The sequence below is a fragment of the Pelobates fuscus genome, chromosome 3 (assembly GCF_036172605.1).
Source record: "Pelobates fuscus isolate aPelFus1 chromosome 3, aPelFus1.pri, whole genome shotgun sequence".
Lineage (NCBI taxonomy): Eukaryota > Metazoa > Chordata > Amphibia > Anura > Pelobatidae > Pelobates > Pelobates fuscus.
The window spans coordinates 148,034,643-148,106,731 of NC_086319.1; the positions used below are offsets into that span (position 1 = coordinate 148,034,643).

The 72,089-nt window shown below is 42.0% G+C and overlaps 1 protein-coding gene across 1 annotated transcript; it reads left to right on the forward strand.

Annotated features, from left to right (window-relative positions):
- The first annotated feature begins 13,751 nt into the window (after positions 1-13,751).
- HSPA9 (heat shock protein family A (Hsp70) member 9) lies at positions 13,752-43,795 on the forward strand. Its single transcript, XM_063447514.1, has 17 exons — positions 13,752-13,954; positions 19,434-19,492; positions 21,680-21,767; positions 22,977-23,158; positions 25,897-26,021; positions 27,681-27,754; positions 32,399-32,505; positions 33,313-33,475; positions 35,689-35,781; positions 36,128-36,337; positions 36,544-36,771; positions 37,507-37,611; positions 38,406-38,523; positions 39,872-39,966; positions 41,166-41,258; positions 41,476-41,616; positions 43,343-43,795. The coding sequence occupies exons 1-17, from the start codon at positions 13,868-13,870 to the stop codon at positions 43,409-43,411; spliced, it is 2,037 nt and encodes a 678-aa protein (XP_063303584.1). The 5' UTR covers positions 13,752-13,867; the 3' UTR covers positions 43,412-43,795.
- The last annotated feature ends 28,294 nt before the right edge of the window (positions 43,796-72,089 follow it).

The window sequence follows — 72,089 nt, forward strand, 5'->3', positions numbered from 1 at the left end:
ATATATATATATACATATATTTTTTTTTAATTCTTTATTTTTGGTATGTGGTAAAGTACAACAGTGCCTGTATCGCCACAACAGCTGTAGCAGGCTCAATGATCATAGGTATAACAGGTTTGTGGCTAGTTAGGTTTGCATATATTTTGTAAGGTAAAAGAAGAAAACAGTTAGGTATACGTCACGCTGGTTCATCATGGCTAGCTATGCAATAACCGGAAGACAAAGCAAGAGCATGCAATGTGTTGGGGCAATAAAATGAGCAGTATTGCTGATCAACTTTAAAAGCTAGACATGTTGGGTGCTGGTGAAGCTTAAACAAGGCATAGTATAGATGAGACATAATAGCTTGTTACCACTGGGGTCTATTTCACGCTGCAGCTCTCAAAATGGCAGTGGAGAGACAATTTATATGCTCATATATGAAGAACTTTAAGATTTCTACAAGCTAGACATGTTGGTCCCAGTAGTTAAAGTACACATAGAAAGCTTAATTAGGTTGATAAACAGGACATGAGGATTATGCTAAGTTAAACACGAGTAAAAGGTTTAATGATAAGATTAGAAACATGCTTAGTGATACTTTCCTAGAGCTAAACGGTAGTATAACAGCTGTCCAACAGTTAACTTTACAGTATGCTTGAAAGCCACCGTGGTCCGGGGCTGTGTGTATTTTTGCCCTCTGCTCTCCATGGATGTCAGTCCTGGTCATGCAGTGTGTCAGATTAAGCTGATGGATGGTGGGCCCGGCGCTGACCTTCTGGAGGCTTTGTGTCGTGAGTCTCTATCATTCAATGCCGTCTCTTTGGAAGCAGCTAGCGTTTGGTGGTGAGGTATTGGAGGCCGCTGGAGCAGTGGACAGTATGGCGGCATCCCTCCAGCCCCAGGCTGTTGCATGGGCCTGCATCTCTGTGCCACGAACTCTGCAGCTTCTGGAGCCCGAGTTTTCTCCCCTTTCTGGGGTAGTGGAGGGCCTGATGGACTTTGGCCGCTTGCGGGGCTGGAGCCTCCGTGGGTGTGGGCGATGCATCTGGGTCTTCACCCTTTTGGCCTCCAGCCAAGGTAGGCTCTGTGGTTTGGGGTTGCGTGGGTTGTCAGTCGCTGTGCCCAAGGGTATGCCCCCCTGTCCCCGCTGCCGACTGTCTTGTTTACCTGCTGTTCGTGCAGGTCCCTGCGCGGTCTGCGTTGTTTTCAGGCGGTCTTTTAATTTTGCCCAGAAGCGTCTGAATATTTCGGTCCAGAGGGGGGGAGGATAGGAGGTGAGTAGTTTGGAGGTTCCCACTGCCATGTCATCCGCGAGGAGAGTGGCCGCCTCTCCCCGGCAGGGTCTCGAGTAGGCCTCTTGGTGCAGGTGCCGGTTCCCGGTTAATGTCGGGTTAACGATTGGTACCTGTCGATGCGCCCGGGTGTCCCCGGCAGTGCTATCACCTTCCAGGTGCTGTACGTGCAAGTTATTCGGGATTTTTTTCCCCAAATTGTGTGGATTTAGTCTGGAGCTCAGTCTCAGCACATCCATGCAGCCTGGAAGCCAGGCTCCGCCCCCCATTATATATATATATATTTATATTTATATATAATATAAAATAAATATGTAAATACGTTAAAAAATCAAAAATACATAATTAAAAAATATATATATAGTTTTTCAGCACGTTTTTTATGCTGAAAAAGCCCCACTCGGTTTATACTCGAATCCAGGTCTGTATTATGGCAACTTACATTGCCATAATACAGACCAGGACTGCCGGGCTCATTACAAGCCCGGCGATCCTGTTGGGGGCTGGCCGCGAGCTCTTACTTACCTTTGTAGCAGCTCCGGTCAGCTCCATGCAGCTCCCCAGTTCAGCTGACAGTGTAAGTCTTGCGAGACCCGTGGCCGTCAGAGCGTTGCCACGCGTTACCGTGGTAACGCTCCGCGAGGCATGCAGACCGCGAGACTTACACTGTGAGCTAAACTGGGGAGCTGCACGGAGCTGACAGAGAGCTGACCGGAGCTGCTACAAAGGTAAGTAACAGCTTGCTCCGGGCCCCCCTTGCACAGCCCATCCACTGGACCACCAGGGAATGTTACAGACCCCCTCCCTTGCCAGGCAACAAGCAGGGAGGGGGGGCAATTTTTTTTTATAAATATTAAAATAATTATATTAAAATATATTTAAAAAAAATTGAAATAATAAAAATGCCCTCCCCCCACCCAGTTTACACACACACTCTGCATTATATACACACAGAGCGTGTGTGTATAATGCAGAGTGTGTGTGTGTGTATATAATGCACACACTCTGCATTATATACACACACTGCATTCATTATATACACAGTACATTCATTATATACACACACACTGCATTCACACAAACACTGCATTCATTATATACACACTACACAAACTTGCATTCATTATATACACACATTACACAAACACACACTGCATTCATTATATACACACACTACACAAACACACACACACTGCATGCATTATATACACACACTACACAAACACAGACTGCATTCATTATATACACACACTACACAAACACACACACTGCATTCATTATATACACACACTACACAAACACACTCCATTCATTATATACACACACTGTAAATAAATATTCGATTAATGTAATTTTATTGGGATCTAATTTTATTTAGAAATTTACCAGTAGCTGCTGCATGTCCCACCCTAGGCTTATACTTGAGTCAATAAGCTTTCCCAGTTTTTTGTGCTAAAATTAGGGGTCTCGGCTTATATTCGGGTCGATTTATACTCGAATATATACGGTGTATATATATGTAATTTCGTTCTAACTGTATTTTGATATTAATATATATATATGTATATTTATATATATGTATATATTAATGTCACAATACATGTAGAACGAAATAATATATATATATCTATATACATAAGTATATACGTATATATCACTACATATATATACCTATATATAAATAAACTTAACATACTACACTATTTTTGTGTCTATCCTGTTTATTTTACATACCTTCTGGATCAACTAATACACCACATATCCTCAAGCGGGGATTATATTTCCTAGAAGCCAACTGATTGCTCTATACACTGTAAGTGTATCTATTATTTAATTTATATTTTACATACTACACTGTGGTGGAATCTCGGTAGAAATAAATTTAGTAGGCCGAGATTACCACGTGGCATGTGTACGTGCATATGCTGACGTATCGGTCGGTTGGTTTCACATGGCAAGATACGATCAGTAGTGTACGGAGCATGTGCGAGAATACAGGATGTAGTATTCCCCTCCTCCATTGTGCTGGACAAGCCATGCGGTCAAGCAGGAAGTTAATTCTTATTTGTTTTGATTGGTCAAGAGAATGTGCGGGTGGAGCTTAATATGGGAGGAGTTATGTGCCTATATAAGGAGCCTGCACTATTGTCCGGGGCTCAGAACTTGTTGTATTTTGGTGACATTAGTCCCTCTGAGTCCCGATCGGTGAACCGAATAAAGAATCTCTTCCTTCCTGAAGAAACCTGTGTCCATCTCTCTGTGCTTGGCTTCCGTCAGTTTCTCCGGTATCATTTGGTGCATTGGCCGGGAAGCTCATCGTTCAACGGTAGCTGAGAAGCAGAGGCGTGAGACGGTCTATCTTTGCCCACGTTCTCTATGGCTGCACCCCTGAACTTCTGCGTGGACCTCCCTTCGTCTCGGCGCCACTGGTCTGTTGTCCAGGAGATCATCGGCCTCTACGTAGTAAGTGCTGGGGTGTCCCCGTCGATGAGTGTGAACTCAGGTTCAGGAACGAGGAGGTAAGACGACCGCTGTTTTAGACGGCGGACCCACTAGGGGTATACCGATTGTGCGGTAGGCCCATAAGGGGTTAATCTGAGTATGGAATCTGCCCCCTCTGTCGGAGGGAAGGAGCAAAGGCGCGCCGCTCAATCGAACGCTCTTTAGTAAGACCGTTTGATTTGGTTTGGAGTCAGGCGGGGTTCTGTGTAAATAGCCCTAGCCGGACACCGGTGTCTTGTCTAGACTAGCGTTCTAGGGTGTACAATTTGTTCGCTAGGTCGGAGGGACCGGGAGACTAAGCGGCGTATGTGTAAATTCGGTCCGCTAGCTCTCAACCTATCTTGGCTAAGTGGGAAGGCGTGTAAATTTGGAACCCACTAGACTATTGATAGAGTAGAAAGACTAAAAGGGTTCTGTTGTAAATTCCGCCCTCTAGTTCGCTATATGTGGTGCTTGGGCAGTGTGGCTAACCAAAACGGATGTAGATAGTTTTAGGTAGTCCATCAAGGTACTGGCCAATAGATTAGTTGGGATTGTATATGTGATAAAGATTGTTTAGTAATGTGTATATCTTGTTAGATAGCGTGAGCTCTGCCGTCTAGCGAGAGTGTTAATAGTGTGTTGCTGTATTATAGTGCACGGTACCATAACCCTGTATATTTACTGATACTGTATATAAGTACTAATAATTGTCGTCTATTGCATGTCTAACACCATAACCACTAATAATTGTATTGTGACCTTAAATTGTACTTTGACCTGTGCTCACCGTACTGTAACTGCTGTTTGTAAAAGACGATGTTACTGGGGTGTGTTGTAGACGGGTAATTTATATATAGAGAATTATAGCGTGGGTGACGGTATAGTTTCGCCAAAGGGCATAATATTGATTACTTAGTGACTGGTGTAACAGCTGTGTGTGTACGGGAATTCCCTGAGTGTTTTTATTGTGTTACTGTGTACGTTTCACTTGGTAACTGTACCACGTGGTGCTGTTGCCGAAGGAACGGGTGTGACTGTTGAATAGAGTGTGTGTATAGCATTCGTTGTCAACGACGCTCCATTGATAAGTATGGGCGCGTCGGAGTCGACGATTTTGGATTCCTTAGGATGTATGGTAAAGAATTTTAAAAAGGGATTCACAGTATGTGATTTTGGGGTTAAAATGTCTCCTGCACGTTTCATCACTTTGTGCACTAGGGAATGGCCTACTTTGGTTGCGGCATGGCCGCCACGTGGCAGTTTAGATCCAAATCTGGTACAGCGTGTACACGTGGCTGTATCAGGTAGGCCTGAACTTTACGGACAGTTTCCATACATTGATTGTTGGAGGCAGGCCGTAAACGACTTGCCAACATGGGTCCGAATATGCCACGAGGAGCAATGTCGCCTCATGGTGGCCAGGACTTGTTTGTCCAATAGGACCACGGTTAAGCCCATTTTGGACACGCCCCCTGAGTCCGAGATCCCTATGCTGCCCCCTTATTTCTCTGCAAGGGGAGGTGATACAAGTACAGGAAGTTCCACACCCCCTCCCCCGTTTTCCCCATCCACTTCCACTTCCTCCTCTAGCTCAGAATCCACCCCACGCCATAATAAACCTCCCCTTCCGACACCAGCCCCCGTTAAGTCCATCTATTCTGATTTGGCGCCATTTCAAGCTTCCGGTCAGGCTTCCTCTAGCCCGGCTCGGAATATTTTATTCACCGGCCTTCCCCATGATAAAGCTTCTCTATCCGCACGTCTTATTACCCCCCGACCGGAACCCCTAACCGACGCCCCTCCACGAAGCCCTATACTAACCCGACAACTGACTGGAACCCAAAAACCTAAACATTACCAGATGCCTCTTCGTTTGAATCCTGGGTCAGCCTACCTTAATGATTTGGGTCAAATGGTGTATGCTGACCCAGTCTTCGTATATGTCCCGTTCACGACTACCGATCTCTTGAATTGGAAGACCCACAATTCCTCGTATACTGAAAAGCCACAAGCCATGACCGACCTGTTCACCTCGATAGTCCAGACGCATAATCCAACTTGGGCTGATTGCCAGCAATTATTAATGACATTGTTTAACAACGAGGAGAGGACTAGGATAAATCAAGCGGCTATTAAAGCACTGGAGGAAGAAGCCCGTACTTTAAACCAAGCAAATCCAGGAGCATGGGCCGCAACTCATTATCCTAATGCTGATCCTGAATGGGATGTTAATGGCGCAGATATGGTTCAACTAAAAGCCTATAGAGACGCTATAATTGCTGGCATGAAAGCCGGAGGGAAGAAAGCCATAAATATGTCGAAGACGGTTGAGGTGATTCAGAAAAGTGATGAAGCGCCTAGTGTCTTTTATGACCGATTATTGGAGGCATACCGTTTGTATACCCCCTTTAATCCGGAAGACACTGAGAATTCCCGAATGGTAAACTCTGCCTTTGTCAGCCAAGCTTATGGAGATATTAAGCGCAAGCTACAGAAGTTAGAAGGGTTCGCAGGAATGTCCATCACCCAACTAATGGAGGTAGCAAATAAGGTGTATATGAATAGGGAATCAGAAAGTAAGAAAGAGGAAGAGCGCAAGATGCGTAAAAAGGCGGATATGCTAGCGGTAGCGATCGCAGGCGTAGATAGATGGGGCCCAGATAGAGGCGATAGTAGGTGGAATAGGGAACCCCTGAGTAGGAATCAGTGAGCGTATTGTAGAGAAGAAGGGCATTGGAGAAGCGAGTGTCCAAAAAGAGAGCAATACGAGAGAGACCCACCCAGGGCAGGTTATGGAAACTTTAGAGGCAGAGCGAGAGGAAGAGGAGGTCCCGGAGGGAGTAATAGTAATAACAGAGGAAGTGTAAGAGAAGATAGATACTATCCCGCAGCGCAAAGGTCCCGCGATAGAGAAGATAGGGACTTTGTAGGATTGGCTGACACGGTCATGGAGAGCTATTGATACCGACCGGGCTCCATCCCCCTTGGTCGAGCGGAGCCTATGGTTGATGTATCAATAGGGGGAAAAAGGAGTGCATTCATGATCGACACTGGTGCTGAACATTCGGTGGTGACTGACCTAGTTGCTCCTCCATCCGGAAGAACTATTACCGTAATAGGAGCAACTGGAAGGAGTGCTGCAAAACCGGTTCTTAAAAGTCGACTCTGTACATTGGGAGGCCACGTAGTAAAACATCAATTCCTTTACATGCCTGAATGTCCAGTCCAATTGTTGGGACGTGATTTGCTATCCAAATTACAAGCGCGGATTACGTTCCTACCAAACGGAACAACATCCTTAAAGTTTAATGGACCTTCAGGTATTAGGACATTATCCGTACCAAAGGAAGAAGAGTGGCGACTTTATACATCGTTGACTAGCCAAATCCCTAAGAGTGATGAATCCTTATTCAACATACCAGGAGTTTGGGCAGAGAACAACCCACCAGGACTGGCCCGCAATATTCCACCCATTCGAATCGAACTAAAGCTTGGGGTTTATCCAGTGAGCCTACGGCAATATCACATCCCGCAGAAGGCTAAGAAAAATATTCAATCTTACCTGGATAAGTTCATACGGTATGGTATCCTAAAATTCTGTACTTCCCCCTGGAACACCCCATTGCTGCCTGTTCAAAAGCCCGGTACAGATGAGTATCGTCCTGTGCAGGACTTGAGAGCAGTCAATGATGCGGTTGTCAGTATACACCCAGTTGTGCCCAATCCGTATAACCTGCTTGCTTTAATTCCGGGCGGGGCTACCTATTTTACAGTCTTAGACCTCAAAGATGCCTTCTTTTGCCTTCGAATTGCCGCAGAAAGCCAATGTATCTTCGCTTTCCAATGGGAAAATGCTGTAACGGGCTCGAAACGCCAGATGACTTGGACAAGACTGCCCCAAGGGTTTAAAAACTCACCGACCCTATTTGGTTCAGCTCTGAGTCAAGATCTACTGGATTTCAAGTCCATCCCAGGAGAGTGCGTATTATTACAATATGTAGATGACTTGTTGATAGCAGCAGTTACAAGAGAAATATGTCAGCAAGCAACACACGATCTACTACACATTCTCTGGAAGGCAGGATACAAGGTGTCTAGGAAGAAGGCTCAGTTGTGTCTGCCAACTGTCAAATATCTGGGATTCCATATCTCTGAAGGTCAAAGAATAATGGGGCCAGAGAGAAAAGAAGCTGTGTGCCAAATACCAACACCCAAGAATAGAAGACAAGTGCGAGAGTTCTTGGGGGCAGCAGGCTTCTGTAGGATATGGATTCCCAGTTATGCAATATTGGCGAAACCTCTGTATGCAGCTATCAAGGGTACAGAACACGACCCCTTCCTATGGACTCAAGAACAGCAAACGGCATTTGAAGATGTGAAAAGGGCTTTGATGAGTGCCCCAGCATTAGGTCTACCTGATCACACACGACCATTCTACCTGTATGTACACGAGCAAAGAAGAATGGCTGTGGGAGTATTGACACAGTACTTGGGATCATGGCAAAGACCTGTTGCCTATATGTCTAAGCAACTGGACGCAGTGGCCAGCGGTCTTCCACCTTGTCTAAGAGCCGTAGCTGCAGCCGCCCTGCTGGTAGCTGAAGCCGATAAACTCACTCTGGGTCAAGAACTTTATGTACGAGTTCCACATGCAGTACAGACGTTGTTGGATTGCAAAGGAAATCATTGGTTTAGTAACAGCCGTATGACCAAGTATCAAGCAATGTTGTGTGAAAACCCAAGAGTGCATTTAGAGACTGTAAATACCTTAAATCCAGCTACCCTTCTGCCGCAACCTACTGAAAGTCAACACGATTGTTTGGAAGTGATGGATGAAGTATTTTCAAGTAGACCAGATCTTCGTGATTTTCCCATCCAGAACCCCGATGTCCAATATTATACAGACGGTAGTAGTTATGTGAAAGAAGGGATTCGCTATGCAGGATACGCAGTAACAACGATAGATAAGGTGATAGAAGCTCGGCCACTGTCAAAAGGAACATCAGCACAAAAGGCAGAATTGATAGCACTGACACGAGCGTTACAATTGGCTGAAGGTTTAAGAGTGAACATCTACACGGACTCCAAGTATGCGTTTTTAACCACTCATGCCCATGGAGCTTTGTATAAAGAAAGAGGACTATTGAATTCAGAGGGCAAAGAAATCAAGTACGCAGCTGAAATACTACAACTATTGGAAGCAGTATGGGAACCGAAAGAAGTCGGTATTATACATTGTCGAGCACATCTGAGAGGAGATGGTGATGTAACCAAAGGAAATCGGATGGCAGATAGTGCAGCTAAGCGTGCCGCTGAATCAGGAAGACAGGAATATGTGGAACATATAGCTGCTCTTATTCCAACTCCACTGTCTGAATGGACCCCGGTTTATACAGCTCAAGAAGAGGAGTGGTTAAAGACTGAACCTGGAAAGTATTTGGAGAACAAATGGTATCAGTTAGAAGATGGGAGAATAGTTATTCCAGCATCACTAGCGGTAGAAATCGTCCAAAACTATCATAACGGGACGCATTCTGGAAGAGATCGTACAGAAGAATCTCTCAGAAAACATTTCTACATACCAAGATTGTCCAACTTAACTCAAGCCATTGTACGAAGATGTGTAACGTGTGCTAAAAATAATGCAAGGCAAGGACCAGTAAAGCCACCAGGAGTTCAGTATATGGGGGGACTCCCTATGTCCGATCTACAAATTGACTATACAGTAATGCCTAAATCTGGTGGACATCGCTACCTACTAGTAGTTGTGTGCACCTATTCAGGCTGGGTAGAAGCATGTCCTACTCGTACAGAGAAAGCAGGAGAAGTTGTGAGATTCCTGCTACGAGAAATAATACCCCGATATGGACTACCCTGCTCTATAGGATCGGACAATGGTCCAGCTTTTGTTCATCAGTGCCTACAGCAACTGACTCATATGCTTGGTATAAAGTGGAGACTTCATACGGCATATAGACCTCAGAGTTCTGGTAAAGTAGAGAGAATAAATAGAACTATTAAGAACCAGTTGGCAAAGATGTGTCAGGAAACCCAACTTAAGTGGAACGTTCTTTTGCCCATAGCTCTGTTGCGAATTCGCAGTACACCTACCAGAAGGATGGGTCTCTCTCCTTTTGAAATCATGTATGGGCGTCCACCTCCCGTACTTGGTAACTTAAGGGGGGATTTGAGTCAGTTGGGAGAAGGAATTACTCGGCAGCAGGTTGTAGAGTTGGGTAAGACTATGGAGGAGGTACAGAAATGGGTACAATATAGATTACCTGTGAATATTTATCCCCCTGTTCATAGTTACCACCCAGGAGACCAAGTGTGGATTAAAGAGTGGAATAATGTACCGTTAGGGCCCAAGTGGAGAGGTCCTTATGTTGTTCTTTTGTCTACCCCTACAGCGATAAAAGTAGCCGAAGTGACTCCGTGGATTCATCACTCCAGGGTTAAACCAGCAGCGGTAGATTCTTGGCAAGTTACATCAGATCCAGAGAATCCCTGCAAGATCCGGTTAAAGCGCACGACTCAGTCGGAGTGACGAGGAAACTTGTGGATTACAAATTTTATTGTTTCAGAGATTGGTAAGTGAGTGTATAGACGGCCATAATAAAGCCTGTCCGCTCACCAAAATGTAATTAAAAAGCCAGGAAAGTCTCTAAGGGACCCCTGTGAAGACGAGCAGAACTCCATTCCCTGCAGCCCTTACATCCTGGAAGCTGAGGTGCCATCGCACGGACGAAGACTGAGGATGCAGCCGATAATTTTTGCCCATATTGGTCTTTTGTGGGGTGGGCAACTTGGGTACAAACAGCAGACAAGGACATGATTGTGACTAAGTTGCCTACCAATCCATACTGTAAGTCTATGGAATGCAACCCAGTCCATATTCTTATAAATAATCCTGACCAATTCTTAGATAGATATGGTAATTTATTTGGGTTTCAAATATACGGGACAGGTTTAGACCCTGGGACAGTATTGTTTATAGGGATAGAGACCGATACGGTAACCTCCCAAACTCATCAGGTATTCCATTTGTTTTATGAAGAGATGAGTATAGATAATAAGATCCCCCATAACGCTAAAAACCTGTTCATAGATTTAGCTGAAAGTATTGCCGGTAGTCTTAATGTAACCAACTGCTATGTGTGTGGAGGTACTAACATGGGAGACCAATGGCCTTGGGAAGCAAAGGAGGTAATGTCCGGTTCTGAGGCAGTTGAACAATTAATATCCTCACAAGCCGATTATCAGATGAGTGTTAGAGGTAAATCATAGGTTATGTTTGCACAGCAAGGAAAGGAATGATGTTTAATACTTCTGTAGGAGAGTTAACTTGTCTAGGGCAAAAAGCTTATGATGATGATACAAAGAATACAACTATGCCAATTTAAAGGACGTATGGCTTGATTTATCTATCACATCTAGTTGGAAAGCCCCAGCAAATTTGTACTGGATCTGTGGTAAGAAGGCCTATTCGGAGTTGCCACAGGACTGGGAAGGGGCATGTGTGTTGGGTATGCTCAAACCATCCTTCTTCTTGTTACCTATTGAAACAGGTGAGACTTTGGGTGTTAAAGTGTATGATGTGAATCATAGGAAGAAAAGGGGACCCATAGAGATAGGCGCCTGTGAAGATGATGAATGGCCTCCCCAGCGTATTATAGATTATTATGGGCCAGCCACATGGGCAGAGGATGGTACTTTCGGATATAGAACCCCAATTTACATGCTCAACCGCATTATAAGGTTACAGGCGGTGGTTGAGATAATTACTAATGAGACCTCACAAGCGCTCAATCTTCTAGCGAAGCATAATACTAGGATGAGGACAGCAGTGTACCAAAATAGATTAGCCTTGGATTACCTATTGGCAGTAGAGGGAGGTGTATGTGGGAAGTTTAACCTGAGCAATTGTTGTCTTCAAATAGATGACGAAGGGCAAGCAATAGCTGAGCTTACTAGCCATATGGTTAAACTAGCGCATGTGCCTACTTAGGTATGGAAAGGGTAGAATCCAAGTAGTTGGTTTGGTAACTGGTATGAGCAGTTTGGAGGGCTTAAGGCATTGGTAGGCGGAGTCATACTGATTTTAATGTTGTGTCTGCTCCTGCCTTGTCTTATTCCCTTAGTAGTTAGGTCTGTGCAAAGCCTGATAGAAAATATAGCAGAAAGGAAGGCTGCAGCACAGATAATGGCCATATATAAATATGAGGCTCTAGATCAGGGAGAACCAATGCAGGTAGAGGAGTGTTGAGGGATTCACATCATAAGAAAAGTCTGGTCTGGTTCATGGTAACCTGAGGTGTATGCAAACCAAGGTTAAGTGATGCCTCAAGTAATTGTGAAATATCAAGAGGCATCAAAGGGGGGAATGTGGTGGAATCTTGGTAGAAATAAATTTAGTAGGCCGAGATTACCACGTGGCATGTGTACGTGCATATGCTGACGTATCGGTCGGTTGGTTGCACGTGGCAAGATACGATCAGTAGTGTACGGAGCATGTGCGAGAATACAGGATGTAGTATTCCCCTCCTCCATTGTGCTGGACAAGCCATGCGGTCAAGCAGGAAGTTAATTCTTATTTGTTTTGATTGGTCAAGAGAATGTGCGGGTGGAGCTTAATATGGGAGGAGTTATGTGCCTATATAAGGAGCCTGCACTATTGTCCGGGGCTCAGAACTTGTTGTATTTTGGTGACATTAGTCCCTCTGAGTCCCGATCGGTGAACCGAATAAAGAATCTCTTCCTTCCTGAAGAAACCTGTGTCCATCTCTCTGTGCTTGGCTTCCGTCAGTTTCTCCGGTATCAACACTACATCCTTCATCATTGTCCTATTTTTGAAGACACTCAAAGTCAAAGTGCTACTCCCTCCTTAACACGTATACAGTGGGTCTCCAGCACCTAGAGCGGGATGAGGTTCCTGTGATGTGACAGCCCCATATGATACTTAGCTTAAACTTGGTCGCATAGCTGGTGAGCCTGCACAAATTCAATCGGGGTCTCCACTTCCTGTTGTGTTGTGTTTCACCTTTTTGCCATAATATTCTACACCAGTGAATATACAACAGTTTGGAGTGGACACCTATTCCTTATATATCCTTAAGCAGGGATTGTACCCCTAGTTACATACAATTTACACTAAGCATAAGGGTACTCAAATAATGCGAGTGCACTTTAATCGTTAATTATAATTTTACTTGTTAAGAGAGACAAACAAATTTAATTGAACAAAGATTGCAGCAAATCTGGATTGCCGTATGGAACAATGGATTCAATTATGTTTTGTAAAAAAAAATAAAAAAATAAGCTTATTTTTAAATTAAAACTCCCATATCTAGCATGCATTGAAGAACATGCCATTGTGGTTGCTGCTATAGAGGTTTTTAATTTTCTTGACATTTTTTTAATTAGTTTGTTCCATTAATGTTCAGTATTGTCGCCACTACTATGTAAACATATACCAGACACTCTGCCATCCCAATATTTGTAGTGCATACGTATATCATGTATTTTGGTCTGACAGGGACACTGTTTTTGTTCAAGTTCTCACTAGTTTCGCAACAAAATGCTGTTGTCGTGCATGGCTGCCATTGGAATTTTGCGGTGTTTATAGTGTCTTATTCTTATAAAAGAATCTTTAGAAGCATGAAAGCATTACATTAAATGATGTAACCACGCTGCAAGAATGCACTTCCTATGCCAGGTGACCTTGGAAAGTACGGCCCATCTAAGGACCCCTGGCGGCTGTCCAAGGTAATGCCTGTCGGGAAAAAAAAGGAATTAGACGTAATTATTAATTTCTTTTAAGCGCTGCCATGCCGGCTTGCAGTTTATTATTCGTCTAAAATACAGGTTCAGTTGTAAATGTCTACTATAGTTGCCATGGCTTTAGATCGACGTCCTGTACAGACAGGCATGAAGAAGACAGCGTAAAGCGGGAAGAACGTCACGAGGATTGAGAGGTCAATGCTTTGAACTCTATAGTCCCACCCACGTTGTTTGGAGTCTTCTAGAAGTGACAGAGTGACTAGCCGGTCTTTAGCGATCTGCTTCTTGGTGATTACAGCCCGATCGTCCTTCAACCGACCTACACCATGCTGACCGCAAGTAAAACAGCCGCCCGCCTGCTCTCCTGCGCTTCCCGCAGCAATACCCGTAATATGCTGACATGTGCCCGGAAGGTAGGTACATGGTCATGGGGAACCTTTTAACCTTGTTTATTCGGTGTGTTTAGTATAGGTAGTTGCATATGTATGTCTCTTATTCTTTTAGAATCTGATAATCTTGTTTGTTTTTTCCTCTTATTTCTGATCTCTATCTCCTTACAGCGTTACTGTCATGGCCGAATCCAGTTGTGTTTTTTTTTTTTTTTTTTTAACCAACTCCACTACAGCTAATTCCCCCTCCCAGTCACTCCCAAATGCCCCTAAGCCCCCATATTACCTGTTGTGTTTTTTTTTTTTTTTTTTTTTAAGGACCACTATGGTGCCAGGAAAACAAACTCAAATCCTGGCACTATAGTGTTAATAGCCCCCAACCCTCAGGGTCCTCCTCCCGCTGGGCTGAAGTGATTCAAATCTTACTTTTCTAGCTGGGGACTCTCCTCCTCCTTCCGACGTCATAGGCTGAATGCGCATGTGCGGCAATAGCCGCACGCGCATTCAGTCTGTCCATAGGAAAGCATTCTCAATGCTTTCCTATGGGCACTGGCGGAAGCGCATCTAGCGGCTGTCAATGAAACAGCCACTAGAGGTTGGATTAACCCATATGTAATGTTTACAGCAGGCAGGGTTAAACCTAGAGGGACCTGGCACCCAGACCACTTCATTAAGGGTGCCTATAGTGGTCCTTTAATCCTTATTTCGTGCCCGGTCCTGTGGGACACAATCTGCCCTCACTAGATGGCGCTGTGAAATTCCTGCGCATGCCCAGTTAAACACTTGGGCATTCGCTATTGTCCAAAATTTGGCAGGGAATGTTGTATATTAATTCATCAGACGAAGGAATGAATAGAAATTTCAGACAAACACCGAATATCGGTGTTCGTTTGTTCAGTTTAATTCAAGAAGGGAGCTACCATCTCGCAGCTCCTTCCTTGTAATATGTAAAAATAGAAGCGGCAGGGAGCTCTGCTCCCCGTCAATTCATAGACCCCCGTGTCCTCCCTCATTCTCATTCCTCCCTCATTCTATGGAATCTCTCGAATGCTCATAATCGCTATGCTGTGACTAGGGACATGTCTACTAAACAGTGAACAGCCTTCAAGGGTGGGGCCATCTATTAACTAGCGAGGGGAAATGGTGCCAGCAGTCCTGCACAGGTGAGCTACTACTTTGTGCTCCACTGTGGTCAAGCATAAGATAACATCATTCAGTGCAGGCAGCCATTGTTACATTAGAATATACTGCTAGGTATCTTGCAGAAAAAACGGAGCTAGGTCAGCAACCCTTTATTTTTCACTTCACTGCTTGAGAGAAACCTTTATTTATCATCAATACGCTGCTATGATCTAGGCAGCTTTTTTTGATATTTAACTGGCTAATTGCCGTCTGTCAGAAATCTGTCTTAGCTGAACCATTATCTTTGATCTTTCTGAGGTTAAAGCGGCACTGTCATGCCGAACTTACCTTTCCTCAATCTCTTCCTCTTCTCCCCCTCTCTCGGGATCTGTTATTCTTTTCTTCCTGTCTTCTTTAGTTTTCTTTAAAATCATAAGACAAAGTAGGGACTCTGTCTTATGGAGGATTCCTCCGCTTGACCAGCTCTGACCAGCGGAGGAGCAAAGTGTGCTTCATTTCCGCTGGTCAGACCAATTTTCCCATGATCCCTAGCTTTCCTCCCAGTTCCCACAATGCTTCCTGTCAGTATTGCCGAACGTCCTGTCACTTAGACAGAATGCCGGCAAAACTGCCGAATTGCATCCTAACAGAATGAGCACTGTTTCAAATGAATGAAACTCCGATCCTATTCATTGCTGTGGCTGCTCACTGTAAAAAAAAAATAAAAAATATTGCCCCCCACCCCTAAACGACGGGTAGGGGCTGTAAAGTAAAATAAGGGAGGGAGACCTATTGTTCCCCCCCCCCACCCCTGAGCGGTGGGTGGGGGCCATAAAGATAATGAGGGGGGACCTACTGTCCTCCCCCCCGGCCCCCACCCCTGGCCGGCGGGTGGGGGCCATAATGGTAATAAGAGGGGGGGACCTACTGTCCTCCCCCCCCCCCCCGGCCCCCACACCTGGGCGGCGGGTGGGGGCCATAATAGTAGTAGGGGGGGGGACCTACTGTCCTCCCCCCCCGGCCCCCACCCCTGGGCGGCGGGTGGGGGCCATAATAGTAGTAGGGGGGACCTACTGTCCTCCCCCCACCCCTGGGCGGCGGGTGGGGGCCATCATAGTAATAAGGGGGGGGGCCTACTGCCCCCCGGCCCCCACCCCTGGGCGGCGGGTGGGGGCACTAAGTAAATTCCCCCCCCCCCCCCCATCAAGGTGACTAGGGGTGCCCAAGCCCCTAGTCACCCACCCAAATAAAAAATGCCCCTACCTACCCCCCTCACCCTAAAAAATAGTGAGGGGGGGGGGGAATAAAATTGCTAACATGTAAAGTAAAATTAAACTTACCATTCGACGTCTTCTTTTTTCTAAAATCTTCATTTTTCAGCCCCAAAAAAGGCCAAATAAAAAACCATCATAGCCGTCGAACTAAAAATAAAATAAAAAACCCGAGCGCAAAAAAAAACCTGACGAAAAAGAAAAAACCCGAGCGCACAAAAAAATAATCCATCTTCACCCATGGAGGGCTCCGCGCAGACTGAGCTCCGCAGGGCGGGGCAAGGCTTATAAAGCCTTGCCCCGCCCTGCAATTAGCCTAAGAACACTCTGATTGGTGGGTTTAAGCCAATCAGAGTGCTCTGTCATTTTACAAGCGTGGGAAAGTTCTTTGGAATTTCCCCACGCTTGTAAAATGACACAGAGCACTGTGATTGGATGGCTTGAAATCCATCCAATCACAGTGCTCTGTGTCATTTTACAAGCGTGGGAAAGTTCTTTGGAATTTTCCCACGCTTGTAAAATGACAAAGAGCACTCTGATTGGCTTAAACCCACCAATCAGAGTGTTCTTAGGCTAATTGCAGGGCTTATAAAGCCTTGCCCCGCCCTGCGGAGCTCAGTCTGCGCGGAGCCCTCCATGGGTGAAGATGGATTATTTTTTTGTGCGCTCGGGTTTTTTCTTTTTCGTCGGGTTTTTTTTTGCGCTCGGGTTTTTTATTTTATTTTTAGTTCGACGGCTATGATGGTTTTTTATTTGGCCTTTTTTGGGGCTGAAAATGAAGATTTTAGAAAAAAGACGTCGAATGGTAAGTTTAATTTTACTTTACAGGTTAGCAATTTTATTCCCCCCCCCCCCCCTCACTATTTTTTAGGGTGAGGGGGGGTAGGTAGGGGCATTTTTTATTTGGGTGGGGGGTGGGTGACTAGGGGCTTGGGCACCCCTAGTCACCTTGATGGGGGGGGAATTTACTTAGTGCCCCCACCCGCCGCCCATGGTGGGGGCCAGGGGGGAGGACAGTAGGTCCCCCCCCCTTTTACCATTAGGGCCCCCACCCGCCGCCCAGGGGTGGGGGCCGGGGGCTGGACGACAGTAGGTCCCCCCCCCCCCTTACTACTATTATGGCCCCCACCCGCCGCCCAGGGGTGGGGGCCCGGGGAGGAGGACAGTAGGTCCCCCCCTATTACTATTATGGCCCCCACCCGTCGCCCAGGGGTGGGGGACAGTAGGTCCCCCCCCCTATTACTATTATGGCCCCCACCCGCCGCCCAGGGGTGGGGGCCGGGGGGTGGAGGACAGTAGGTTTCCCCCCCCCCTTATTACTATTATGGCCCCCACCCGCCGCCCAGGGGTGGGGGCTGGGGGGGGGGAGGACAGTAGGTCCCCCCCCATTACTATTATGGCCCCCACCCGCTGCCCAGGGGTGGGGGCCGGGGGGGTGGAGGACAGTAGGTTCCCCCCCCCCCTTATTACTATTATGGCCCCCACCCGCCGCCCAGGGGTGGGGGCCTGAGGGGAGGACAGTAGGTCCCCCCCTCATTCCCATTATGGCCCCCACCCGCCGTCCAGGGGTGGGGGCCGACGGGGGAGGACAGGAGGTCCCCCGTCCCCCCCTTATTACCCTTTTTTTTTTTTTTTTTTTTTTTTTTGTGGACATGCCCCTACTCGCGATATAGAGTGTAGGGGCATTGGGGAGATTTTAATCTCCCTTGTGCTATTATGGGGGTCATATTGACCCCCATAGAGTGAGGAGGGGACCTGGGGGGCTTATGAAGTGGTGGGGAGCACTGCTCCCTGCCGCTTCTGTCTTTACATATTGCAAGGAGGGAGCTGCACGCCGGTAGCTCCCTCCTTGTAATAAACCGAACAAACAAACGAACACTGATACACAGTGTTAGTTTGTTCGTCTGATTTTTTTTTTCCATTCATTCATTCATTCGTCTGTCTGATGAATGAATGAATAGGTGAAATTCCCGTTCGCATGTCCAGATGTTTCACTGGGCATGTGCGGGAATTTCAGGGCTATCTAGTGTGGGTAGATGACGTGTCCCACAGGGACTTCACCTACCCACACAAAGATGGCGGCGCCCTGAATATAGATCGGGGCAGAAAATAAAGAATAAAAATAGGTAATGTGGGGGGCATAGGGGCATTTGGGGGTGACTAGGGGGTCGATTGGATGTAGTTGAGGCGGGAGGGGGGTTAAAAAAAAACGGAATTCGGCATGACAGTGCCGCTTTAAGAACCATAGAACATTATCAATTATTGTATGTGGAGTTAACCAATGTCGCTAGTTATACTATCATGTAGGGACTTGCTTATCCATAAATCTTTTAACTATTGACAGCACTGGTTTAGCAGTCGTATTATCTCCCCCCTCTTGTTACAGCTATTAGTGATATTTAATACAGTATCACCTTTATTACTTGGGAATACCCTGATGTTATATTATAGTATAACAGTATTGCTTCAGCATTAGTGTTATTATGTATACACTTTTACAGCTTGTATAAGTAGTCACAGAGTTTTACTCGCTGTATAGTCTCCACTCACTCTTACTGTTCATTTTTCTTTAATATATTTTTATTTTAGATTTATTTATTAAAAGTTACTTTTTACTCTTCTCAGTAAATCATACACTGGTAGAATGGCATTTTTTTTCTTTTTTTGTTTATTCTATATAATCGGGGAAAGGTATTTAAGTGACAGGGCTGATTTAGTTAACCCCATAACTGTCTGACTAGTATGCAGATGAAGAAATTCTGAATATCTGTTTCACACATTAAAATAAGGTATCCTTTAACCCCTTAAGGACCAAACTTCTGGAATAAAAGGGAATCATGACGTGTCAGACACGTCATGTGTCCTTAAGGGGTTAAACGTCTTTTCAAGACATATTTCCACTACCACACCAGTTAAAGGGGAATTTTGCAACCATTTCAAATTTTAAACATATTGAATTGTTGTAATGTGGGTATGTGTATATAATCGTTTTGTGTATAATTCTTCTTTTATTTGTAAAATTGCTTTTTGTGTTTTAAATTAGAAAACCTGTAATTTAGAATGATTTAATTTGGACATAATGTGTAAGTCGTATAATTTTTGTTTTGCAGGGGCAATTTAATGGTCTCAGTCAAGATCTCCTTAGGTCAATGAGTAAACGCGACTATGCGTAAGTATTTTGGTTTTTCATTTTGATATAATTGAATAATCTTCACTTATGTATTTAAACCACAGCGGTGGAGCTGGAAAACAGAACCTTCCTAGCATTGGGAATAGAAGTGTGTATTCCTCATCATGCGCTCAACCAATACAATGCTTTCTCATAGGAGTGTGCACGCGCCGCTAAATGCTGCATTAGATGGTCTCCCTAATGTGATCTGAATTAAATGGCAGTTTTAATCTATGTCCTTAGAAACACCTTTTGGTAACTGTCTGAGTGACAGCCATTAGACCTGCTATGAAAGCATTGGTGTTTTGCAGAATGACACGGTTAAATTAGGGGGAATATGGCACCTAGATAACTTCATTGAGAAATCTATAAATTTTGCCAGTAGAATTGCCAATAGTGTTTCAGTTGAATCCCCCTTTTAAAACTAAATAAATAAAAAAATAAAAAAAAGTAAACTTCCTTGAAAAAAGTAAACTTCCTACTCAGTCCAGCTGCTCCATCTCCAGTTAAAGGGACACTATAGTCACCTGAACAACTTTAGCTTAATGAAGCAGTTTTGGTGTATAGAACATGCCCCTGCAGCGTCACTGCTCAATCCTCTGCCATTTAGGAGTTAAATCCCTTTGTTTATGAACCCTAGTCACACCTCCCTGCATGTGACTTGCATAGCCTTCCATAAACACTTCATGTAAAGAGAGCCCTATTTATGCTTTCTTTATTGCAAGTTCTGTTTAATTAAGATTTTCTTATCCCCTGCTATGTTAATAGCTTGCTAGACCCTGCAAGAGCCTCCTGTATGTGATTAAACTTCAATTTAGAGATTGAGATACAATTATTTAAGGTAAATTACATCTGTTTGAAAGTGAAACCAGTTTTTTTTTTCATGCAGGCTCTGTCAATCATAGCCAGGGGAGGTGTGGCTAGGTCTGCATAAACAGAAACAAAGTGATTTAACTCCTAAATGACAGTGAATTGAGCAGTGAAATTGCAGGGGAATGATCTATACACTAAAACTGCTTTATTTAGCTAAAGTAATTTAGGTGACTATAGTGTTCCTTTAAGTCATTGAGTTTTTGATGACCTTTGCCCAATCCAATGCTTTTCATAGAAATTAATTGGGAACGAATGTGCATGAAAGTGTATGAAATTTACCTAGGACGCCCTTCTGCTAATGCACCTGAAATAACGCGTTACAGCAGTAAGCAGCAATTTATTTTAGCCATTTAGCCAATCATTGAATCATAGCAAAGTTGATCTGACACTTTGGTTCACTTTTAGCTGGTGGAGTGGAAGCTGGGAAGGATATTTTATTTTTTATTTTATTTTTTTCTCTGCTCAAATAATTCAAGCAGTATTTGTTTCCCTAGGATCCAGGGCCAAACTTTAAGATCTATACACTTTTTTTTTGTTCAGAAACAGACCATTTATTTACAGTTTCCACACTTACAGTAATATTTTTACACAAAATGTTTTATCTGGATAATGTATCATAAACATTACTAATCTAACATCCACAATGAAGCATAGCCCTGCTTAACATTCTTTCTTCAGACTAGTACTGAGCGCAAATCCAGGACCCAGGAGTGTTTTTTTGTGTTTTTTTTCTGCTGAGGAAGTTGAGGATTCATTTTAGAACCACAAAAGCAAACTGTGCTTTGGGACAGTGTTGGTCTGCAGTGCACCTTCATTCTGGGACTCTTCACACTATAAATTTGTATTTAAAAATGTTTTCATTCTCTAGCCACGTATCAGAGTGTGGCAGGGATAAAATGACATTGCGTATCAGAATCACCTTGCTGGGCAGTTGGCATGCACTGGCCATCATGGCATTGTAGAAGCGTGATTCTTAATACAATGCAGCATACATTGTGTCTGTTGGGTATAAGGCTGGTCTCCAAGCCAAATGCGACTTTCAGTCCTCATGGCTTCTATATTCACTAAAGTGAGAATTGCCATTTATTTAAAAATGTTAACTTGATAAATTCTCCTTTTCAGTTCTGTTTAGTTTTTTTTTTTTTTCTTTTCTATTTGAATTTATGGCAATTGTCAATTCATTGGATGATGTTGACCATTCGTTTACAACTGCTCAACTATTAATCTGATATCTTGATAAATCCAAAGTGCTATAAAGGTTATATAATTTGATGTCTATTTGATTTATATTAAATATTTGCTTTAATCCCCCAGGTCTGAAGCCATTAAAGGAGCAGTTATTGGTATTGATCTTGGAACAACAAACTCTTGTGTTGCTGTTATGGAGGGAAAGCAAGCAAAGGTAAGATACTGAATTTCTTTGAACTTTTGTAAATAACCATTTCAAAGTGAATTTCAACTTTAAGACCAGAGTAGCCAACCTGAAAGCATTGCTCACTTTGTGAATTTCTCCAGTTCACAGTTTTGACCTTAAAATTTAAATTCACTTTAGTGAATAACCCTGTTTCGTATTCTTGAAATATATATTTTTTTTTTTTTGTCTGATGCATTCTTTTCCATAGAGGCAGTGTGTCAATCTTGAGCTTTTTCTTATGTACATCTTCATGGATAATGTATTGTCAGAAAATCCCTTTCTGTTTTAATGATTAAATGTTAATTCTTTAAATGTAACTTAAGAAGCTTGTTCATTGTGGTATCCTTGTTCTCTATGGAAAGTATTACATGAGTTAAAGGGATTCTCCAGTGCCAGGAAAACATATTAGTTTTCCTGGCACTGCAGGACCCTCTAGTGCAGGGGTTCTCAACCCAGTCCTCAGGACCCCCTACCAGTCCAGGATTTGGGGATTACCTGGATGTGTCTAAGGTGTTTAGAAAAAGGGGGGAAAAAAACACCTTGGACTCTAAGGTGTTTTTTTTTTTTTTTTCTTTTCTAAACACCTTAGACACACCCAGGTAATCCCTAAACCCTGGACTGGTAGGGGATCCTTGAGGACAAGGGTGAGAACCCCTGCTCTAGTGCCTCTCTCCCTCCCACCCCCCATCCTAAAGGGTTAAAGCCCCTTCAGTCACTTACCGGAGTCCAGCGCCGATGTCCTTTGGCGCAGGGTCAGGCTTTGCCCACGCTTCTCTCCCGCCCACGTCAGCCGGCGGGGGAGACCTAATGCGCATTGGCGCGCACGCGCTTTAGACCTCCCCATAGAAAAGCATTATACAATGCTTTCCTATGGGGATTTCGGCAACGCTGGAGGTCCTCGCATAGCGTGAGGACCTCCAGCGTCGTTTTAAAACACTGTTGTCTAGAGGAAGTCTCCTCTAGTGACTGTCTAATAGACAGCCACTAGAGGAGGACTTAACCCTGCAAGGTAAATATTGCAGTTTATAAATACTGCAATAATTACACTTGCAGGGTTAAGGGTAGTGGGAGTTGGCACCCAGACCACTCCAATGGGCAGAAGTGGTCTGGGTGTCTGGAGTACCTCTTTAAGAATGTTGGTAAAAAGGTTCATAATGGTAATTAATTTTCTGTGTCCCTTTTCCTTTAATTTTCTAGGTTCTTGAAAACTCTGAAGGTGCTAGAACAACTCCATCTGTTGTAGCTTTCTCAGCTGATGGTGAGCGGTTGGTGGGGATGCCAGCTAAACGCCAGGCAGTCACTAATCCCAACAACACTTTCTATGCAACAAAACGTCTTATTGGCCGGAGATTTGATGATTCTGAGGTTCAAAAAGACACGTGCGTGAATATCTAAACTATTTTTAAAATGTGTTGTACTAATGGTGCGGTTTAATTTGAAATGAGGATTTTTTTTAAAAGCTGTTTTTAGTAACCATTATGTCAATGGCCGAACAATAACTAGAAAATAATCCAATTATTAAAAATGGTAAGGTTAGTTTACCGTATGCAGTTTCTTTACACAATTTTGTAAAGTACATAAAAGTTATTTACTTTAGTGTCAATAGTAGGAAAATTCAGAGATTTTAAAATTTTAGACTATAATAGCCAAACTAAAAATTCACTTTGTATTTTTGGTATTTCAATAGTGAATAACCCATTTTTTTAATATTATTTATTTTTGTTTTCAGTGCATAATGTGGAGTCATAACATTTCCATAACACATGGTAACATATAGGCCATTAGTCAATAGGGTGCGGGACGTGCCTGGCTTAGATATGGTTTGCACTTTTTGAAGTGGCCTAGTCGGTCATAGGGATCTATTCACCTCTATGTGTTTGGGGTTGTCAAATGGGCTTGTTGTAGGTGGACGGGGGAGGCTTCTAGTGATATAGGTAAGTCGCGGGTATGGTACCTCCTGAGAGGGTTGCCATGGGTAGTATAGGGCGACCTATGTTCAAGAGCGTGTGGGTTAGCCCTCTTGCCTTGTGGGGACTATGTTTAGCCGTGTTGTGTGTCGATGAGATAGGTCTCTGGTCTCAGCTAGGCGAGTGTGTCACCAGTGTAGTAGTGGTCTGTCCGGTACTGGCTAGGGATGTGGGGGAGTGAGAGTAGGTCCGCTTCGGGTAGTCTCTGTAGAGTATCTGTCAGTTGGGGGTACTTTTTGTATTGTCTCGTGGTCGTTCACTTGCTGGCTTTATACCATCCCTCAAGGGCATTGGAGGGGGAGGGGGTGTTGCACCACAGAGCCAGTTTGTATTACCCAGTCAGTGTATTCTGAGGTGGGTCTTCAAGTGGATGGGCAGCGCTTCGGCGTCAGTGAGGGGAGTATTGTGCGTACTTAGAAAGTCAAGCTATAAATCATAAATTTAAGGAGATGTGAGCAATATAAATAGTAATAACATGAACAACAAAAAAATCAAAAATTGGTTGCGTGGTGGGCTGAGGCTTCAGGTCATGGGCCCAGGGTGCGTAGTGGGTAACCCTGTGGTGCTGTTGTACAGTCCCAGCATGGCTAGTAAGGCAGGGCCTTCTCCCAGTTTAGAGATTTTGTAGGATTGTTTGTCCTTGGCCACCCAGAGCGTTCTAGAGGTTGCCCACCTGTATGTGATTCCTGCCGTTTGTAGGGTAGTGGCTATGGGCTGCATGCTCTTGCGCCATGATAGCGTGTCTTTGCTCAGGTCTTGGAAGAAGGTGATTTGGTGCGTTTCAAAGGTGTGGGGCGTTTTGCCATTAGGGATATTTTATCCATTTGACATCGCAAGATGAGGTCGCGTGGAGCCGTCTTCGGTGCTTGCAAGGATTTGGCGATGCGATATACCCCATCAAACGTGAAGTGTTAAGATTGCCTGTTGGGTAGGAGCGAGGCCACTAAGCGCCTTTAAAAAGTGGGGGAGTTCCTCCAGTGGTACTGCTTCCGATACCCCCTCCGATCTTTCCAATTTTTATCCTGCCCCTGTCATCTAGCAGATTACTTGCCTTGTGATAATGGACTGTGTGGTTTGCATCTTGGTGACTGTATCTTTCAGTGCGTTTAGGTCTTGGCGCAGATCTCTCACCTCCTGTTCTGTGGCTTGAGCAATGTATTGCCTTTTGTATAACAGGCACACTAAACAAATTGATTACGTATCTTGTCAACTAGCCTTGCTTAAAAGGACACTCTAGTCCCATTTGTCCCAATTCATGAAAGTGCCCGTTTTCAGGAAAAATAACTTAGGAACACTACTCTGGACATTGAGCTGACAATTAGGTCGTCTTCCTGATTCACTGCAGTTGAACACTCATTCAAGCAGACCTGATGGCTGCCACAGGGAAGCATTGGTGTAATGTTTCCCAGAGAGAAGCTTTCATTTGGACAATCACTGCATCTGATTGGCACATTCAAGGCAATTGCAGCAGTATTTGTCTGCAAAGGAAGGTAGACTGTCTTCTGGGGGCATAGTGGAGCAGCAACAAGAGACACTTTAAAAAAAGTTTACTTTTTGGAATGTTTAAGTGTTCCTTTACAGTGTTTTATCCTTCTAGTGTGGTCATTGCAGTGCCAAGAAACCGCCAAAAACATTAATCCTAAGTCAGCACATTTGTAAAAATTTGCTATGGTTTCAGTAGCTGCAAAATCTAAACCACAATGCACAGTTATTGGATTGATATCATGAAGATATGTTTGGGCTCGATCACTTTCTTAATGTAAAATGCCCTTAAGTTTAAATGGAATACTCCCCACAATATATAATGACTCAAATGGCACTCCATTTTGGGTGTAGGATGGTTGAATTATATTGATGTTAGAGCGTTAAACATGGAGAAATGGACAGGGTCTCAAAACATCTTCATTGCTGTTTTAATAAATGTGAGTTTCTCGAGTGGGCATGATCTACTAAGCTGCTTATTTTTTTTTTTTTTAAATTGTCTTTTCTTTTACTCGCCTTTATTCCATTGTAGAGGAGAGTTGTGTAATATTGCTTCCATCTGCCAGAACTGTGAACTAAATATATGCATTGTTTCAATGGGTAATTGTAGTCATGCACATTCTGTATAGGAATTAAGGTGACAGAAATGTGTGTATTTTTCTCCTCAGTAAAAACGTTGCCTTCAAAATTGTACGTGCTTCAAATGGCGATGCCTGGTTGGAAGCACATGGAAAAATGTATTCTCCCAGCCAGATTGGAGCATTTGTGTTAATAAAGATGAAAGAGACTGCAGGTATGTTTGCAACATACTTAATAGTATTATGTATAAATTTTTAAGGTTGTTTTAATTTTGTAAATTGGTCCATAACATTTAAGATTTCTTACTAGAGTAACCAGACATTGCAGACTGGAAATGCTACATTAACCTCGCTAATCCAGTTATTCACTATGGCAAATTATTGCTGCCAATGCTTCGTCTTTCTTTTCATTTACTCCAAATTATGGTTGACTTGAACAGAAAAAAGGTTGTACCAGGGGTGCAACTAGCCTCTGGCACATAAGTGCAAATATTTCTGTATGTGCAGCGTTTCAACGCAAATTGACAAATACTAAGACTCCCAAACCCTGGTACATAGTCTGACACTATGGAAGTGGAAGCTTTGCTTATTTGTGTGACTGCAAAGCCTGACCATAGCAAGTGGAAATGTTGAGACCTAAACGATGACCTTGGTCTTTGATAAATTGCTGTGCATATCCAATATATACAAGTGCAGTTATGCCTTTGGATTAAAGGGACACTGTAGTCACCCAGACCACTTCAGCTCAATTAAGAGGCGCTTCCACGACGCTCAATGCATGACAATCACATCGAGCATGCAGAACGTCCATAGGAAAGCATTGAGAAATGCTTTCCTATGGGCGTTTTTAAAGGAACACTATAGTCACCTAAATTACTTTAGCTAAATAAAGCAGTTTTAGTGTATAGATCATTCCCCTGCAATTTCACTGTCATTTAGGAGTTAAATCACTTTGTTTCTGTTTATGCAGCCCTAGCCACACCTCCCCTGGCTATGATTGACAGAGCCTGCATGAAAAAAAAAAACTGGTTTCACTTTCAAACAGATGTAATTTACCTTAAATAATTGTATCTCAATCTCTAAATTGAACTTTAATCACATACAGGAGGCTCTTGCAGGGTCTAGCAAGCTATTAACATAGCAGGGGATAAGAAAATCTTAATTAAACAGAACTTGCAATAAAAGCCTAAATAGGGCTCTCTTTACATGAAGTGTTTATGGAAGGCTGTGCAAGTCACATGCAGGGAGGTGTGACTTTGGTTCTTAAACAAAGGGATTTAACTCCTAAATGGCAGAGGATTGAGCAGTGAGGCTGTACGGGCATGTTCTATACACCAAAACTGCTTCATTAAGCTAAAGTTGTTCAGGTGACTATAGTGTCCCTTTAATGCGGCTCTGGCTGCGCATGCACATTCGGGAGCTGACGTCACAGGGGAAGGAGAGCCCACCAGTGCAGAGGGAGCCTGGCGCTGGATAAAAGTAATTTCCTGAAGGGGTTTTAACCCTTTCGACCCAGCAGAAGGGGGTACCTGAGGGTGGGGGGTACCTAAGGATTACATAGTGTCAGGAAAAAGTTTGTTTTCCGGACACTAGAGTGGTCCTTTAATCAATCTTAAGAGGACTGGATGGTGAGTTGGCTTCATGTATAATATTCTCCCTATCTTTGTGAATAAAAACTATCTAGTGTAGTTTAAAGAGTGTCACAATTTTGTACACGTTTTATCCAATTTTCTAAATACTTTTCTTGAATAATACTTGATTATAAAAATCAGGTGTGACATTTCAAAGTTTGTTTTTTATTGGAAAATGCATATTTGCCTATCACAGATACTAACGAGTGGTTTTATTTTTTTATTTTTTTTTCTCCTTTCCAGAAAATTATTTGGGACATTCTGCAAAGAATGCTGTTATTACTGTACCAGCTTACTTCAATGACTCACAGAGACAGGTTAGTCATCACTGTAATTGGTTAACTCGGTAACACAGTTGTGGACTTTTGGATGTTGGTGTTTTTTTTGTTACATAATTGTCTACTACAAGCATGTCAAACTCGTGGGCCGCATGTACATGCTTTTGTGTTAAAGTAGAGTAGGCACCTGCTTTCTTTACATTGCAGGTGCCTACTCTGCTAAAATTTACCCGGCCGGGGAGGAGGGCCAGCGAGGAAGCTCAGTGTTCCTGCTCCAAGCTGCTCCCTAGCACGCGCTGTCTGTAGTGAAGCCGGGCGCCGGAATATGACATCATATTCCTTCACCCAGCACCACTAAACTGCGTGCGAGGGAGCAGTGAGGAGCAGATAGATCCCCACTGGACCCCAGGGAGAGGCCCCACATCAGCTCCCAAAGGTAGGGAGCAATAAAGAAAATGGTGTGTGTTGCATTGACTGGACATTGGAGTACCTGTAGATGCATGGAGGCGAGTCATGTCAAATTACGACGTGACATCAACGTGCTCTATCTTCACAGGGTTTCAAGAAGTAGCGGGAGGATCAGATTTGGCACAGGGTGCGGACGATGCCATTTGGGTTAGACCCTGGAGTGGCATACTGACAGCGGCAATTTGTGTGGAGTTTGCTTGTTGGCTAGAGGGGGGTGCTGGGATTTAGTATATGGGGGAGGACTGGGATTTTGGTTTGTTTAAGTTTAACACTTACAGGACTATTCACTATAGTGTGAATTTCAAATGAAAGGTAAAAATAGCCAAACAGGAAACATTCCCTAATTTAGCTTTTCTTGCCAGTTGGGCCACTTTAGCCTTAAATTTGAAATTCACACATTATGAATAACTCGGGTAAAGATGCCTCCTTTCATATAACTGGGTAGGTTTAGGTTGGTTTGTATTTTTCCATGTAAAACTGCTACTCCAATCTGGCCAGTCATTTACTGTGTAGACCCAATGCAAGTTTGTTAAAAACTTAAATATCTTCCCTACATTCTAGCATATGACCGGATCTTTCAGTGATATACTCGCACCTTTGGTCAGACAATATATGAAAATGTCGACAGATTTTTTTAGTTTTTAAAAGTTTTTTTTTTTCTTTTTTTTTTTTAATAACACCTAATCTAGGCAAAAAAATAATAATGGGGATTTAGTTACATTATATGATCATACATTGCATAAGCCTGCCACAACGTCAATGTACCCCATCTTTGGCAGGTCCTACTCTCACAGTCTAATGTCTGCTCTTATGAGATTAACCCACTTACTTGGGGAAAAAATTCAATCTAAGGCTCTCTGCAGTACAAGGCTAAATCTGACACTGCGTCAGATTTTGACCCAGGTCAGTTTTCTGACATGTCTAGTCAAGACATGTCATCTGTGTGAGAGCCGGCTGAAGAAAGAAGCTGTGCTTCCTCTGCTACGCCGAATGTGGAGGAGGACTGGGTACCTCCACAGTTAGCCGAGCCCAACGTCCCCCCTTTTAGTGCCAACATTAATGTTAATGTGGATGGCTTCTCCCCAATGCAGTATGTAGAACTATTTTTAGGGGATACCATCTGGGAGGAGATTGCTTCCCAGACTAACTTGTATGCTACCCAATTTATTGATAACAATCCAGGTAGCTATACAGTCAGGGAGCATGACTGGCATCCCACAGATGTCCCAGAGCTTAAAAAAAATCTGGGCTCTTACAATGCTCATGGGGATTATAAAGAAGCCATCGATTAGCTCATACTGGAGCACCAACCCAATAAGGTCTAGTCCAGTATTCTCCCAAACCATGCTTAGAGCCAGATACGAGTTACTGCTGAGATTTTTACATTTCAGTGACCATACCCTCTGTCACCCTAGAGATCACCCCAATACGATAGGCTTTATAAAATACGCCCACTGCTAGACCATTTTTAGGACAAATTTTTGGATGTTTATACACCCAACAAAATTTATCCATAGATGAATCTCTAATGAAATACAAAGGGAGATTAGGGTTCAGACAATACATCCCTTCAAAGCGCTCTAGGTATGGCATAAAACTGTACAAACTGCTAGAGCGAAAGTGGATACACATTTGCCTTTCGTGTATATGAGGGGAAAGATGGTCAACTGGACCCTCCTGGCTGTCCTGACTCCCTGGGGACAAGTGGGAAACTTGTATGGGACCTACTAAACCCCTTATTTAATAAAGGTTACCACCTTTATGTAGATAATTTTTATAGTAGTGTCCATCTATTTAAAACACTTTATGGTTTACAGACACTGGCCTGTGGCACTGCCAGAAAAAATTCCAAAGACTTTCCATGATCTCTCATAGATGCAAAATGTAAAAAAGGCGAATGTAAAGCACTTCGAAAAGCTGAAGTGCTTGCACTAAAATTTAGGGACCGGAAGGATGTCAACATGCTAACAACCATCCATGACGAACGCATGTCAGATGTCTTTGTCCGGGTCGAGTAGAGTCCAAACCGGTTTGCATCAGGGCGTATAATAAGTACATGGGGGTGTTGATTTGGCTGATCAGCTGATGCAGCCATATCTTATTTTACGAAAAACCAAAGCAAAGTATAAAAAGGTGGCTATCTATCTGATGCAAATAGCAACCCACAACTCACTTTTGCTTTTTTTTTTTTTTTTTTTTTTAAATAATCCAGGGAAAACCACCTTTCTCCAATTTCAGTTGAAAATTATTTCTTTAACAATTTATGGAGATGGACAAGTTCCAACAACGGTGCAAGCTGAGCCCAGACATTTTATTTTTAAGTTACCGCCAACGAACCCCCCCCCCCCCCCCCAAAAAAAAAACCAGAAACGTTTCCGGGTCCGTTTTAAAAACGGGAAAAGGACAGACACCCTTTTTCACTGTCCTGATTGCCCTTCTAAACCAGGACTGTGTGTAGGTACATGTTTCAAGCTGTACCACACAGAACAGTTGTAAGAAGTGTTCCTGAATTTTTATTTTATTTTTTGTTTCTTTGGAAAGCAGCCATTTTTTGTTAGTTTCCTTCCCCCAAATCTCCAGTTAGATTCTATTTGCAGGAGTCAGTTTAAAGATTGCTGCTAAATGTACATTTTCTACCTGCACATTTGTCCTAACAAGTTTTATGGCAGTAACACATAACCAGCTGGCCAAAACCAGATGACGTGTGCATAAAAAACAGAATAAAAAAATTACCACTACACTTTCTTTGGGGGGCAAAATGGTTGGGGGAAAGAAGTCAAAACACCCCATCCTCTATAACCTTTGATGTCTACTTTATAAAAATATATACTGTCATGATGGTAACATTAACTGGGGGGTGCAAAAATATGTCAAACTGAAGATAGACCAAGCATACCTATATATCAAGTTGAAAAACTGACCTGTAAAAGTTCTTATTGTTGCCTTTTGGCCCCCAAACAACCCAGCAACCCTATACATGGGGGGGTATCACTGAACTTGGGAGATGTTGCTGAACATATTGGGCAGTGTTTGGCAGTGACACATAACAGGATCTGTTAATTCATGCCTAAAGTACAATGTGTGTGACAAAGAAACAAAATCCATAAGTTTGACAAAGCCTGGTGGTAGAATTAGTGCATGGAAAGGGTTAAAATACCACCATGTGAAATACCCTAGGGTGTCTACTTTTCAAAAATATATGGTTTGATGGGGGTAAAATACATTGGCCGGCTTCAAAAATTTCCCAAATAGGACATGCATGCAGGTTGACTACATGTCAAAATTCCAGGCTGGGAAACTGATATGTGGCCTTTTAGCCCCCCAAACACACCTATACATGGGGGATATCCCTGTACCTGGGAGATGTTGCCGAACACATATATTGGGGTGTTGTTTGGTAGTGACACCTAACAGAATCAGAATTTATACCTGAATTGCAATTTATGTGAAAAATATAAATAAAATAAACTACCTATGCAAAGGTTTGTGGTAAAATGGCTGCATAGAAAGTAACTAAATATTCTCAGATGAATAACCCTGGGTTATCTAGTTTAAGAAAAATATATACATGTGGGGTGTTTTTTTGGAGATTTATGACATAAGTGTTACAATGTCACTATTGATACATTTGAAAAATGTACATTTTTAAACCGCAATTTCCTACTTGTACTTATAGCCCTATAACTTGCAAAAAAAAAAACATTTTGAATCTATTTAGCAGTTTGTTTCATCTGATTTTGTAGGTCAGTAAAAGATTTTTTTAAGTAAGTCAATTTTTTTTTTTAATTTTTCACCATATTTTATTCTTTTTTTAATTAAATTATATGACATGATAAAAATAATAGTATGTAAAGAGAGCCCTTTTTGTCCTGAAAAAAACAATATATAATTTGTATCGGAACAGTAAATGAGAGAGCGGAACATTACTGCTAAACACAAACACCACAAAAGTTTTAAAATAGCTCTGGTCCTTAACGTACAAACATCGCAAAAACAGTCCGGTCCTGAAGGGGTTAAATGAGTGTTCCTTTAAGATCTAGAAGTACCAAAAGCACAACATTCTAATGTAGTGGTTTAACGCATAGATTCTGTCCCTTTTATCTAGAAATAATGTGCAACTATCCTTTTAGTAATGTTGCTTTAAGATGTGCAATGCTTGCCTAAACATATAGTTTATTGTAAAAAAAAAAAACAGTTTTATTTTTTTCATTTCAGGCAACAAAAGATGCTGGACAGATTGCTGGTCTAAATGTTCTTCGAGTCATTAATGAGCCTACTGCTGCTGCTCTTGCATATGGTTTAGACAAATCTGATGATAAAGTGTAAGTAAATTCTGTTCAGAAGTATCAAACTAGACAACCGATTACTTACAGCACTAAAAAGGTGCAAAGGGTCTTTCTAATGGGTTAATTAAATAAAAATGGCCGGACTTCTCCCTCACAATGGCTGTCCTCCTTATGCCACTGCCTCAGACACATTTTGCAAGTGGGCAAAACTAATCCGACTGCTTTTAACATAACTGCAATTACACAACTATCTTATTTGGCCATCAAATATGTCTATTAATCAGTGTTATGACGTGCACCCACTATAAACTGTTTAGCAAAAAAAATCCCATACTAACCTTACAAATTAACCAAAAAGCAATGCAAGGAGAAATGCTACTTTTTAACAGTTACCATCCATTTTGACTTCACCTAGAAATTCATCAAGAATATGGTGTGCAGTTATAGAAATGTAGTACATTACACTATATTCTCATGCTTTATGGCCTCAGGAATAGTTTGCAAAAGATTATAAAACTTAATGCCTCTAGTAAATCCCATTCTATAACAGGATAATCGTGCATATGATGTAAATTTAAAAAGAAAAAAAAAATGTACTGGCAGTAAGCTTTATTCCACTAATGTGGAATTGGCAGCATTTTGACCCTGCAGTCTTTGTTTTGTATGTGGTTTACTTAGTTCAGTGTTGTCTAACCTTTTATGTGTCTGCTGGAGGGAATTTGGTGTTCAATGTGATTTTTATTTTGATGCTTGGAAGAAAAATAAAACTAGTGTTGATATTTACAGCCACCATTTCCTTCATAATAGATATATGTAATAACGTGGTTTTGTTTTTCCTCCCAGTATTGCCGTATATGACCTTGGAGGTGGAACTTTTGATATTTCAGTCTTGGAGATTCAGAAAGGTGTCTTTGAAGTTAAATCAACCAATGGAGACACTTTCTTGGGGGGTGAAGATTTTGATCAAGCTTTGCTGCAACACATTGTAAAGCAATTTAAAAGAGAGGTTGGTTTTAAGAAGGAAAAAAAAAAACTTTATTTTTTATTTTTACAAACATAGTGTGTATTCAATTATCTTTATGGCATTATTGCTTTTATCTACTTTAGTAGATACTTACAATATGAAAAATGTAGGCAGTTACTTTAAATATGACTAATTTACTCATTCTCCACTTGCACTGCCAAATCTATATTTTCAAAGTGTCAAAGTTTCATAAAATTTACATTTTTATTGATGATATTAATCTGCAGTAAGTTTTGAAAAGGGTTAATCCAGCCTCTAGTGTCTGTCTCACTGGCAGCCGCTTGAGGCGCTTCCGCAATTCTCACTGAAAATCAGTGAGAAGACACTAGACGTCCATAGGAAAGCATTGAGAAATGCTTTCCTATGGGTGGTTTGAATGCATGCACGGATCTGACGTCGGCAGGAGGAAGAGAGTTCCCCAGCGTCGAGGGAGCCCGGCGCTGGAGAAAGGTAAGTGGCGGAAGGCGTTTTATCCCCTTCATCCCAGCGGGTGGGGGGACCTAAAGACCCTATAGTGCCAGGAAAACTAGTTTGTTTTCCTGGCAGTACAGTGGTCCTTTAAGCAGTATTCTGAAGACTTACTAAACATATTTGAACAATTCTTATTTTACTAATTTGAACTGTGACAATAATTTAAAGCCAAGAAATGAGCAATTGAGTAGCATTGAATGCTGCTAAAAACCACATTAAATACAGATTAGGGAACAGCGCACAAGGCTACTTCTAATCGCCTATCTCCGCAAACAAATATGGAGATTCAGTTCCACGATCGGTTTTTGAGAAACTGCCATAATTACCTTTGTTGGTTAACCCCACCTCTTCTGGCTGTCTTCCAGAAGTCCACTATAGGGACTTACATGTCGTTAGGTGACTTTTGGCCGCCTAACTGATGCTGGATGGTCTCGCGCTCTTCATGAGTACATCTAGCACAATGCTCCTCAAGGCACACCTAACTGTCCAGGATTTGGGGATTACCCAGGTGTGTCTAAGGTGTTTAGGAATCTTCAGCAGGGGAGGAGCCTGAGCCTGAGCCAGCGCCGAGGAACATCGGAGCTGGACTTGGGTGATATAAACGATTCTGCACAAGTGAGGAGGGCACTATATGGAGCTATAGGGCTAGAAAAACAATTTTGTTTTCCTGGCACTATAGTTTCCCTTTACCATGATAGGGCCATATGGTAAAACTGATTCCCCATGTTTTTTTTCCGAGAAGTGATTTTTAAGAAGCTGTATTTTTATTTGTGTGCTGTTCCTTAATCTGTATTTTGTATAAATTGGACTCTACAGATGCAGCATTGCTGAGAAATGCATTTTCTGTGTGTGCACGCACGCGCGCCCCCCGTTTCCTTTTTCTCTTCTCCGGGTATGGGTGTGCCACAGGGGTAGAGGAAAATGTCAGTGTTCGGAATACATCTTTGTATTCAGAACGCTAAAATGTTCCTTTAAGTTTAAACTGGTAAGACTTTTTTTTTTTTTTTTTTGTTTTGTTTTGTTTTTATAAAGTGCCACCAATTATGATTTAAAGGAATACTCCAGTCACTAGTTTCACTACAGCATGCTGTAGTGTTTACGGTACCAGAACTTTTGAAGCCTACAGTGCCTTGGGGCTTCCCCCAATATGAAGAATCAAACCGTTTTAGTAGTCGTTTGACTTATTACCTGGGTCCGCCAAGTGCTTCTGCGTACCTTTTTTTTGTTACGGAAATTATCTTCACTAATTTCAGCCAAGCAGGGATTATTGACTGAGAGCAGCTGACACTCAGCCAATGAGCTGAATCTCCACTGCCAGGCTATTCTCAGGAAAACTAACAGAAGCTTTTGCTTAGGAGCTTTCTGCTTTCCTTCCAGCAGAGAGTAGGTGTGGAGCACTACCTGTGGATGCCAGGTAAGATGTCAAACCATAACTAAATGGTTTATTTTCCTACAAGCTACAGTAGTACTCTGCTACAACTCTTTGGTGGTTATGGTACTAAAACTGTACCTTTTTTATTTTTTTTAAGCAAAAGAAAGTTGTTAAACAACTTCTTATTATGAGAACTATTCTACTAAGTTGATGGTATGAGTTTTCATAGGCTGTTAATATCACTGCTAGATTTGTTCTGTTGAACGTGAACTGTTAAATGTGATTTACTTTTTATTTTTCATGCTGTTATGTACACTGATTCGTTTTAATATATAACCTTACATTTTAATAGACTGGTGTTGACTTGACCAAAGACAACATGGCTCTTCAAAGAGTAAGAGAAGCGGCTGAAAAAGCAAAATGTGAATTGTCGTCTTCTGTTCAGGTATTTTTTTTTTTTTCTTTTCAAAACAAAAAAGATGTACTTTAAACTATTTGCATATACATTATTCTGCATACCTAGAATTTCTAAATGCAAGAACATTTGCAAGTGATCTCACAGCCAAAGTTCCTACACCTGGAACCAGGTTGCAAGTTCCAAGCATGAAAATTGCTGCACCAATATCTGATGACTTTACTATGCTTTTTTTATTTTCTATTTTGTCTCCTTGATTCCTTGTCCACTGAAAGATTATTGATACAACAATGGTTAAATTATTAATCTTTACTGAAAACATAATTAGCATATTTGCTAATTTCCCTTACTCATGGTGTTAATACTTTTGTTGTAGACTGATATTAATCTGCCATACCTTACCATGGATGCTTCTGGGCCAAAGCATTTGAACATGAAGTTGACTCGCTCACAGTTTGAGGGAATTGTTGCTGATCTAATTAAAAGGACAATTGCGCCAAGCCAGAAAGCTTTGCAAGATGCGGAAGTCAGTAAAAGTGACATTGGTGAAGTTCTCCTTGTTGGAGGAATGACTAGAATGCCAAAGGTGAACATTTAAGTAGTTGAACTATAAAACATGTTTATTCTCGCATTTCATGTTGGACTTTGAGAATGATTTTAAACTATTCAAAACGTAATTGTAAAAGGCATATTGCAAATGTACACTTTTTTTTTTATAGTTTCATAGTAATATAGGGTGAAAAAGACTCAGTCGATCAAGTTCAATCTCTCATTGTTATGTATTTAATACAGGTTCAACAAACTGTGCAAGATTTATTTGGTCGTACTCCAAGCAAGTCTGTGAATCCTGATGAAGCTGTTGCCATTGGGGCTGCCATTCAGGGTGGGGTGTTAGCAGGTGATGTAACTGATGTCTTGTTGTTGGACGTCACTCCTTTGTCCCTTGGCATTGAAACACTTGGTGGAGTATTTACAAAGTTAATTGGAAGAAACACAACTATACCAACAAAGAAAAGTCAGGTAACCGATTTTCAGTGATTGTTCGTTTCTTGAGTGTTTTTTATTTTATTTTTTATTTATTTAGTTTGCTTATTGTCAATTTGTTCAATGTTGGATTCTCTTTCGTTTCAAATTGTTTGTTTAGCTGTTCAAATGGTGTAATTGCATATTTTTTTTCTTTCATTCATAACTAAAATCTTCCATTTCCTGTTATTAATCCTATAGTTGGTGTCCACTCTTTTTCACGTTCCTATAACCCCTTAAGTACGGCGGGCGTACTATGTCGTCCTTGGGGACCCGGTCCTAAACGCCGGGGGGCGGCATAGTACGTCCACACCGTCCTATACAGTTACCTGATCGCTGGCGGCGATCGCGATGTGGGGACTTGCCTGGCATCCCAGGCAGTCCCCCTGTGGCTGATCCGGGCCATGTGATTGCGATGACGTCGCGATCACATGGACAAAATGGCCGTCCACAGCAAATTACATATACTAAAGTAAATTATATAAACTGTACTTGGAATCTATATATATCGCACATACACGATGTCTCTAATGTTAAAATACACTTGGAATGATATTAATTTTACAGGTTTTATGGTGTTTTCAAAAGTAAATCAATTATAAGGGGGGTGGGGGGGTGTTCCCTTTATGTACATATTATTTTTTATTTATTTAATTTTTTGTGAAATTTTGATATGATGGAAATTATATTGTAATGTATTAGACCCAATTCTATAACTTGTATAATTTATAGGTATTCTCAACTGCTGCTGATGGACAGACTCAAGTAGAAATCAAAGTGTGCCAAGGAGAGAGAGAGATGGCTAATGACAACAAACTCCTTGGGCAATTTACATTGGTAGGTTTAATTAAACATGAAAACACAATATGCTTGAATAAAATCTCAACCTTCTGGATCTGCCAGGACACATTTTCACTTGTACATTTAAAGTAAACTAATAAAATATTTTCCTACTAGTGCTAAATGATCCCTTTGCATTTTACGTGCGTGCTCCTTTGTGTTCATGAAATGCAAATGATTGCAGGGACAAGTCGGCAAACTAACCTTGTGGTGGTTTTGGTGCTTGGTGTTCCTTAACTGAATTGGGATAAGCGTAGAATACTGAATGTTTATTTTGTGTGATACCATCCAGAATTCAACACCCGCATATTTTGATACTGCAACATACACACAGTATACACAAATTCTGAAATCCATGCTGTTTATTCTTTCTCCTTAACTACTTTTTGCTGCAGGCCAGTGGTTTGTGTCAGGCTGTACTTAGTAGGGTTATCCCTTACATCTGCACGTTGGGAGGAAGTGACATGATATCATAGCCTTCCAGTACTTCCACATGAGTGGAAAGTGGGAAGACAGCACCTCTAGTAAGGATCCCAGTTTGTCACATTTCTACGTTGCAGTTCAGTTGGAGAATTATAAATAACTTGGCCCTATATGGGCTCCTAACAAGGGTCCCAACTGCACTTCCATGATACTATTCCTGACATGACCCACTGTGAGTTCAGTATTAGGTAGTGTTGAATGTAAACAATATATTTTAGTCCTTTGCGTTTTCTAATCTATTTATTTTTATTTATATATATATATTTTTTTATTTTTGTTAATAAAAGTACATTGTCTTCCCCCTTTAGGTTGGAATCCCACCAGCACCTCGTGGAGTACCACAAATTGAAGTCACTTTTGATATTGATGCCAATGGAATTGTTCACGTGTCTGCAAAAGACAAAGGAACAGGCCGGGAACAACAAAGTATGATTGAATACACCTTCAACTTTTAATTGTCTTGTGTGTTTGTATGTATGTCTGCACATGTTTGAATGTATTTTTAAGTATTCTGTTTCAGCAACTTACTATGTTTTCAAAGTAATTACATAAAAACTAGGATTACTAACACGCAGTTAGTTTTTTCTCAGACTTCAGCTTTATGTTGCAGTGGGGGTTTTACCTCTCTACTTGAATATCTGTGTAAATGAAAAGCCTAAAGTATTACTGATCACAGTGAAACAAGCAAGCTAAGATTGCTATAATGCATGGGTTAAAGCAAAAAGAGAGATTCCAGGGTGTAGTAAATCTTCCCTGCGATAAGAAAATTGGGAAAAGAAAAGCGTTAAATGAAGAGATGGCAAGTTAGCTGGCAATGACTAATACACAAGCTTATGTGTGTATGTACTTGTACATTAACATCATGGCTGTAGTGTGAAATCATTCCGGTTGGACATTACTTTACCATTTTAAGTGAAAATTGATTTCTGGTGAATCGAAATTTACAAATGGAAGGTAAACTATGACTTGCTGTGGTGTGTAGATTTTAAATCCTGACTGGTAGCATAGGGCTGCATATTATTTATTTATAAAATATTTTACTAGGAAAGATACATTGAGATTTATCTCGTTTTCAAGTATGCCCTGGGTCCACAAAACATTGCATTGTTACATTATGGTACAATAAAATACAAAAACAATATTAATACACGAGATATATAGATGGATATCGTGTATTAATATTGTTTTTGTATTTTATTGTTTTGTATTATGATATATATATATATTCAACCATGACACGTGCATTCTGTTTTGAGGGTATGTAGAGGGATCACTTAAAGGACTTTAGGCTTGGGGAAGATTTTAAAGTGTGCGGGAGGTCGTTCCACATTTGTGGCTCTCTGTAGGAGGAGGATCGGGCCGCTTTCTTTTTGTATTGAGATAGACTAAATAAAGTGATGGTACTGGATCGGAGGTTGGAGCAGCCGAAGAGAGCATTCTGCTCAGGTAGGGTGGGAGTTTCCCAGAAAAGCTCTTAAACACAAGGCTGGAAAGATGAAGGGTGCGTCTAGATTACAGAGACAGCCAGTTTAGTTCTTTTAGCATGTCACAGGTAGATTGCGGCTTTACTCCCATTTTAATTTTTAAGGGCTGTTGTTAAGTTTAAAGAAGAAAATAAAAAAATGGCTTTTAGCCAACATATTACTATTAAATAAATATGGTTTGTTTTCTATGTTGTATGTTTTAAGATAGCATATGGTGGGGGATGCTTCCGGCTGTGTGTTTTTATTCTATCTTATGTAACTTTTTTTTTTTTTTTTTTTTTTTTTTTAAGTCATTATACAGTCTTCTGGTGGACTGAGTAAAGATGACATTGAGAACATGGTGAAGAACGCAGAAAAATATGCAGAAGAAGACCGAAGGAGAAAAGTAATTATCTGTCCTAATGTCTTAATGTACCTGTGTTGTTGGTAGGTGTGTGTGTGTGTGTGTGTGTTTTTAAATATGTGTCTGTTCGTTTTTGGCTTCTGGAACAAGTGTTTTACCCCTTTCATGGCAAGTTCAATAACTTTGTACCAGAAGTGCAGGCATTTTGCTTTTTTACAAGAAAGGTAGTAATTGAACACTGGTATCAACATATAATTGACTAGAAAACATATTCATGGTCTTACCTACGTTGAATCATATTGTAAATTGCTATATAATTGACTGACCGACCGACCTTCATATTAAATATGGCTTGTCCAGTCAATACTAAAAATCATAAGTACCTAATTACACCTTATTTATTGACTATTAAAATGACTATAGCTATAAAATCGAAAATTTAATCCAGAACCAAAATGGGTTTAAATAATCAAATTTGAATACCAGTACAATATGGAATGGGCTACTACCACCCCAAAGGACAATTGTAAAAATATATTAATATTTTTTTTTTTTTAAACTCAGAACTTATTCTAGAACCTAATTTTCCCTAATCTACACTTATTACCCCTTTCCTGGTATTATAGACACAACCGTATCCTAGTCCGGTATGGAAATTATGCAAAAATAAAACTGTAAAAAGTAAATATGATGTATAAACAAACATAAGCTTGATTTATACTATATTATGTCAAATGTTTTTTATTTTTGTTCTGATGTATAAATACTAGCAAATTTTTTTTAAATATTTTATAATAATAAAAAAAAAAGTCGGGAGGAGTCGGGCAACTGGGGGAAGTGTTCACTTGCACACTCTTAACACATTGGAATAGTAGATGCCAGATGGAATTGCTTTTGTGTATATGATTTCGCATTGGGACTAACCTGGATGTCATTTCAAATCCAACACAGAGAACATCACGGATAAGTAATGTGTAACCTGGCAGCTGTAAATGGCTGCACATGTAACAGTGGCTCACAGTAGGTTTAGATGTATGCATTCTGCTCCAGGATAGAGCAATGTGGATTTCTACATTTTAAAAGTTTTTTTTTTTTTTTTTTTAATCCAGTAATCCAGGTTTAAAACCAATTCTGTTCATTTGTAATGAGAGCAGTTTTTGCTGATGATACCTTTTATAAAACATGCTTGTAAACTACAACCGTATCAAATTACAATTTTTTTTTTCTCTCCCCTCTTTTAGGAAAGTGTTGAAGCTGTAAATAATGCTGAAGGCATTATTCATGACACAGAGTCAAAAATGGAGGAATTTAAGGATCAGTTGCCTGCTGATGAGGTTAGAAGTTTGTTTTATTGGCATACTTTCTCCCTATTTGAATCTTATGTTTTTTTCATTTAGCTTTAATTGAAGGCAGTTCTCCCATCTTACAGCAAGCCTTCTCAAAACAATATATTCAAAATGTTTTTGTTTTTTGGTTGTTTTTTTTTTTTCGTGTAATTGCTTGCTTTTTGTTATCTGCTTGTCTGTAATTATTATTATTATTTTTTTCTAGTGCAACAAGCTCAAGGAAGAAATTGCCAAAATGAAAGAACTCTTAGCACGTAAAGATACAGAAACTGGAGAAAACATCAGACAAGCTGCATCATCCCTTCAGCAGGCGTCACTGAAACTCTTTGAAATGGCATACAAAAAGGTATTTTGGGTTTCATCAGTGGTGTTTAAAACTGGGCCAGTGTTAATATGCATGGCTGTGTAGATAGAAATATTTTTTGATTGATGGGGTGTTCTTTTGGTAGGGAGCTGGGGGGGATTATTTATTAATAATATTATGGAAAAATGTTCTGTCTACTAAAAATATTTTAAATGTCAAATTCCAGCATTAAGGTTGTTGTTGAATATTGTTTTAAGGGGTGGGAAGGGTCTCTGAAGCATTGTTAGCTGGGATTGGATTATTTTACTACTGTAGTAAGTAGAGTTGAGTTGTGACAAGGCACAATCTCTCCACTGGAAAGAGGTAAATTGAACCCTTTTTACACTAAACAAAATTATAAACGCAACACTTTTTTTTTTTTTTTTTTTTGCACCCATTTTTTATGAGCTGAACTCCAAGATCTAAGACTTTTTCTATGTACACAAAATGCCTATTTCTCTCAAATATTGTTCACTTATCTGTCTAAATCTGTTTTAGTGAGCACTTCTCCTTGGTCGAGATAATCCACCACCTCATAGGTATGGCATATCAAGATGCTGATTAGACAGCATGATTATTGCAAAGATGTGCCTTAGGCTGGCCACTCTAAAATGTGCAGTTTTATCACACTGCACAATGCCACAGATGTCGCAAGTTTTGAGGGAGCGTGCAATTGGCATGCTGACTGCAGGAATGTCCACTAGAGCTGCTGCCCGCAAATTGTATGTTCATTTCTCTACCATAAGCAAACTCCAAAGGCGTTCCAGAGAATTTGGCAGTACATCCTACCAGCCTCTCTACCGCAGACCACGTGTAACCACACCAGCCCAGTTTTTACTGTACAGGGTAAATGGCAGACAGCGTGTATGACATTGTGTGGTTAAGCGGTTTGCTGATGTCAACGTTGTGGATAAAGTGGCTCATGGTGGCAGTGGGGTTATGGTATGGGCAGGCGTATGTTATGGACAACAACACGGGTGCATTTTATTGATGGCATTTTGAATGCACAGAGATAACGTGACAAAACCTGAGGCCTATTGTTGTGCCATTCATCCACAACCATCTCCTCATGTTGCAGCATGATAATGCACGGCCCCATGTTCCAAGGATCTGTACACAATTCCTGGAAGCTGAAAACATCCTAGTTCTTGCTTGGCCAGCATACTCACCGGACATGTTTGGGATGCTCTGGTTAGGCATATACGACAGCGTGTTCCAGGTCCTGCCAATATCCAGCAACTTTGCACAGACATTGAAGAGTGGACCAACATTCCACAGGCCACAATCAACAACCTGATCAACTCTGTGCGAATGAGATGTGTTGCACTGCGTGAGGCAAATGATGGTCACACCAGATACTGACTGGTTTTTGGACCCCCCTCAATACAATAAAACTGCACATTTTATTGTGGCCAGCCTAAGGCACACCTGTGCAATAATCATGCGGTCTAATCAGCATCTTGATGTGCCACACCTGTGAGGTGGCTGGATTCTCTCTGCAAAGAAGTGCTTACTAACACACATTTAGACAGATTTGTGAACAATATTTGAGAGCAATGGGCCTTTTGTGTACATAGAAAAAGTCTTAGATCTTAGAGTTCAGCTCATGAAAAATGGGGGCAAAAACAAGTGTTGCATTTATAATTGTGTTCAGTGTATTTACAGGTGTTTGGGACTGTGCATACTGGATGTAACTTTTTTTTTTTTTTTCCAATTCTTTATTTGCCAGATGGCTTCAGAAAGAGACAGCTCTGGAAGTGAACAACAAAAGCCAGACCAGAAAGAAGAAAAACAGTAGTGACTAATATTTTAGAATAAGAATAGCTTGGGAGCAAATCTCTATTCATATGCCCTGAGCATAAATAAGCAAAAGTAAATCTTATACTGTGTTTTGGCAGTACTCTTTATGTAATTTCTTTGTGCTCATTTATGTATGTGCAGTTAGTCGACTTTTTTTAATACAGTTCTTTGCCCTTTTTTCCCATAAAGTGTTTCTGTTCTACTTAAAGCCCACGCTTTTTTTTTTTTTCTTTTTTTCTTTTTCTACATTATGGTTTTACCCTACAATTCATCACATTGTAAACTGGTTGCTTAATTAAGAGTAATGCCTCATATTTGAGGTTCTGTGTGATTTCAAAGTTCAGAATAATATAAAGTTAACACTGGCAAAATTCCCATAAAATGTGGCTCCCTGCTTTATTTGTGTTGCATTTTTTCGTTTAATGGAAAACTCCATTTTTTTTATTTTTTTTTTTTTTTCCCCTGTTCTGACTTCCTAAGCATAGAAATCCAAAAGTGAATTCCAAATATCTAGAAATGTGCAGCTATTCCTTCACAAGATGTAATTTGGAGCTCTGCAGGTGTTTGTTAATTATTATTGTCATTTATATAGCGCCAACAGATTCCGTAGCGCTTTACAATATTATGAGAGGGGTATTAAATTATAAATAGGACAATTACAAAAAACTTACAGGAACGATAGGTTGAAGAGGACCCTGCTCAAACAAGCTTACATTCTATAGGAGGTGGGGTATAACACACAATAGGACAGCAATTTGCAATCAAATAAGGTGGGAGTGAGGCAGAGCTGGAAGAGAGAGTAGAGTGCTGCACTTTAGGAGAGAGCAAGAGACTGGTTTGTAAGGTAGAGGTTACTCTGGGAGGCCATAAACTTTCCTAAAGAGATGAGTTTCAAGGCACTTCTTAAAAGATGCAAGACTAGGGGAGAGTCTGATGGAGGTAGGCAGGCTATTCCATATGAAGGGAGCCGCCCTGAGATGTCCTGCAAGCGTGAGTTGGCTGTACGGGTGTGAAAAATGGACATGAGGTGGTCACGGGCAGAGCAGAGAGACCGAGAAGGAACATACCTAATAGATCTGTGAGGAGATGTAAGAGTGGCTAGAATTGTTCAGTGCTTTATAGGTGTGAATTAGTACCTTGAATTGACTCCTAAAGGCTACAGGAAGCCAATGTAAGGACTGACAAAGGGGTGAGGTGTGCGAGAACAGACTAGAGAGGGAAAATCAGTCTGGCAGCAGCGTTCATTATTGACTGTAATGGTGCAGTACAGCTTTTGGGAAGACCAATCAGGAGAGGGTTACAATAATCCATGCGGGAAATTACTAGAGCATGGGCAAGCTCCTTGGTAGCATCTTGCGTAAGAAAGGGGTGGATGTGGGCTATATTTTTAAGATGGAACATACAGGATTTGGCAACATACTGAATGTGAGGCCAGAATCAAGTATGACGCCAAGACAGCGTGCTTGCAAGGATGGATTTATGTGGATACCACTTACTTGAAGGGAGAGCGAAAGAAGAGCATCAGTATTAGGAGGAAAGACAAGGAGCTCAGTTTTAGAGAGATTGAGTTTCAGAAAGCGGGAGGAAATCCAGTCAGAGATGGAAGAAAGGCAAGCAGTGACATGTTGCAGGACGGCAGGGGAGAGGTCTCTGGGTGTCATCAGCGTACAGGTGGTAGTGGAATCCAAAAGAGGTAATAAGTTTGCCAAGAGAGGCAGTATAAACAGAAAATAGAAAGGGACCAAGGACAGAGCCTTGGGGGACTCCAACCGAGACCGATCGAGGGGAGGAGGTGTCATTAGAAAAGGAGACTGAGCGTTGGGAGAGAGAGGAGGAAAACCACGAGAAGACAGTCACAGAGAACGTGAATGAAGAGTTTGGAGAAGGAGAGCATGATCAAGTGTCAAATACAGCAGAGTGGTAAAGAAGAATTAGTATGCAATTGGGTCGTTAGTAACTTTGATAAGCGCCGTCTCAGAGTGGAGAGGGCGGAAGCCAGATTGAAGAGGGTCAAGGAGAGAGCTGGAATTGAGGAAGTGAGACATACGGGTAAAGACAAGTCTTTCCAGAAGCTTTGAGGAAAAAGGGAGAAGGGATATAGGACGTTGGTTAGAGTGGGAGGACTGTCAAGAGATTTTTTTTTTTCTTCTTCTTCAAGGAAAGGTACTACAGTGGCATGTTTAAGATCAGCAGGGACAACGCCAGAAGAGAGCGCAGTTGAAGATGTGTGTTAAGAAAGGCACGAGACAGGTAGAGAGAGATCTGATAAGGTGAGATGGGACCGGATCAAGCGGGCAAGTGATGGGGCGAAAGGTAAAGAGCCACCTCTTGGTCAGTAGCCAGGGAGAATGTCTGAAGGGTTGGAAAGACATGATCTACTTGTGGTTGAGAAAGAGAACTGCAAGGAGGGGAGAAGTCTTTCCTTAGCTGTTCAAGCTTGTCGGTAAAGTAATATGCAAAGCTATTGGCAGTAAGTTAGTTTTGGGGGTGGCCACAGCAGATAATTAGAAGATCCTGTCCATCCAGTGCAAATCCCCATGTTTGTAAAATGCACGAGTCTGCTACTCCCAGTCAGCATAGCAGGAACAATTGCAAAGTAGAGTAAAGTAAGGCAGTTATTCAAAAAATTTTAATGGCTTTTTGGTAGTATGCCTATAAATATAAAAAAAATCAACACTAGACACATTCAGGTGCTGAGGATTGTGTCAAAGGTATCTGCCATCACCATTATACTACAGCAGTAATTGAACAATTCCTGTGCACAAAGTGGCCCTACAGGTTTAATCTTCATTTGAATGGTTTACTCTTTTCTATACAGTGATTCTGTGTATGGATTAAACTTATTCCGTTTTGCTATACAGTTATGGTATGCTTCTCATGCTGCAGGTGTCAGAGGACCCTGATTCTGTGAGCAGATGCCAGGGACTCTAGGCACTCTAATTCAGTAAGAATAAGTGGTTAGGGTTTCTAGTGTTCCTTTGATTATCTACTAAAACACTTTCTGATTATTGCTGGGGCAACATAATTGTACACCGTTGGTCTCCTCCGCTCCTCTCCTTCAGTATCATTCTAAAGAGACATTCGAAGGGTGAAATCAGTGCACTATGTAGCATCAGTGAAAACCCGGAATAAAGAAAATATGAAAGACAAAGGGGTTGGAGACCAATGCTGTTATGGATATCAAGGAAAGAAAAATTATGCTATATATAAAAGTTCTATGTTGCCGGACAATCCATGGCAGCATCACCACACTGTAATGCCAACACTACAAATCAAAGGTAAGGGACCAAAAAGGACAAAGACACTGGAATACTGCAAGAAATATTATTTTGAAGGGATTTAAAGTACATTTCTTCCAAAAGATGACAAATCTGAGATCCTGATATCTAATAATGCTTAATGAAATTATTAGTCGAAGCCCAAATAACCAGAGTGCAAAAGTTCCAAGACTTCTGAGATTGAAGGAAAAGTCTGACCAAATCCTAAGGTAAGTCTAATTTGTAGACTGTCTTCTAGACTGCAGAAGAGTAGAGAAGATGGCTGAAGATCGGCTTTGAGCTGCTAATATTTCCCCCTCAATCTCCATGCAGTCAAATGCAGAGTTTCCATCAGTAGATCCCGAAGGATTGGCACCTTTCAAGGAGGGGAATTTGATATTCTGCAGAGGAGAGGAAACCAGGGCCAAAAGGGAATGATAGCTATCACTTCCACCACCTCCTCGAGGATTTTCTTCAGTAATATATATATTAAGGCCGTTTGGGAGGGGCTTATAATTATTCACTTATAATAAGGTACACCCCTTACCTGACTCCATACCGTTCAAGGTCAGCATCTGAATATCAACTTCCGGTTCATCCAGACACCATTTTGAGAATACTTTTTGCTCCATGAGGTCTTCCACGCTGAGCTGTGTCCAGGAATCCAGCCACAGGCTTTTCCGTCCAACCAGCTTCTTTCTTCAGTCCATCGTCGCGTATAGCGTCCAGTGACTCACAAAACCGTAAGTTGACCTACCCGTCATGCCTGGCATCAGTCCCACAGCATCATTATCGGGTCAGGTCCTCACTTTACGGTTGCGTTAGTCTATTTCAGTTGCTAATACTTACTATTGCATGTTCGGGCACATCCGTTCCTTTTTAAATTCATGGTCATACGTATTACTTGCTCCTTTTGGGCATTCGCATACTCCCAAACGGGAACGGGGTTAGTTTAATTGCCTATCATACCAGGCAATTCCGTTTGTGCATTTAAAACTCACAAACGGAAACACTGCTGGTTCACATTTTTTTCTGTCATACCAGGCTCACCTTTCGTGCATTCATCTCCCGAACGGGAACCGGTTTGTCATACTTTTGTCTATTGTACCAGCTTACGTTCGTGATTTTAAAACCCCCGAACAGGATCACTGTTTTATTACATCGCCTGTTATACCAGGCTCTTATGTTCGAATATTTTAAATCTCCTGAACGGGCTCTGCTTTAATTTTACTGTCATCATACAAACTATTACGGTTGGGGCATATAACTCACGAACAGCAGTTTTCACCATACCTACACTGACCCCTACAGGTCACTCTTAAGATCTCAGGTTATCTTGCATTATGATTCAGGGGATTTTCTACCAAACACTCATGATTACTGACCCCTACCGGTCAATAGCCAAACAGCTGTTTTTACATATCACATAAGAATTTCTACCAGCCGGTACAAATTACACATATATTGTTAAAAATAGTCAGTCACATTCTGCAATAATATATGTAACCTGTACTTAATTAATTCCATGAACACACATACAGAAAGCTTGCTGCTTATAATAAGTCTCCATAGCAGGGAGACATACAGCATACAAGGATTTGGACAGAGTACTTTTCTTCTACACTTGTACATGCTGCACATAATGTGTTAAAATTGGTACATATTTATAAAATATAAATCCAATATACAAGTGACAAAGTGGCGCTTATACCCGATTGTGATAACCTTGATAGAAAATATAGCAGCACTTAAACGTGTATTTAGCTCAAAAACACACATCGCAATCCAAACGAACAAAATAAGTGCGTTTTCATTTAAAGTGCAAATTTTTCTTATTGCATTGGTTTTTTCAGAGTGAGTGCAAAATGTGATATACCTTTAAGAAAGTGCAATGTGCATCTACATACTTTCTAAAAAAGTGCAAATTGCAGAAAAAGCCACTTATAAAGTGATCATGTGAAGGTATATAAAATAAACTTACTCTGTTATTTCATCTGAAGTGCCCTCAAATTCATACAATAATACATAAAAAAGAAAATACAAAAAGCATATATAGTGAAGTACTGTTAAATAAAAGCAATTGCAAAATAATTAAATGGAGTTTTCACTCACAAACAGAGCAGATGAGCCTGCTTTACTTCAAATAACCCCAATATGCAGAGATGTCCACTGCAGCCAATAGGATAAAAAACTATTTTTTTCCGTACATCAAACTTCAAATTTAAAACGATCACCGGATCCTCATCAAGTGACGTCATCACGGACGTCCCGCCTCCCAGAAGCATCCTGTGGACTTAGCGAAAAACTGTGCATAGAGACTCTGCATTTGCCGGCAGCTGTACGGACTCTACAAGCATAAGTTCCCTTCAGGATCCGGTGATTATTTTGGTACATCAAACTTCAAATTTAAAACAATCACCGGATCCTGAAGGGAACTTATGCTTGTAGAGTCCGTACAGCTGCCGGCAAATGCAGAGTCTCTATGCACAATCAGTTTTTCGCTAAGTCCACAGGATGCTTCCGGGAGGCGGGACGTCCGTGATGACGTCACTTGATGAGGCCGGGAGGCGGGACGTACATGATGACGTCACTTGATGAGGATCCGGTGATCGTTTTAAATTTGAAGTTTGATGTACGGAAATGAATAGTTTTTTATCCTATTGGCTGCAGTGGACATCTCTGCATATTGGGGTTATTTGAAGTAAAGCAGGCTCATCTGCTCTCTGTTTGTGAGTGAAAACTCCCTTTTAATTATTTTGCAATTGTTTTTATTTAACAGTACTTCACTATATATGCTTTTTGTATTTTCTTTTTTATGTATTATTGTATGAATTTGAGGGCACTTCAGATGAAATAACATTTATAACCATTATGGCATATGGTGTTTAAAATAGTTTTACAGGTTACGGTACTTTGCTTTTATGTTGTACATTGAGCAGGGTCCTCTTCAACCTATTGTTCCTGTAAGTTTATTTGTAATTGTCCTATTTATATCTAAATCCCCTCTCATGATATTGTAAAGCGCTACGGAATCTGTTGGCGCTATATAAATGGCAATAATAATCATAATAATAATACATATATTAGGATTAGCTTGGTATATGTCATATCCATTATGTCATAAGTTGTTTTATCCATTCAGGTTACAGGTACTACTAAAACCTATACGGATTGTCAGGTTCAATACCATACTACCAGGTACGTATACCTGCTCACGTAGTATATTCATATCCTATTTGCCCTGCAATAGTTAAAGGACCACTCTAGGCACCCAGACCACTTCAGCTTAATGAATCTGGGTGCCAGGTCCCTCTAGGTTTAACCCTTTTTTATATAAACATAGCATTTTCTGTGAAACTGCTATGTTTATATTAGGGTTAATCCAGCCTCCAAATCCTCTAGTGGCTGTCTCACTGACAGCCGCTAGAGGCGCTTGCGTGATTCTCACTGTGAAAATCACAGTGAGAGCACGCAAGCGTCCATAGGAAAGCAGTGTAAATGCTTTCCTATGCGACCGGCTGAATGCGCGCAGCTCTTGCCGCGCGTGCACATTCAGCAGACGGTGCGGAACGGAGGAAGATCGGAGGCAGAGAGCTCCCCGCCCAGCGCTGGAAAAAGGTAAGTTTTACCCCTTTCCAGTGCCGGGTGGGGGCACCCTCAGGGCACTATAGTGCCAGGAAAATGAGTGTTTTCCTAGCACTATAGTGGTCCTTTAATAGCGTACTGGCAATTAGGGATTTAGGGTTCAATAGGTATTGCACTTTTCTCTGCATTACGCTTTCGGTTAGTGGTTCCGCGAGGCCAACACCCTGCCTCACACTCTGAGGCATACACCCATCGGGCCACTCGTGACCTAGACGCCTCGCATAATAACATAGAGAGGGCCTCACCTGTCACTCCCTTTCCTATTATTCTGGTTACAGTCACAGAGAGGCCGACATCCCGCCACTACGTTTGGTGGCCACAAAAATCCCCTTGAGCCAACGTGTAGAAAGGGCCTCACCAGTCACCAAAAAACTAAGCTTTAATTGTTTCACTTTACGGCTTAGTTAGCAAGCCAGTACAAGACTCCTTTGGTGCAAATAATAATTGCTATCTTCATTATTATTTAAGTATGTCTCAAGAAGGTGGCGAAGAATTATATCTTCCTAGCACTCAGGGCTAGATTCAACACACCTTCACGTAGAGGAGATGTTGCTAGTCCAGCTTCAATCAGAGCCTGGACAATCCCACGCATTACCATCAAGCTAAGGAGGCAACAAATTCCCTACCTAGCCACAGCAAGGAAAGTGGAACTATTCAAACTTCTCCGCACATCAACGGATAACATGGAGGCGGGGGAAGGCTCCAGCAACACCAATTCGAGTGACATCCAGGCTATGCTAGCTTCACTTATGAATTCCATGAGCAAAGTAAATGATAGACTGGCAAATCTCGAGTCGGTCACCACAGCCCTCACAAAGGCTGAGCCTCTCGCTAGTGTACAACCAGCACCAACCGAAACTCTGTTAGCTGGATCAATCAACTCTTCCGACACTCAGGACGTTAACCCTGCACATATGATTCCAGCGCACATTAAAAAGATATCCTGGAAGGTAAAGATGTCCATTTAGCATCTCTACTAATTGCCTCCTAGGATATTGTAGGAAACAAAACGTATATGTATCATAGTTACATAGTTACATAGCTGAAAAGAGACTTGCGTCCATCAAGTTCAGCCTTCCTCACATATGCTTTTGCTGTTGATCCAAAAGAAGGCAAAAAACCCAGTCTGAAGCGCTTCCAATTTTGCAACAAACTAGGAAAAAATTCCTTCTTGACCCCAAAATAGCAGTCAGATGTCTCCTTGGATCAAGCAGCTATTAATCCCACTAATTAGAAATTGTATCCCTGTATGTTATGTTTTTGCAAGTATTTATCCAATTGCAATTTAAACATCTGTATAGACTCCGACAAAACCACCTCTTCCGGCAATGAATTCCATATCCTTATTGCTCTTACTGTAAAAAAACCTTTTCTTTGCCTTAGATGAAATCTCCTTTCTTCAAGCCTAAATGTGTGACCTCGTGTCCTATGTATAGCCCTGTTTATGAATAGATTTCCAGATAATGGTTTGTACTGGCCACGAATATATTTGTATAATGTTATCATATCCCCTCTAAGGCTCAGTTTTTCCAAACTGAAGAGATTTACATTTTTTAACCTTTCTTCATAACTAAAATGCTCCATTCCTTTTATCAATTTTGTAGCTCGTCTCTGCACTTTTTCTAGTGCCATGATATCCTTCTTTAGAACAGGTGCCCAAAATTGCACAGCATATTCAAGGTGTGGTCTTACCAGCGATTTATAAAGAGGCAAAATTATATTTTCATCTCGAGAATTTATGCCCCTATTTATACATGACAAAACCTTACTGGCCTTAGCAACGGCAGATTGACATTGCATATTGCTACCTAATTTGTTGTCTATAACAATTCCCAAATCCTTCTAGTGTGTGGTTATCCCTAGTTCACTACCATTTAGGGTATAAATTACTTGTGCATTCTTAACCCCGAAGTGCATAACTTTGCATTTTTCTACGTTAAATTTAATCTGCCATTTTAATGCCCAGTCCCCCAATCTATCCAAATCCCTCTGCATCAAAGCAATATCCTACTCACATTTTATTACTTTACAAAGTTCTGTGTCATCTGCAAACACTGGTACACGGCTTTCATTGCCTATTTCAAGATCATTTATAAATATGTTAAATAGAAGCGGTCCCAAAACAGAACCCTGAGGGACACCACTTACCACTTTTGTCCAGCCTGAAAATTTACCATTAATGACAACTCGTTGTACTCTATCTTTAAGCCAATGTTCTACGCAAGAACAAGAATATTCATCTAGACCAATTTCTTTTAGTTTGAAGACTAACCTATTGTGAGGAACCGTATCAAATGCCTTGGCAAAATCCAAGTAGATCACATCCACTGCAACACCCTGATCTATATTTCTACTTACTTCTTCGTAGAATGCAATTAGACCTATGTTTCATAAAACCATGCTGATTATTGCTAATAACACAGTTCTTCCCAATGAATTCCTGAATATTATCCCTTAATAGCCGTTCAAATAATTTCCCAGTCACAGAAGTTAAGCTCACAGATCTATAATTTCCAGGCAAGGATTTTGAACCCTTTTTAAATATAGGAACAACATCTGCCTTCCTCCAATCCTCCGGTACAATACCTGAAACAAAAGAATCGTGAAAAATTAAATACAGAGGTTCACTTATTTCCCCACTTAGCTCCTTAAGTACTCGTGGGTGGATACCGTCAGGCCCCGGAGCTTTATTTACATTAATTTTCTTTACTAGCTGTAGCACCTTGTCTCAAGTTATCCAATCACAAGTTATCTGCAAGTTTGTTGCAGCAATCATATGCATATCTCTTGCCATAGGATCCTCATTAATATATACCGAAGAAAAATAGTTATTTAAAATTTCTGCCTTTTCCTGGTCTTCATTGACTAACAGACCCATCTCTGTTTTCAGTGTACCTACACTTTCATTTTTTGTTTTTTTAGAATTAATGTACTTGAAAAAATGTTTGGGGTTGGTTTTGCATTCTTTGGCTATCAATTTCTCATTTTCTAGTTTAGCCACTTTAATTGCCTTTTTGCAAGTATTATTGGCTTCCTTATATCTTATATAGGATGCATCTGATTGGTCCGATTTAAATGCTTTAAAAACCCTTTTCTTATTTTTAATCTCTTGTTTTACTTCTCCACTAAGCCACATTGGTTTTAATTTGTTTCTTTTATGTTTATTACCCAATGGTACATACTGTGAAATGTACCTTTCTAATATTTGTTTGAATAGTTTCCATTTTTCCTCAGTGTTTTTATCACTAAGGCGTTTATGCCAGTCGATATGTTGTAGAGCTGCCCTAATCTTATTAAAATTGGCTTTTTTAAAATTATACGTTTTAATATACCCCACCTGCTTTTGCTTTTTTGAGTTTGTTTCAAAAGTTACCATATTGTGATCACTATTTCCCAAATGCTCCCCTACTTGAATGTTGGTTAAAAGATTAACATTGTTTGCTATAACGAGATCCAGACAAGCATCCTTTCTAGTTGGTCCTTGTCCTTGTACCAGTTGTGACATAAAGGTGTCATTTAACACATTCAAAAAACGGATTCCCCTAGCTGAAGTACTAGTCCCTCTATTCCAATTTATGTCCGGGTAATTAAAATCTCCAATAATTAATGTGTTCCCCCGATTTGCAGCTTCACCAATTTGCTCTAACAGCAGTTCTTCCTCATTAATATTTACATTTGGTGGTTTATAACATATCCCAACCAATAACGTATTTCCCTTTGTTTGCCCCAAGCAGATATCTACCCATAAAGCTTCCACATTTTCCTCGTCACACTCCACATGCCTAAGATTTGACTTGATGATGTATCTGTGGTGGTCAGATCCAGGGATTCCAAGTTAAACCGGAAACTGACCATCCCTGAGTTTGTTTTGGCGTTTGGTATATATAGAGATGTGATTTGTGCAGTGTACCCTATCAGAAGGGAAGAATTTGATCTGTATATGCACAAGATGGTAGACCTAGGAAACAAATATGGTGGTTCAGCATTTTATGACTATCATAGGTAATTTTCAACCAAAGTGTCTGACGCTCTCTCCCAATTTGGTAACAGAATCAACTGGAGCAGGCTGGATACAGAGATTTTCTGCAGACACTTTGCAGGTCTTAAAACACCAGCTTGTGCATCCTGCTCTTCCACTACCCACACCACAATTTTTTGTCCAAGCACGGCGAACGATCACTCTCAGGCTCCAAGCACTAGCACCTCTGGTTGCAAGCACTAGCACCTCTGGTAGAATGCAGAGAACCAGAGACAAACTGGGTCGTCCCATTATATTTTTTGGCAAATCCCAGATTTGCAACAATTTTAACGTGACTACGTGTAGCTTCAGTGCTTGCAGACTCTTGCATATATGTTCTAAATGTTTCAGGGCACATGCAAAAACCATGTGCCCCAATAAAATGTACCCAAAACCACACTTAACTCAACATTCATGCTTTTTCAGCACTACTGACTCATCACCCTTACAGACATTTAGTAGACTTCCTTATATCTGGATTTTCAGAGGGGTTCCATACAGGTATTGTACATATGCCCTCAGGGTATCTAGAATGCCCCAATTTGCAGTCAGCACAACAGAACCCAACGGCTGTAGACTCACTCATAGCCCAAGAACAAACAGAGGGGTTTCTATTCGGGCCTTTCAAATCACCACCATTTACAGCATGGCGCACAAACCCCATTGGGATTGTCACAGGGAAATCTTCCCTCAAACAAAGACTTATAGATTTATCGGCACCTCACACCTCTGCCACCCTTAAGTCTCAACTCCCTCATTCCCTCCGAGGAATTTTCCCTACAATACGCCACCATAGATCACGCCATTACAAGCAGGGGTGGGAGCCTGGTTAAGCAAGACAGACATCGTGCTTTCAAACTGCTACCAATCCACCCTACACTCTGGCACTTACATGGCATCAAATGGGTAGACAATTACTATTTCTCCCGCTTAACCTATGGGTCAAAGAGTAGCCCCAAAATCTTTGACATATTCACTGAAACTCTTTGCTGGCTGTTACTAAACATATCCAGATGCCCCACAGTCATACATTATCTAGATGACTTCTTGTTGGTTGAAGAAAACACCTTTCCCCCCAGAAGCCTGGAGGAAGCAATCAGTCTGTTCGACCACTTGGGCGTATCAGTATCCTCTAACAAAACTGAAGGCCCAGACACTATCATTACATTCCTGGGCATACAACTTGACTCAACATCCATGCAGGCAAGCTTACCACAAGAGAAAATAGTGAACATTCTCAACAGCATAAATCACTACATCATGCAACCGCAAGGAACTACAATCTGTTCTAGGTTCCTTACATTTTGCCATGCGCATCATACCACAAGATCGGGCTTTCATATCCAGACTTCTTTGTCTTTTCCCACACTTCCGACATGACGACCATAGACTGTCCCTAGATATTCAAGGCACAGCAGACCTGCATATGTGGAAGAAATTCTTAACCACATGGAATGGTAAAAGCTTGTTCCTCCCACGATTGTCTGACACGTCACCACTAATATGGTCAGACGCGGCGTCTACCATGGGTTTCGCAGCAATCATTGGGGACGAATAGCTTTGGGGTAGTTGGCCAGAAGAAGTTCAGGATTTGGAAGGTTTTTTTACACTAGCTCTGCTCATTTTGAGATCTACCCTATTTTAGCAGCTGTTGTGGCAAGGAATCATTTATGGTCAGGGTCATCAGTCCGTTGCTACTCAGACAACCAAGCCACAAGCCACATGTCATATAATCAACCGTCATAAGGGCCGTTCATCTCTAACGAAACTCACTTGGTTGGCCGCATGTCACAATTTCTTCTTGGTTTGCTTTCATGTACCAGGCATTTGTAACATAGCCGCCGCTGACAATTTGTCTTGATTCAATTTTCAGGCATTTCATCAAGCACTTCCTACAGCCGCTCAAGCAGCCACTCCTTCGTTCCAGCAACTAATCATGGATTATTCAACATAGATCTGTCCAAATTAGCACTGTCATCCACTACTTGTAGGATGTACAACAGAGCCTTCACATTGTTTGAAAGATTTCTATTGGAACACGACATATCCCAACCTTTCGCCATGACAACCATCCTGGGTTTTGCATCTTTTTTCAAACTACAACTATCATACAACACCATTAAATTATATTTGACAGGCATACAACACCACATGCTAACTCTATGGCCAATCAGAGGCATTCAGAAATCAGTTCCCCCAAGTACCTCTCAGAGATTACCGATAGATAACATTTTCCAATCACAATCCAATCTATTAGATTTAAAACCATTTACTGCTACCACCAACTCGGTCATTAAAGCGGCCATGTACATAGCCTTCTACGGTTTTCTCAGGCCAGGAGAGTTCACTACCATCACAACCACTCAGACTGATAGATGGCTTCAACGAACCCACCTACACAAACACATGGATATCTTCATATTGGCTCTACCACAGTCCAAAACGAGCCAGCACGCACCACCAGTAGAAATCACATATTATCCTAGTGCCCAGTTGTGGTCCTAGATACATACCATCAAAACCCTACCTCACTACCATCACAACCATTATTTGTATTACAAGGCTCAGCACTTACTACCGCTATTTTCACGAGATATGTCAGATCTATGTTAACCATGCTAGGTCTCAACCCTTCTACCTACTCGGGTCACTCCTTCTGTATAGGGACAGTCTCCACAGCCGCCAGCGCCAACATTCCAGTTCATATTATAAAATCACTGGGGCGATGGAAATCTTCTGCTTACACAAGAAACATACCCAAACCAGTACAGGAAATAAGGAATGCATTTAAGGAAATGTCTGGTTAATTTGTATGTATTTGTTGACTGGCACACCACAACCGACTTGCTCTTTTATGCTATCATATGCTTATACTAGAACCTTACTCTATATACGGCTATGTGCCCCTACCACAAGTATTAAGGCAGTTTGGCCTGTAATTGTGGGAGGGGCTTATAATTATTCACTTACCTATATAAGGTACACCCCTTACCTGGCTCCATACCGTTCAAGGTCAGCGTCTGAATGACCCTCCCACCACTCCACATTCTCAAACATTTTTTCCTTTCTTTCTATTTACTTTTCTTACTCCTTGGTGGGCCCTCTTTATTTACAGGCCTACCGTATCGTCGGTCCTGGCACACCACAACCGACTTGCTCTTTTATACTATCCTATGCTTATACTAGAACCTTACTCCATATACGGCTATGTGCACCTAACATATATATATATATATATATATATATATACACACACACACACCATAAGGACTGGAGGAAAGAAATGCCAGCATGTATCTCTACAGGCAAGCATGGCGCCTGTGTCCGCTGCTAGAGGCTAATAGATGGGAGAAGAATTCTGCAACATGGGGACTCAAAGTCGATGGACTTCACCCCAATCTATCATGGGGGGAAATATCTTGTAAAATATGTCTAATCTTTGTTTCAGTTAAGTCTTTCTAGAGGTGTAGTTAAATATAGGCACAAAGGTCCAGCAAGTTTTAAGTAGCAAGCTTAGAATAGATCCAGCACAGGATAAAGAAGGTAAAGCTGAATAAATTGCAGACAATATAATTTGTGTCAATACTTAAGGTTAAGTGGTGAAGATTCCAGCAGAGACAGAATCGTCATTAAACAATCCGGGTCTTGGGGCAGGATAGATCACAGAAACGGCAAACAGTCTGGGTTCAGAGGGCAAGAGAAGGCAGCAAAATCCAGGAAACAAGCAGAGTTCGGTACACAAGTAATTCAATCAGAAGAAAGCTCAGCCGGCATAATGCAACACACGGTAACTGTCAGGAACTGTTCTGCTTTGTTCTGATGTCTGACCATGGCTTCTGGTATCCAGTGCTCTTTTTACAATTCTTGTTTAGTTTTTCTTGGTTTTTTTCTGGTTTTCTATTCTATGTCTGGTTTTCTTTATGCTGGGTTTTCTGGGTTCATTCCTGTTTTCCGTCCCTGGAATTCCCAGTCTCCAGGATTCATTTAAATGTTTGTTTTATGTTGCCACACCCGTTCCTTTTCCATGGTTCCTTTTGTTTCAGTTGGTTCCTGCAGGCAGATGCTTCAAGTCATATTCTCCTTCCTTGTAGTTAAGTGCTATTGTGGTTCAGTATGGTTCTTTTAGCGAACATTAGGCAGTGTAGGACCTGCCGAATATGGGGTACATTGGTGTTGTGGCAGGCTTATGCAATGTATGATCATATAATGTAACTAAATCCCCATAGTTTTTCACATATAGTGCTTAATTATGTCTCCACTTGTTTTGCCTATTATATCTTGTCTTGTTTTATTTTGTATTTCCAGTCCACGTACAGTCCTGTCCTGTCCTGCCCATGTTCAGTTTATGTTTCCCTTATGTATTGTGTAAATGTTCTGGGTTTAGCTTTCTGTCCTTCTCTGGTTCTGGGTTCTACTAGTTTTGTCTTGTTTTCTTGTTTGGTGTCTATCCTAGTCTTCTCTTGTTTCTAGTACTGGATACATTTCATCATTCATCTGCTCTGGCTTTCACTAAGCTGCATCAGAGTCTTAGTATGTGGCTGCACAAAGGCTGGTGATCAACACCAGGGGGCGTGCGGTTACCCTGCACCAGGCCCTACGTGTCCACTACCACGCTGAAGACTCCGCTTATCTCCACATCAGGCACAGGGGTCCCGGTCTTCGGACTGCCACACTGACAGATGACCGTAGGCATACATGGAGTTTGTGGAGTGGACTTTGCAGCTTTTATGACCTGATTCTGTTCTGCCTGGGAATCCTGCTTTCAAGTGATCCTGGACCTGTCTGCTGTAGAGGACTTCCTCATTTTCTGTTCTGTTTTTCGGATACCTGCTCTGGAGGAGGTTTATCTGCTAAGCATCTTGTTCTCTGCAGTTGAGATCTTGAGATGCTGTGTTCCGGATTCTGTTTCCTGGCAGTGCTCCTGTTCTTGAGTGGACCTTCTTTCCTGGCTGGTGGTTTCTTTGCTGGAGACCTCTCTGTCGTAAGCGGAGTGGTTCTGGAGGCATTAAGAGCTGTGAACTCCACTCCTGGTTATCTAGGCTGAAGAAGGGGATTCCTTGCTTTTGTAAGTCATGAAGTCTTAGCTGCTAGATCCTCGTTCCTTTTCTGGTCTCTGCTGGAGAGCTGCTTGTCGCGCTCGGAGGTCGCTCCTTAAGAGGGGAGTTATGTCAGGAACTGCTCTGCTCTGTTCTGATGTCTGACCATGGCTTCTGGTATCCAGTGCTCTTTTTTCAATTCTTATTTAGTTTATCTTGGTTTTTCTGGTTTTCTATTCTATGTCTGGTTTTCTTTATGCTGGGTTCTGGGTTCATTCCTGTATTCCGTCCCTGGAATTCCAAGTCTCTAGGATTCATTTAAATGTTTGTTTTATGTTGCCACACCCGTTCCTTTTCCATGGTTCCTTTTGTTTCAGTTGGTTCCTGCAGGCAGATGCTTCAAGTCATCTGCTCCTTTCTTGCAGGTAAGTGCTTTATGTGTTCTATTATGGTTTATTTAGCAGACATTAGGCAGAGTAGGACCTCCCAAATATGGGGTACATTGGCGTTGTGGCAGGCTTATGCAATGTATGATCATATAATGTAACTAAATCCCCATAGTTTTCACATATAGTACTTAGTTATGTCTCCTCTTGTTTTGCCTATCATATCTTGTCTTGTTTTATTTTGTATTCCCAGTCCATGTACAATCCTGTCCTGTCCTGCCCATGTTCTGTTTAGGTTTCCCTTTTGTATTGTGTACATGTTCTGGGTTTAGCTTTCTGTCCTTCTCTGGTTCTGGGTTCTACTAGTTTTGTCTTGTTTCTAGTACTGGATCCATTTCAGCATTCATCTGCTCTGGCTTCCACTAAGCTGCAACAGAGTCTTGGTATGTGGCTGCACAAATGCTGGTGCTCAACACCAGGGGGCGTGCGGTTACCCTGCACCAGGCCCTACGTGTCCACTACCACTCTGAAGACTCTGCTCATCTCCACATCAGGCACAGGGGTCCCGGTCTTCGGACTGCCACCCTGACAGTAACAAACTAAGCATCATTCATCTGATGCAGCGTCCCTTTAAGGTGGAGAAAAAACCTAGTCATAGATGTGGGAGGAGCACCGTGAAGGTCAGACCTGACACTTACCTTCAGCGTCAATACTTCTTTTTATTAGAATTAAAGAACCACTGCACACCCATAAACCACCTCAGAATTCCCCTTCCAAAGCACTTCATAAGTGCTGATTTTTATGAAAAAAAGGCAAATTTCTATCAGCTGCAAGTTGAAAGATAACTTAGTTAACCAGTTAATTTTACTTTGTCAGATTTACTTTGTCAGTTTGATTATTTGGTTGAATCAACAAGAGTCTGACCATAAATTATTCAAATCTCCAGAGATGGTTGGCCAACCAAGTAAGATCCTTGGTCAGAAAATAATTCATAACCGGCAGGCAGCAGGTCCAATCGTGCTATTGCCACCACTTATCGCCAGCTCTACTTCCAATACTACTACAACTATCGCCTTTAGGCATAGCAGGGGGATGATGAGGATATTGGCAGTAATCAACCGAGGTAGGTTGAACAGGAACAGCTGGGCTCATCATCCAGATTATTAAAAAATAGAAATTACAAAGTTAATTTTGCCTACATGCTTCTTCACCAATCTTCACATTTTTTTTTTGTTAACTGTTATGAGAAAGAACACCCTTTTTATGTTTTTTTCTGACTGTTCAGTCCACACTGGACGTGTGTTAGCACTACACAGTGTTTCCTAAAGTCAAACACAACAACCTTACAGCAGTAAATCCATCAAACACTAAACCATTTTGCAACAAAAACATCTAACATCTACTTATGATGAATACATTTGTTACTGTACACAATACGCAATCATTAATATACCTTACCTAATTTATTGTAATAAGAAAAAGAAACCCATCATCATCAATGTCACATACTGATCCGAAGCAGAATCTGAGGAAAAGTAGGGAAGGGGTCATGCTTCCCTAATTCACTGTAAGCTGTAGGTATGTGCAAGGGTATGAAGTGGAAGGTTCTGGTAGACCTATTGTGTACACAGAGGAGAGGGAGTCTAACTAACACTAAGTCGCTCACACTGGAAAAATAGGGATTCACAAAAACCTATAGACAATAGCAGAAAAATAACACTCTAGAGCAAGGGTTCTCAACCTGGTCCTCAAGGACCCCCTACCAGTCCAGGATTTGGGGATTACCTGGGTGTTTAGAAAAAGAAAAAAAAAACACCTTAGAGTCTAAGGTGTTTTTTTTTTCCCTTTTTCTAAACACCTTAGACACACTGTCAGGGGTCCGCGGGCGGCTAGGAGGGGAGGCTGCTCGCAACTTGCAGCACTCACCCTCAGTCCATCGCCGCCCGCGTTCTCCCCTCCTCCTACCTGTCGGCGAGCGGCGTCTCCTCTCCGCCGCTCGCATCCTTCACGCCTCCCAGCGGCAGCATGTATAACGCTGCACGCTGGAAGGTCGTTAATTTATGCAAACGCCGGGGTCACGTGAGTGACCCGGCGTTAAAGCAACAGTACCACAATCACAGTGGGAGGCTTAGATATCTCCCACGTGTGATTGTTAATTCTGACTGGAAGTTATCCAATCAGAATTAAACCTAGGGTATTTATACTTACCTTTCCTGTTCCTCCCTGCCCTGTTGTGGTCTTTGCTGTATAGTATTGATTCTGAACTTGTGCTTTCTGGTTACGTACTCTCTGGCTTGTGTATCGGACTTTGTGACTTTCTCCTACCCCTTGCCCCCCCCCCCCCCCTCAGCCACAGGAAAAAGGAGAGAAAAACAACAAAACCGAACATAAAATACAAAAAAGAATAGGAGAGGGTCTTTGCAGTGCGGAGGGGGAGACGCCATACCTATAACTTAAGGTGGGCGGCCTCAGGCGGCGCTCCTGTGCACACGCCATACGGGACTGGTCCAGCGCCTGCGTGCGTGGTTCAAATTGCCAGTGCGGGGCCCTCTCCGGGCGCTTCCCGTCCCCACGACTAAAGCAAGGGGACGGTTATCGTTCCCTCCCAAGGGGTCTGTCCCTGTGTCCCCCCGATCACTACTCATGAGAACCCAACAAAAATCAATATTGGTTAAAAACAAAACAAAGTGAGGGAACATCCGTGGCCCCCGGGCCTAGCCCCTGATTGGTACTGTCCAAGTGCCCGTGACCCGGAGTTCCCACCTGCCGAGCTGTCTAGGGGTCCCCTCCCCCTCCTCCCTGCATGTAGCCTTTCACTAAAAATAACTATATTTCTAACAGCTTACAACAAACAATTACTACAATTGAATGCCACCTAAAAGAAAAAAAAGAAAACATTTTTAAAACTAAAATATTAAAAAACAACAAAAAACCGAGGCCAACACACAGAAATTCGCATATAATCCACCAAAGGGGGGAGCGTTCATCCGCCCAATGTGTTCATCTTGTACTATATAAGGAGGTTCCATAGTCCTAGTTTGAAGTATATTTAGATGTGTCATAGGTCAGGGTCATGTCATTTGGCATGTCCCAGGTTAATGTTTTTCATGTGGTTAAATGCATTGCAGTGTTAAAAGGTATAGGCATATGGTCCACAGTGGTTCACGGGCGCTGCGTGCCAGTGGATGGCCAGACCGTATTCCCCGACAAAGTCTGGCGAGCTGTAAGACCAGACGGTTTTGTCTACCTCTCCAGTGCAAGTTGATTGCACTCAATCTCTTTACTCTCTTTCTACCTGTCCTTTTTTCTGTATCTCGGTGGCGGGGGGCATGGCGGGCGGGGTGGGCGATGCAGAGGCGATAAAATTCAGATAGCTCCATGACAGTCCATGTAGTCTCCCTGAACGTGAAGGGCCTTAACACCCCGACTAAGAGGCGAATACTCTTTCGCGAACTAAAGAGACTAAAAGGCGGATATCGCCTTTCTCCAGGAGACACATATCACCAAACAGACGCGATTTAAACTTAGCGACAGTCTTTATTCGGCCTCTCACGAAGCTAGAACCCACTGTAAACACAATGGAGTGGCGATAGTATTGAGGAATAGCTGCCCACTGCAGGCCACGGCGACGGACGCGGACCCTGAGGGACGTTACCTTATAGTTTCTGGGACCCTATTCCCCCACAAAATTCAGTAGTCAATGTATATGCCCCAAATCGCCCGGACCCTGGGTTCTGGGATACGCTTAGAAACAAAATTCAGGCTCTACCGACAAGCATGATTTTAGTTGGGGGGACTTTAATGCGGCACCGAGTCCAGCAGTCGATAGGAGTGCTCGTGAGGGTATCCCCAGGTCACAAGGGAGAGGGGGGCAAGATAAACTACTACACGACTTCATACGTCGGTCTGGCCTGGTTGATGTATGGAGGGCTCAGCACCCAGGTGTGATCGACTATACCTATTATTCCGCTCCACACAAGACACATTCGAGGATAGACTTCTTCTTGACTAATGACAGTTGCCTCACACGCACTATCCGCTCGGCCGTGGTTTCTATCACGTGGTCAGACACGCGGATATCTCAGTCACCCTCGGCGGTCTGTGCATGGCTACTCCCTGGACCTGGAGACTTAATACATCACTATTACAGGAAAAAGGGGGTATAGGCTCAGCGCTAGGTGGTCTAAAGGAGAAGAGAAAAGAGAGAAGCTGCAACCTATGGGTATGAGGTTCCCTCTAAAGTCCTCAATAAAGAATGTGGAAAAAACAAAATAATAGGTCGCGCTGTACAGAAATAATACAATTTAAAGGTAAAATGAGAAATATAAAATAGATAGAAATTTTACTCACATATAGATATACACTAAAATAAATATAAGAAAAAACGTAATAGTCCCAATATGTGGTGGATCCAATAGGCTGATGGAAACTTGATACTGTAGTCAAGATAGAACGCTGGGTCTTCTATGGTATAGGCAATCTTGGTTCAATGATGGGCATGCAAAATAGAAAGACAGGGAGACTCCAATAGTGCAGACTGTATTGGCATAAGAAAAATAAACTGAAATAGGTGTAGGGGAGGTATTTCACTCACCTATGCAAGAGCATGTACTTGCTCAAGTGTAATCAGCATTCAGTGGCGTTTATCCCCCACTGGCGGGACATAGATGCGGGTAATTCCTCGAAGTAAAAAAATATAGAATATAGTGCTCACTTTGCTTTCACTTCTTTTAAGGTGTGCCCAGGAGTGCTCATGTTATTTCAAATTCGGGATTATAACCTGTCAGTCCCATAAACAGCCAGGCGAAGAGGATCCTCTTCGCCTGGCTGTTTATGGGACTGACAGGTTATAATCCCGAATTTGAAATAACATGAGCACTCCTGGGCACACCTTAAAAGAAGTGAAAGCAAAGTGAGCACTATATTCTATATTTTTTTACTTCGAGGAATTACCCGCATCTATGTCCCGCCAGTGGGGGATAAACGCCACTGAATGCTGATTACACTTGAGCAAGTACATGCTCTTGCATAGGTGAGTGAAATACCTCCCCTACACCTATTTCAGTTTATTTTTCTTATGCCAATACAGTCTGCACTATTGGAGTCTCCCTGTCTTTCTATTTTGCATGCCCATCATTGAACCAAGATTGCCTATACCATAGAAGACCCAGCGTTCTATCTTGACTACAGTATCAAGTTTCCATCAGCCTATTGGATCCACCACATATTGGGACTATTACGTTTTTTCTTATATTTATTTTAGTGTATATCTATATGTGAGTAAAATTTCTATCTATTTTATATTTCTCATTTTACCTTTAAATTGTATTATTTCTGTACAGCGCGACCTATTATTTTGTTTTTTCCATCACTATTACAGGACCCTACAATTCGGGAACAGGTACATAACGACTTTATGGAATTTTTTACCATCAATACTATCCCCCGACGTAAGCGTCGGCACACTCTGGGCAGCCCACAAAACGGTAGTGAGAGGGACACTAATACGCCTAGCAACGATTCGGAAAAAACGAAAGGCTGAAACTTTAAGTAGGCTGCTCACAGACCTTAAGACAGCTGAGCAGAGGCATCAGTCAAACCCGGACGGGGAGACGTTCCGGCAGGTAGAAAATAAGAGACTAGAGATCAGGGAATTATTAATAGATGATGCGGCGCGGTCCCTGACGTGGTCCAAAAGAGCCTTTTACGAAAAGGCAAACAAGATGGATACACTACTGGCTAGGACCCTGAGACCTAGACAGGGGCGCGCCCATATCACCGCAATCCGGCATCCCGACGGTTCCCTTAAAAGCAATCCGAAGGAAATCGAGGGAGTCTTTAGAGACTTCTACAAAACGCTATATAACCATACGCCAAGCAGTAGAGGGGGAGAGGAACAGGAGACTGAGCGTATCCTTCAATTCTTGTCACGGCTGGATTTGCCAAAATTATCGCAAGGGGCCAAAGATCAATTAGCGGCGGAAATCACGGAGGAGGAGGTGGATAGGGCAATCACAGGTCTCAAAGGTAACAAAGCACCTGGGCCGGATGGGTTTGACGGGTCCTACTATAAGACTTTCAGGGAGGACTTGGTGCCACACTTACTTAAACTATTTAATAGCTTCAGGGAGGGTGGCACGCCAAATCAAGAGATGGCACTGGCGTCCATCGTACTGTTGCCTAAACCAGACAAAGACCCGCTATTACCGGGCAGCTATAGGCCCATATCCCTTATCAATCATGATATGAAGCTGTTCGCCAAAATACAGGCAGATCGGCTCTCCCCACATTTGATATCTTTGATAGACGCAGACCAAGTAGGCTTCATACCAGGGAGGCAATTATTTGAAAACACCCGCAGAACTATAGTTCTCATATGGAAACAATCAATTACTAATACACCCACCTTAGCCATTTCGATCGACGCCGAAAAGGCTTTTGATAGAGTTAAATGGCACTACATGTTCACGGTACTACAGCACCTAGGATTCCCTGTGGAATACACCACGGCGGTGCGGGCAATGTACAGCAACCTTAGAGCTCAAATTCGGATGTCTGTGGTAATACCCTCCCCTTTTCAGCTTTTCAATGGAATGAGACAGGGTTGCCCTCTCTCCCCACTACTGTTTGTAATCTCGCTGGAACCCTTTCTACCGGAGCTTAGAAGAAACCCAGATATCCACGGTGTGAAGGTGGGAGATAGAGAATTTAAAGTAGCGGCCTACGCCGACGATGTCTTACTGACGATCACAAAGCCTGAGATCTCTATGGGGGCCCTAAGTGACGCCATAACAGCGTATGGGGAAATATCAGGCTTCAAGGCGAACATGACAAAAACCTGTGCTCTCCCCATAGGGATGCTGATGCCGGAGGCCGATCGTATACGTAACAGGTTTCACATCAAAATTAAGACACACACCCTCAAATATCTGGGGATTCACTTGACTGCTGACCCCGGAGACCTATATGCCAGGAACTATGCCCCCTTATGGCGTACGTTAATACAAGACATAGAACGATGGAATGAGAAACCAATCTCCTGGATGGGAAGGATCCACTCGGTAAAGATGAATATCTTGCCGAGGGCCCTGTTTCTATTTCAGGCACTCCCAAAATGCTCCTGAACCCACTTCAACGAGCCATCGGTAACTTTGTGTGGCATAATAAAAGACACCGTATATATAGGCATATTCTATGCAGACCCAAACAGAAAGGGGGGCTAGGCCTCCCTAATTTATTCTATTACTATCTGGCGGCTCAGCTGACACAGATCGCACTGTGGCATTCGCCCCCTGATGAGCGGAAATGGGTAGAGATAGAATCACGAATGATGGGTGCTGATCTTCCCCAGTACGCAATGTGGGTCCCTAGGGAACACAGACCTCTGATCAGGGTTACATGCCCGGCAATCTTGAACTCCCTCAGACTTTGGGACTCCCATGGACCTAAATTTGGACTGGCGTCTTCCCCATCACCCCTTATGCCGATACTGCGCAACAGAGCGTTCGCCCCGGGAATGGAACAAGAGAGGCATTTCACACCTAGCGATTTTTTTTTAGATATTTACAGATTAAAGACTTCACCAGACAGCCACATATAAAATCAATTAGCATTTTTTCTGCCTCTTTGACACACACTTGGAGATATTACTGTATATTTTGCTATCCTTATGTGTGCCACGGCAGTATAACACCTAATATGTTGCTCAGCTATGTCATCTTAGTGCAACGATACCCACATTTGTACCTTTTTCATGGTTATGTGGATGTTGAAGGGGCACATTGGAGACACACCACTTCCATATTTTTCAAAAGTGGATGCTGGTCCCAAGTCTCATTTTAGCAGCTCAGGACTGCAAATTACCTCTCAAAGGCCACATATATTTTTAAGTATAAGCAGCTCATCAATTCAAATTATGAACAAGTGCATACTATTTGCTGTAAAAAGGGGGAATAGTTGGTGTAAACTTATCCGGGGGTAGTACCCAGTCATCTGCGTCCCAGGCAATACTTCAAAACGCCTTGAGGGAGAAGACGCCATTTAAATTTGAAGGGATGACGTTGCATTTCCTCGCCGATCTATCGCGGGGTACCCTGGCATGGAGGAGATCCCTCCAACCGCTCACCACGCTCCTTCGCCAAAGAGGCCTCAAATATTGGTGGCAAACAACCCACGTGCTTACCGTGCAACAGGGAGCTGACTCCCATCAGATCAGGGAGCTGAACGACGCAACACCGCTACTGCAGGCACTGGGCCTGCCGCCGGACTCCCACACACAGACAGCCCGGCAGGATGTAAAGTCACCCCAGCACTCGTGGGATCCGGCGAGATCTGTACCATTTGTGCCGACAGGCCGAACACCTGACCCCTATGTGGCACTTACCACCTAACAGGCAGATTCAATGGCATCGGAATCATCCTTGAGATGGCAGGGACACTCTGCAGTTGGGGATTCAACGGTCGACCTCATGTGCACAAGCTCTTAACTTACACCGAACCCCGCACCGATCAAGAGGCCCACATCCTCCCTGACGACACCCTCTAAATACCTGGCTCACAGTTTTGAAACGCATACCCTCAAACAACAGGGTGGCCACCAGACTGAGACTGCAACTCTTTTTTTTTTTTTTTATGTATATAATGGTTCTGTTCTTATTAGTTGTTTCTTGTTTGATCGCTACAAGTCACCGTATCCCTCTACACACCATCACAGGTGGACACAGTGTACTATCCAGCTAGCCTACACGTCATAGCGACTGATGCAACTAGGGGGTCCCAAGACCCTACCTGGTCCATGCTTTAATGACCCCAACGTTAGGACCTGTACATGGGCCTGAATCTTGGCAATAAGCCGCGATCCCACACATAACATACTACCTTTTAGCTGACCAGCACATAGCTACGCGGCGGCTTAGCTACAATACCCGATATACCAGGGCCAAAGAGTCACCCAAGGCTCATACATACGGACACAGGCCCCCTAACCAGCCCATCAAGTACCATAGTGTTCGTCTCTTCCCATACGGACACCACACCGACAGGTCACACTCACCATCAATAAAAGTGCATGCATTGTTTATTTTACTTTTTTTAAAAACCAGTATGGCCTCTTTGCCTAACATGTTATGATTTGATGTGCCGGCTTTTATTTGGCTCACGAATGCTATTGGGGCTAAGAAGGCCCACTGCCATAGTTTATACCACCTGGCCCAAAATCTCCGATGCTACCATTTGTATCCCCCATAAGCTACCTGACCGGTGCAGCGACCTCGCAACATTTTAGATGGAGCGTGGCAAACTAACATGGATACCTTACAACGTGTATTAAATATTACTGGTGGAACCTGGAAACATACCTTAGTCCCCGGGCCACAACCCCGTTCCTACCAATCTTGCTACTGCTGGTATGATTTGCCTTTACATGTGTTTTATATCTTGGGCTGTGCATAGTGGCATGACCACCTCCTCTCTACTTATATTTAAATATTATGCAAGGTCTGTCTGTTACTTACCTGTTCACACTGCATGTCGCAGCTTCTCGGGCCATATGGAAGTGTTACTCTTAACCAACAACATAAAATGTGTGAATTCCTTGCTACGTTTCTACCTCCATTGACAGGCTCCAATAGGCTGTTATGTTCTGCTTTTTTGTCATGCAATAATATCCCAATTGTCTACTCTACTTCTCAGTGGTTACCAGTGGTAAGCTAACGTTTAAGCAAATGTTATAGACCTTTATGAAACTCTCTTTAACAAAAATTTACTATTAATGCTTGCCACACAACTGTTTATCTTATGTTGTTCCATCGACCTGTATCTGCTGTCGTGGCGATATAGGTGTGCCTGTAATTCTTAGTACTAAAAAAATAAAGAATTTAAAAAAAAATACTTATAATTAAATTACACACGGGTATATATAATATATATAATAACTATATGTAACGAACCCTGAAGTGGTAGCTATGGGTTTGTATGATTTGAGCCGAACGGCTGAGAGCCAGGGTGATTATAGTTCGGTACTTCTGGTCAGTAGTTAAATTCCCAAGAAACAAAATCCTCTAGTACAGCTTTTCCCAAGTAGCAATCGGGTACCCAAACACCAGCCGAAACATGATGAAGGGTGTTAAATAACTCTAAAATCCACAAATGGAACCTCCTGGCTCATAGGAGCGATTGTTCCCCTCCTGCGAATACATCAAAGTACCGAAAAGCGCTCTCCTAGCTATTCGGGAAATACAGTTCCATCGTTCGTATGTTGGAGATCGGTGTTCGAGAAGTCGAGTGTCCGATTTTAGTTCCAGACACTCGACGACCAAGTCCCGCTGCCTTTGACCCGAACAAACAAGATGGCTGCCGTTTTCTCCACCACATGACATTCGTATATACGAATTGCAGCCACCCTGAGAGAGCGCTTAACCCCTTAAGACCGCAGCCAAATGTACAAGTTGTGATCCAAAAAAAATGTAAACAAACCACAGAATTTTACTATATGTCTGTTCAACAATAATTTACCTCTTTCATACTAAGTGCACCCACACTTATTATATATCATTTTGTTCAGGGGAAACAGGGCTTTCATTTAATATCAAACATTCATGTATGGAACTCCATTTTATATGAATACAATCTAAAAAACTTGAAAAAATTATGAAATCTTGTTATTTTTCAATTTCAGCATGGCAATTTAACTGTTAATGTCAGAATACTATTCGGTTTTCCTGCAATAAAACATACATATTTGTATTCAGAAATGTCTCACGAGTAAAACAGTACCCCCCATGTATAGGTTTTATGGGGTTTTGGGAAGTTACAGGGTCAAATATACGACTTGTCCATTATTTTATTTTCTGCATAGAAATTTGACAGATTGGTTTGAGTGACCTAGGTTGCCTTTTAGACCGTATGGCAGCCCAGAAATGAAAATTACCCCCATCATGGCATACCATTTGAAAAAGTAGACATCCCAGGGTATTCAAAATGGGGTATGGCCAGTCTTTTGTAGTAGCCACTTGGGCACAAACCCTAGCCAAAGTTAGCGGTTTTTTTTGTGTTTTCTTTTTTTTACATAAAATCTGTACTTTCACTGATAATATTATTGTTAGTATATAGTTTACTGCCCTGAAACACTCCTAGTTCTGCTCAGTAATGTCTCACGAGCGCCATGGTACCCCCCATGTATAGGTTTTATGGGGTTTTGGAAAGTTTCAGGGTCATATATACGGCTTATCCATTTATGCTTTTTCACCTTGAAATTTGTCAGATTAGTTTGCAGTGTCCAGGCTGCCTTTGAGACCGTATGGCAGCCAAGAAATGAAAATTACCCCCATCATGGCATACCATTTGAAAAAGTAGACATCCCAGGGTATTCAAAATGGGGTATGCCCAGTCTTTTCTAGTAGCCACTTGGGCACAAACCCTAGCCAAATTTAGTGTTGGTTTGTTTTTTTTGCATTTTTCACATAAAATCTGTACTTTCACTGATAATATTATTGTTAGTATATAGTTTACTGCCCTGAAACACTCCTAGTTCTGCTCAGTGAGGTCTCACGAGCGCCATGGTACCCCCCATGTATAGGTTTTATGGGGTTTTGGAAAGTTTCAGGGTCATATATACGGCTTATCCATTTATGCTTTTTCACCTTGAAATTTGTCAGATTAGTTTGCAGTGTCCAGGCTGCCTTTGAGACCGTATGGCAGCCAAGAAATGAAAATTACCCCCATCATGGCATACCATTTGAAAAAGTAGACATCCCAGGGTATTCAAAATGGGGTATGCCCAGTCTTTTCTAGTAGCCACTTGGGCACAAACCCTAGCCAAATTTAGTGTTTGTTTGTTTTTTTTGCATTTTTCACATAAAATCTGTACTTTCATTGATAATATTATTGTTAGTATATAGTTTACTGCCCTGAAACACTCCTAGTTCTGCTCAGTGAGGTCTCACGAGCGCCATGGTACCCCCCATGTATAGGTTTTATGGTGTTTTGGAAAGTTACACGGTCATATATACGGCTTATCCATTTAGGCTTTATTACATTGAAATTTGGCAAAGTGATTTTCTGGGCCTATATCGCATTTGAGAGAGCATGGCAGCCTGGGTAATAACATTTCCACTATTATGGCATACCATTTTCAAAAGTAGGCAACCCAGAGTATAAGAAATGGTGCATTGCAAGATGTTTGGTCTAACCACTTTATCAGAAATGAAGGGCCCACATAGGGGTTATAGCTTTATTTGTGCTTTTTCACGCACATGAACTCCATTTTCACAGGACATTTCATATTCCTGATATGAGTTATTGCAACAAAGCCTCACTATTTGTATTTAACATTGTC

Excerpts from the sequence above, each read along its gene's own strand:
- HSPA9 (XM_063447514.1), top strand. The coding sequence starts at position 13,868 with ATGCTGACCGCAAGTAAAACAGCCGCCCGCCTGCTCTCCTGCGCTTCC. Across the intron at positions 37,612-38,405 it reads TCCTTGGGCAATTTACATTG|GTTGGAATCCCACCAGCACC; the intron begins GTAGGTTTAATT and ends TTCCCCCTTTAG. Across the intron at positions 39,967-41,165 it reads AAGAAGACCGAAGGAGAAAA|GAAAGTGTTGAAGCTGTAAA; the intron begins GTAATTATCTGT and ends CCCCTCTTTTAG.